At 40.6% G+C, this 61,895-nt stretch overlaps 6 protein-coding genes across 6 annotated transcripts; 1 reads left to right on the forward strand and 5 right to left on the reverse strand.

The window, feature by feature from the left end:
- Positions 1–3,879: 3,879 nt before the first annotated feature.
- LOC121056038 (CASP-like protein 2B1) lies at positions 3,880–4,748 on the reverse strand. Its single transcript, XM_040529765.1, has one exon. The coding sequence runs from the start codon at positions 4,710–4,712 to the stop codon at positions 4,134–4,136; it is 579 nt and encodes a 192-aa protein (XP_040385699.1). The 5' UTR covers positions 4,713–4,748; the 3' UTR covers positions 3,880–4,133.
- A 3,593-nt stretch (positions 4,749–8,341) lies between these two features.
- On the reverse strand, positions 8,342–11,658 carry LOC102715362 (OBERON-like protein). Its single transcript, XM_040529346.1, has 3 exons — positions 11,515–11,658; positions 10,149–11,394; positions 8,342–9,293 (listed from the first exon to the last, which is right to left on the reverse strand). The coding sequence occupies exons 2-3, from the start codon at positions 11,371–11,373 to the stop codon at positions 8,692–8,694; spliced, it is 1,827 nt and encodes a 608-aa protein (XP_040385280.1). The 5' UTR covers positions 11,374–11,394; positions 11,515–11,658; the 3' UTR covers positions 8,342–8,691.
- A 4,663-nt stretch (positions 11,659–16,321) lies between these two features.
- On the reverse strand, positions 16,322–22,347 carry LOC102715635 (heat shock protein 90-6, mitochondrial). The gene is made up of 20 exons (XM_015842829.2): positions 22,087–22,347; positions 21,532–21,735; positions 21,367–21,440; positions 21,106–21,231; positions 20,920–21,013; positions 20,740–20,823; positions 20,484–20,627; positions 20,296–20,409; positions 20,157–20,216; positions 19,990–20,064; positions 19,764–19,868; positions 19,203–19,334; positions 19,015–19,107; positions 18,830–18,907; positions 18,494–18,748; positions 17,884–17,986; positions 17,431–17,605; positions 17,246–17,351; positions 17,061–17,150; positions 16,322–16,822 (listed from the first exon to the last, which is right to left on the reverse strand). Exons 1-20 carry the CDS (start codon positions 22,213–22,215, stop codon positions 16,637–16,639), a joined length of 2,427 nt encoding a protein of 808 aa, XP_015698315.2. The 5' UTR covers positions 22,216–22,347; the 3' UTR covers positions 16,322–16,636.
- Positions 22,348–24,016: 1,669 nt separating this feature from the next.
- LOC102708390 lies at positions 24,017–28,832 on the reverse strand. The gene is made up of 4 exons (XM_006664000.2): positions 28,628–28,832; positions 28,440–28,527; positions 25,859–26,051; positions 24,017–24,499 (listed from the first exon to the last, which is right to left on the reverse strand). The coding sequence occupies exons 2-4, from the start codon at positions 28,491–28,493 to the stop codon at positions 24,369–24,371; spliced, it is 378 nt and encodes a 125-aa protein (XP_006664063.1). The 5' UTR covers positions 28,494–28,527; positions 28,628–28,832; the 3' UTR covers positions 24,017–24,368.
- Positions 28,833–32,148: 3,316 nt separating this feature from the next.
- LOC102708668 (chloroplastic import inner membrane translocase subunit TIM22-2-like) lies at positions 32,149–35,367 on the forward strand. The gene is made up of 5 exons (XM_006664001.3): positions 32,149–32,429; positions 33,968–34,032; positions 34,121–34,193; positions 34,311–34,364; positions 34,945–35,367. The coding sequence occupies exons 1-5, from the start codon at positions 32,174–32,176 to the stop codon at positions 35,172–35,174; spliced, it is 678 nt and encodes a 225-aa protein (XP_006664064.2). The 5' UTR covers positions 32,149–32,173; the 3' UTR covers positions 35,175–35,367.
- A 14,473-nt stretch (positions 35,368–49,840) lies between these two features.
- On the reverse strand, positions 49,841–53,589 carry LOC102715909 (transcription factor MYB83). The gene is made up of 2 exons (XM_040529869.1): positions 53,285–53,589; positions 49,841–51,134 (listed from the first exon to the last, which is right to left on the reverse strand). The coding sequence occupies exons 1-2, from the start codon at positions 53,587–53,589 to the stop codon at positions 50,099–50,101; spliced, it is 1,341 nt and encodes a 446-aa protein (XP_040385803.1). The 3' UTR covers positions 49,841–50,098.
- Between the last annotated feature and the right edge of the window lie 8,306 nt (positions 53,590–61,895).

Below are 61,895 nucleotides of genomic sequence, written 5' to 3' on the forward strand. Positions count from 1 at the left end.
GATATAAGCATTACACAGGTAATTAATTTGTTAAATTGACTGTTCCAAAACTTTGTAAATGGATAATAGTCACAGCTAGCATTCCCTAACAGACCACATATTCAACATAAGAAAAAAACAACACCCTTGAATGGATGCACTTTGTATTCATCTTGGATGATATAAACCTACATGGTTAGCACTACAAGAAAATTCAGAAAGATTTGTCACTATAGAAGCTTGCAATGTACTTTTGCAAGCTTGCAATGAAACAAACATGCTTGCGATGCACTATCCAATGAAAAAAATAGCTGCCATCACTGTATAAAGCATCGAAAAGACATCTTGCTCAACCATGTTTGGAAAACCTCAACCACAAACTTATCAGTGATTAGAAATATCATGGTCAACAAACCACAGAGATGTCATGGACAGTGTAAAAGAGAACTGTCGATGATTGGTGTCGGCAATAAACTTATAGGGTGGCTATCGGGCTCGGAAATTCGATGGTTAAGATAAAGAGGGCGCCGATTTACCCAGGTTCAGGCTCTCGGCGTGGCAAGATAATACTTTACTCCTGCTTGGTGATTGTATTGCGCAGATGAATCTCTCTTACCCTCAAGGGGGCACCCCGTACCCCTTATATAGTGGGGAAAGGGTCACGGATATGATAGAGTCCTAATCTAACAAGACTAAGATCTATCCCAATTCGGTTATAGCTCGGGTCCGAAGTACACGGCATGCAATCCGATACGTACCAGACTCCTAGCCGACACCATACAAATATATTTTCCTTCCTATTCGATACCCCATTGACCGTACGTATTCGTGTAGTCTCCAGATACCCCCGGTATAGGTATCCCACAAGAACCTTAATGAGGAGGTATGACACCAAAATAAGTCAACCTAATGGTAAATGTTATAGGTAGGTCTTCAATGCAAAATGGTAGCTCAGCAATCATAAAGCTAGTCAGATTGTTTTCATAAAGCTGAAGCCGCATATATGTCATTTTGAACATGTGCATTCCAATTTCCAACAAGCCACACTACAATGGATACTGAAATATTAAACAGAAGGGAATAGGAAAGTGAAGAGTCGAAGCTTACATGATCCAATGACAACAAAAATGAAGAAGCCAAGCACCATGGGTCCAACAGGATAGTCATTCCCCTTCTTCACAGTAGTTTCAGGCACAGAGCCCCTCTTCGTGATGTTCTTCTGGAACTTTGCACTCTTCCTATCAGCAAGACGCCTTGAGGTAGTCTAACAAAAAAAAGAGTTTAGGTACAGTATAAAAAACTAAAAAATTAAACTTACAGTGGACAAATATGACTTAAGGACAAACCATCTTTGCATTCTGCTAACACAAGGAAAAACATCAAACGCAACAAGTATACCATAGGAGGAAATGACAACAGCTGAACCATGTCAAGTCAAACTTTGTATAGCTTCCAAGATAAAATGACAACACTTCAGAATATATGGTAAGCAACCCCAAAAATGCTTACCAAGAAAACATAATAAATTTTATCAATTTCCTCTAAGCTAACTAATCAATGACCTGATGGAGCTGTTGAAGAACAAAATTTCTCTCATCTATAAACAAATATAATCAGTAGATCAACAACTACAATTCTCACCATAGGGGAAAAAAACTAAAACCAAAAAGACACTGGTTATTAATATCCTATCTACCGTTGCAGCTCTCATCAGAATATAGAGATCAGTAACAAGTACAAGCCCACAAAGTTACCACCAGTGACAAAGGACCCAATTATGTCTAAGAATTATCCCTGTTTTCTTTGATCATATCTACAACAGGCTCCACAAGCTCTTGATTTCACATTTCCAGCTAAGATTCCAAATTTCAAGGCTTATATGAATTTGTCATATAAAATTACAGTAATATGTATTCCATGGCCTATAAAGTGATACTGAAATGGCCAATTAAATAACGAAGAGCATGTGCACATCTCATACGTTTCTTAATTCGATTATTGTACATATAACATGTAATAGTTTAACTTAATACATGACACAATGCAGATGTATATTCTTTTCAGTTTTACTATATAAACATCTCAACAGAATTCATTTTCATTTCAAGTATCCAAAAGGTTCAACAAAAGATGATTTGAAACAGCTTAATAGAAACAGTTCCCCACCATCATATCATTGCCTGCGGTACTGCAGTAATTGAACCCTGCAATTGAACTCCAAGAAATAAAATGTACCACGCAAAGCCCAGAAAATATTAACGAAATCTCCAGATCCACCGCCGATTTATGCCTACCCAGTAATCTCCACAACAGCAATCAACCCAAAGCATGAAAATCCGATCTCTATGCCATGCGGGAAAAACCACAAAACCTCATCCGAACCTCGAGGTCAAATGTCGTAGATCCCACGAACCGAGAACGCACACACCCCCGCCGATTGACCCCCAACGGATCAACCAAACGCGCTCAACCCCGACCAAATCGAGCAGAGGAGGAGGAGGAGGAGGAGAAAACATACACACCCCCACACATCTCAGATCACAAACGAATCCAACTTTTCTTAAGGCACGAATAGCTACGAAAATCGTAAAATATCCGCCGCTACGACATCACAGCGACGGCACGGAGGGATCAGATGGACCGAAAAGGGGGGCTCCTCTTACCATCCTCGTAGACGGCGGCGGCGAGCTCGCCGGAATCGGGAGGCGTCGCGGCGGTCGGAGTCGGAGCAGCAGCAGCAGCAGCAGCAGCGTGGGGCGATGCGGGATTTGGGGGAAAAAATAGGAGGGATTTTATATATAGGAAAAAAAAGAAAAGAAAAGGGGGGATCGTTTTCCGTGAGAGAAAAAGCATGGACCTGGTCCATGGTCCGGGGCGCGATGTGAACCGCTCATCCAGCCTTGAGATTCGTGAGGCGTGCGTCGTGGTGGTGGTGGTGCGGTGGTCGAGGTCCATGGGCCGAGGCGTGCACGCGACCGCGGTGTGGCGTACACGGCACGTTCTAGAAGCTTCCTTGGTTGGGCCTGGGGTTGGTAGGCTGGGCCGTGAAAGAACATGGGCCCAGCCCATGTTGGCCCAACTTGGCAGCTACTCTTCTCGTTCGTCCCATTTCGGTAGGAGAAAGGGATACGGTGGGTGACGTGACGTACTTCCAGTCAGCAGTAACGAAATTTTTCATATTTTAGTATTTTTTGAAAAAAGTTCAAATAAACTCATTTAGAAATATTATTCAAAAATATATTTATTTCTCAACGTCACGTTACATGGCGCCAAGTTGGGGTTGATTAGAATTTAAAAATGCTTCGGGGTGGGTTGGCGTATAATTAGACCGGTCAACTCACATCGATGTCACGTAATATTTGTTATAATGTTTATGAATAAATTGATTATAAAAAACTTTTGTGAAAAAGGCTAGATCGTGAAAAATTCAATCCAGTAACAACGTTACTAGATATACTACCGATTTTGTTGATCACAAATTCACAATATATGAGATAACTGTTGTTTACTGTTATCCCGAAGTGGCTGTGGTTGCCGTTCCATAAAACGAACCACACATTTTAGGTAGTCCAGCGTATACTTCTTCCGATTCTTTTTCATAATCATACTCTTTTGAAAGGTGATTGAAATTTATATTATTTTGGCTAAAAACTATGCATGTCTTTTAGGCCATCTTCGTTTTACAGAAATTTTAGAGAAAACAGTTTAATCCCTCTAATTTTTCTGTAAAAATCATTTAAAATAAAAAGGCCCTCGAAGTTAAAAGATCTTAAGCTGAGTGGAGTGGAACCGGACGTGAAAACCTGAGAGAAGTCGGTTTGAGTGGACTGAACGCACGCCTGCCAGGTGCCCCACCCACATCGATCACAATAGCGCATTCTACTCGATAATTTGATTTGTTGTTGATGCCGACACCAACCTTAACCTCTCTTTAATCCGCATTTGGTACGCGGTTTATCCTCTTTTTTATTTGACAATTAACACCACTCAATTATCATCATCGCCAACGATACTACTGATATATTACAGTATTGACAAATATTATTAATTAATCGAGCCATTTTCGCTTGATTTTGATGCTACGAAAAAGAAAGGTGCAACGACGACGGCAAGATGAGGTTTACACCAACGATCGGTTCGAGCTAGCTGTATGCCTACCACGTCGCGGCGGCGCCATTGCCGGCGGTGGAGGCGGTGCTGCTGCTGCCCTTGCCGCCGTAGAGGCGGAACAGGTTGAACGCCGAGACGGCGGCGAGGAGCACGGAGGCGAGGCCCGCGGCGACGGCGCTGGCGAGGCCCTCCCCGACGCGGCGGCAGAAGGCGCCGTAGAGGCCGCAAATGGGCATCCACTGCAGCTGCGGCTGGCCGCGCTTCCCGAGCACCGACGACTGCAGTGCCGCTGCCGTCGCCGCCATCAGCGCGTACGCCACGGCCTGGTCGCACGTGAACACGGACCACGCCACCGCCGCCCTGCCGCCGCCGCCGCCCCGGCCCCTGGCCGACATGGCCGCGCACCGCGCCAGCTGCAGCACGCTGTACCCGGCGGCGGCGGCGTGCGCCCCCACCAAGAAGACGAGTGCCCTCATGTCCGTGAACCTCGCCTTCTTCTCCAGCGAGAAGAACGTCCTCGTCTGGCTGGCGGTGCCCACCAGCGCCGCCGCCAGCGCCGCCAGCCCGCACACCACGCACCGCAGCGCCACATCCGCCACCTTCACCCTCCTCTCCAACCCCATTCACCAGCGAAGCAACGTCGACGTCGGCGCGAGAGATAGATGGATGGACGGATGGAGCTGGGCGATGGCGCCATCCATGGCCATTTTATAGGAGAAGAAAGTTTACCGATTGTATCGTAAAACTATGAGACAAATTTAGTAACTAAATCTAATTAATTTATTATTAGCAAACATTTATGGTAGCACCATATTATTAAATCATATCACAGTTAAACTTAAAAGATTTGCCGCCTAATTTACACCAATCTATATAATTTTTTTTTACATTTAATACTTAGTACATGTAACTAAATATTCAACGTAACACTACAATGTTAGGTGAGGTGAGGCCACTGAGCATGCGATAGTGGAGATGTGGGATCATCTGTAGGCAGTGGGTGTAGCTTTCTTGCCTGGATCTCTTCTTTATTCTTCGCCTATTTAATGCCATCATCACTAGATCAGTGTTCTCCCCCAACAAGTGAGCAATATGTTTTACAAAGTGCACGCCAAGGCCGGCTTTAATTTGGTGTAAATGGCATCACACTTTGGCGCTCTCAACAAACCATGTTTACATTGTTTTTTTCTTCTTTGAAAGAGTATGATAAAAAAAAGATCTTATAGACATTCTATTACTAACTATCGGTCAAAAAAGATTTGCACTTATGATAAATTTTATATGGATGGGTTACCAATCATTCTGTGAAAACGGGGTCTTACCAGGTAGCCATTCACATGTGGGGCCTGTGGATGCCTTTTGTTATAGACAGGACGCATATGGTCATTTACAAAATTTATTTTGGTGGCCTCACAAAATTGATTTCGTATTAGGGGTGGCAATTTTTTATAAGAAGGATAGAGTTCATATGTGTTTCATGAATCTTAAAGAATCATGCTTGTTAGCCAAAAATATGTTGATTCACCTTATGTTTGGCCATACGCTTAATAAAACATAAGTTATTTAAGAATCAAGAGTACATAGGGTTGAGCTTCACTTTTCTGACAACAAACCCAAAAGGTTTGTTATGCCTAAAATACAACTCACTATGTCATTGTCATCACTTCATTTTAAAGAAAATAAAGTAACACTCTTTATATGCTACCATGAACCTGTGTACACGAGTACAAACACGTCCACCTAGGTGATAGGTGACACAAGCACAAACACGTCTGTCTAGAATAAATATAAAATTTTTTAAGGTAGGTTAATACTTAGCACTAATAATTCATACATCTCTTAACGATTTAGAATTCACCTGAAGATTACATCGGGGTGAATTCCGAACCTTTATTTGGTCTACTTTTGGCGCTTAAGGCCTGAGAATTTTCACTCATTAAACATAGCTTCAACACCTTTGATGATATGTGACAAGGGAGACAAAAAGGATTTCATCTAGATGAAACTTTATTTATAGTGTTTTCAATGTACAACTTCTCTTACATGTATTGCCTATGAACAAATAACAAAAATAAAATAATACATGGTATATGTTAATTTGAATCATCAATTAAATATCTTAATGCTTACGTGTTGCTCTTGGAAAAAAAAAATCAACGAGAATGTCCTAGATATAGCCTATAGCATCCATCTAACTTTTAAAGAACTAATAGTGAAACCAATTTGGTTTTTAAAGGCATACATCTACAGAAAGTCCGTGGGTATAAAGATTAAAGAACGAACGTAAACATACCAATCAATAGTAAATAAACACAACATAAAGAGAAAAAAAATGAAATTGTTACGACCTACGTGTCAACCTCGCTTCTTTCCCCTAATTATTTTAAATTTCCTCACTCCAATGCCACGATGCGTGGTGTTATTGTCAAAACCACCTTGGTTTAACCTGATGATCAAAAGTAACTGGTTTTGACCGCAAATTCGTGATTTTGTAGTTAACAAATAAAAGTTGAACTATGGACATGGTTGAGTACCAAAAGTGAACCTTTTCACTCGGCAAAAATATTTTGGATTGAGCAACTTAACCCATCTCCATGTGCACGGAGAATCCACAGCGCTACAAACTTCGTGCGATCATGTCACCGTCCAGATTTTTCACTGATCCTGCGTCTATGATTAGAGCATTTAAGACTGAGCAATCGTGTCATTACATTGAATTTCTCAAACAATAGTAAAATTACTCACGAGCGAGGTGTGTCATATTAGCTCCTCAGCTCATTCTCGATATATATATTATTCTATATATATTATTTCTCCTTCGTGATAAAATATAAATATTTTAATTTATTTTAATATACAAGTATTTATGTCATATGGTACTGCTGGTATAATCCATTAATTTCAATTCAAAATTATTTTGTCCAATGAACCTAATCTTACATCCCTGCTCATTACATGTCATAGTTTTTCTTACCGACGTTAATCTCTACTAAATAAGTTATAAATATTTATATTTTAGATGAATGCAGCGGTACTCTCCTAGGTCTGTAAATGCAGCGAATGAGTAGCTCTTGCAGAATTGAAGTGCTGGGCGCTAGCTAGGTATGCTCAGACCAAGACGATAATGTCACATTGATGCGTGGGCGACGTGTCATTTGAGTGCCCTATATCATTGGACAAAAGGAGGCATCTAGTAGTGGTGGTTGATAATGTCCCACATAATGGTTAATTTTTAAAAAAGAATGTCCTTTAAAGATTTCATCATTTTTTTATCATGTCCGTTTACCTCCACGAAGATTTCATCTCTGGAACAACCAATGTCTTGGAGTTTAACATAGTAGATAAATGTGTTGGAATTTGCTAAAGTAAGTGGAAAATATGTTGAAAATTAATCAAACATAAGACAGTGTATTTGAATTTGCTAAAGTGAAGGGCATTCGAATCATTTTAGCTTTGTATATTGATATGTGTAGATAAGTTAAAAATGAAAGGACAAAGCTGGTATCAATCTATTTCATTGCTGATTAATTTGTAGGATGGTAATCCTATATTTGATCTGATAATATGGTTTGAGTTTCATTCCTCAATTTAATAATGTTTGTTAACTCTGGATGTGGTTTAAAATTGTTCCTCAATTTCAGTAGCTCAATTTTAAAACAGTAGAGGAACTCTTCTTTATGTCAACAATCATCAGAGAACTGGTGAGGAGTGTCAAAAGGGGAGTAACAACAAGCAGGAAGGCATGGAGAGATGGTGGAAGATAGGTGTCAAAATGGTAGGAAATGCAGCAATATGGGGGAGATCACAATTATAGGTTTCACATTTGCACAAGCCATGTGGATCATCATCACACTCATGCCCACCAAGAAAAGACAAACCTCACGAGCAAAAGCTTCATTCACATTTCCAGGAGTGATGTATGGAGGACGCTGCTCACCTTGTACCAGACATTTAAAGGCTATGGTTATATTCTGGTGGTTGAGGATAGATTATCTGATTTTTAGTATAAATAATAAAATTAACTACTATAGAATTAAAAATCTACACTATACAGATAACACAACAAATTGTTCTATAGAAAAAAAATTAAAAAATACACCGTTTAACGATTTAAGAATGTGTTAGCAAAAAACCAACAAATAATTTAGGCTATAAGGACGCGGCCTATCTTGGCATACCCTGGAAGTTGCCAGTGCTGGTGTACAGACTGACCCCCAATATTTGGATCATGCTGTCTTTTCCAGAAGTATGTCTCAGGAAGAGTCCGTATTTAACCAAATAAACGACAGGGTTACATACATTGGTACATCACAAATTATACAAATCATTCGATCTAACAATGTCAGATATGGTCATACATGACAAGACAAGTTCTTTTGCTACTACAAAGTGCAGGTGCTTCGGCTATTTCCCATCAATATGCTCAACTGGAAACACCAGGCTAGTATATATTGGATCCTACGATTGCACACCGTTAGCTCCAATAATATTGTTACAACCACCTTTTGCTAACAATTTACACTGAAGGAAATCAGCATACATCATAACGACAACAACTAGATCCATCAGCCTGGATTGTAAACAGCTCTGCTGCTCTTGTTTTCATTGATGCCCCTCCGACTTCGGCGGTATGCTGCGGACGTTCTTGAGGAGGTCGTGAATCTTGGAAAGCATGGGCGTTTGCGATGAATCGCCAGCACCACTGCCGCTCGCCTGCATGGGCCTTTGAGTCTCCTGGTACTTTATTTTCTCGAAAAGGAACTGCTTCTCTGCTTCAGCTTCCTCCAGGCGGCGCTTCAGGTATAGACTGGCATAGTCCTGCTCGGCCCTCTCAGATTTGGCAAGAGCAATGCTCTGGAGCCTGTCGGCTTCCTGACGGGCCTCATTTGCCTTGAGCTGGAACATCTCAGCCTCGGCCTGCTTCAACCGAACTATGCTCTCTAGCTCATCCACTTGCTGCTTCTTGCGCAGCCTCTCGGCCTTCAGCTCCTGAAGTTCTCTGGCCTTCTCATCAAGCTCACGGTCACAGGCCTCCACAGCAATGCGAGCCTTTTTGTAGAGTCGCATTTTCTCTTCAGCGACAAGCTCCATCTTTTTAACGGCTTCATGGACAACCTCTGCAATACGATTACAGGCCTCCTGGGGAGTGATCAAGCGCCCTATTTCTTCATTTTCTGTGCTCTTGGGGGAATCCAACTCAAGCTCTGCAGCAATGTAAGCATAGTTCAGTGTTATTGAATCAAGTCTAAGCAATCCAAATCTTTGATGCAATAAAAATTTAGAATACCAAGTAACAAGGAGAATTGTGCAATCTAGGAGTTCACCATGACATGAAGAGCAAAAACAAAAGCCATGATATGAATCTATATAGAGTTCAGTTAAAACACACATTATACATAGGGATTCAACAAACAACTTAATATGTACACTACCCACATCAATAAACTGGAAGAGTTCTGAATGCAACTAGTTCTTTCTGTAATAATTCAACCAGAAGATAAATGTGCTCCAAATCCCCGCCCAACATATATGGTAGAAATTCAATTTCGTGTTAATTAATGGTAGCTACAATTAGGCCAGCCTATGTGGTGTCAACACTAATTGTAAGTGCTAGTATAAGTTGTTGTGATTTTTTTTTTCGAAGGGGTTGATCGCGCAAAAGGCACAAACAAGATTGCAAGACATTAGCCCCAGCAAGGTAGCAACAGTGACCAGACCAAGGTAGTTCATTTTGATCAAGCAACACAACTAAGTTGTGAAAACAAAATCTGGAAGCAAATGACAATCAGACTATCAGATTACATCTTATCGTATTGGAAAGCAATAGATATGCAGAAGAGGTCCACCTATATCACAGGAATGAATAATCTCTCAAATGATTTAGGGAGATTGTAATAGGAGCCTACAATGAGGCATATGGGTTCCACAATCAATATACAGAATTAAGAAGACTTAACAAGATAAATGAGTAAATGAAGAAGCAGATGCACACTACTAAGACACCAGCAAGTCACATGCAAATGCAAGTTTCAGACTTTCAGTAAAGAAATTACTCAGACCTTGGAGCAGCTGCAGTATCATCCTAGGATTGATGGCATCGGCAGGACTATTACGTAACCTTTCAATCAGATCTGCACATTTCCTGAACAATTTCCTTCCTTTTGAATCTTCACTTAAACGGAATATCTTGCAGACAAACTCAAGCTCACGCAACAATGCGTCCCTATCCCAACCAGGAGCACATTGTTGGAAAACATCCTTAACCCAACCTAAAAGCTCTGATGTTTTCTGGCAAGCCTGGCACCTAAAAAGCATTTCAGCATGACCAGTACCGCTCTTAATTGACTGGCCCATCCCAATCTGGCCATCACGAATTGCACAGTCCGTGTGAGTCCAGTGAGAACAGAAGTCACACCCAATCCAGCGGCACGTGTTGACCTCAAAATCAAACTTGTTGCAAATCACACACATGCAGAGGTTGCAAAAGCCATTCCTGTTAGCACAGACGTTGCATCTACACTCCTCTGCGGGGAGAGCGCTCTGGCAAGCGATGTTCCGGCACCTCTTGTACAAGAAGACCTCGACCAGGCGGCTCTGCGGAATGGTAACGCTGGGGTGCAGAAACGCCTGGATTCCCGTCTTGATCGCGACAAGGATCTCGAGCTGCACATGGTGCGCCAGCGAAAGCATGGTCTGCGTGAGATCGCCCCTGCCCTGAACAAACTTCTGGAGATACAGGAACTCTTCGATGTGGTGAGAACCCCCGGTGCCCTCGAGAATGGACCTGAGCTCGTTCTTCATATCCTCCAAATGCTCCTCCGGCATCACCTTCATTTTCTCGGCAACTAGATCGACCCTCTCCCGAGCAACCTCACGCAGCGACATCCTATCAAGGCGGGAGGCCCCGCGGATAACCTGAAGCTTGGGAATACCATTCCCCACCTCCTTCTCCTTCTCCATAATCCTCACACCAACGCCGCCGCCGCCGCCGCTAACGGCGGTGGCAGCCACCGCGGCGGCGCTACCGTGGTTGGGCTCCGCGGGCCAGGTCTCCCTGGAGCTGGCGCTCTCGGTGGCGGAGTCGTGCCCCTGGTCGGAGTTCGACCCGGGCTCCTGCATCTCCGGCGAGCCGACCTGCTCCGAGGAGGCCAGGGACAGCGAGGTCTGCAGGCCGGTGGGCCGCCGCGGTGGCAGCATCCCCTGCGCTCCCCCCGCCGCCGCAGCGGACGACGGCGGAGGCGGCTGCTGCTGCTGGTGGAAGTTGGCGCCCGAGGAGGTCCCCATCTCGCGCGATCAAACCCTAACCTGCAGAGAGTCGGGGGGGACAGGGATGAATCGATCGCGCAGGCGCGGATTTGGATCGGTGGATCCACACCGACGGGGAGAAAAACTTCGCGGCACGGGGCGGGGAGACGGGGCGCTCACCTCGACGACGCGCGGGCTGCTGCTCCCGCCTCCCGGCAGCACGGCGGCGGCCGGAGATGGATGGATGCTGCAGCTCTACGGGGGTTCGATTTGGTTTGACCTTTCTGGGGGTAATGTAGTCCAACTCGAGCTCCAAACCCAAACCGAAATTATCCCGGGGGGGGGGGGGGGAGAGAGAGAGAGAGGGTGACCGGGTGTGGGCAGTGGATGAGAGAGAGGGAGGGAGGAGAGGGTGACCGGTTTGACCGGCGGGCGGGCCGGGCAACGCGGGATGGGTGGGTGGGGCCCACGGGGGAGGGGGTGCATCTCGGTTGTTGCGGTGGGGCCTTCCCTTTCGGGGATTTTGACCGCCGACGACTGCCTGCCTGCGCGTCTCGTACTCCGAGAATGTACTGTCGTCTGAATTGGATTTATCTGTTTTTTAAACAGAAATTGCTAATCATGTTCTGATTTTTCTTTTGACGGAACGATTTATTTATTATATGCAAAGTACTCCCTCCGTAAAAAAGAATTCTCCGGTTGCTGCGTCCAACGTTTGACCATCTGTCTTATTTAAAAAATTTTTAGAAAATTAAAAAAAAATTAGTCACACGTAAATTACTATTCATTATTTATCATCTAATAAAAACAAAAATATCAGTCGCAAAAAAATTTGAATAAAATGAAGAGTCAAAAATTAAAGATAAAAGGTGAAAAATTAATTTATTTTGGGACGAAGGAAGTACTAAACTAACTAAATAAGTACATTATCTAAAAGGAACAAATGATAGCCCCGCAAACCGGCAGAGAGGAACATGATTTGCATTGTGATAAATATTTGTTGTGTGTTATTGTCAAGAGGTGCTCATGTCTTTTATTTATTAAAAAAAAATTTATAGTGATGCATAATTAGATGCTCAAGGGATTTACTTATTTCACTTTAAAAGACGATGCTAACAAAATATTTTTTGAACCAGAAAATACTCATTTTTTTTTGCCAAAGATTTATCTCCGATGTCATTGCTAATGATTTGGTTGGAGCCTTGATATCATTATTCGTGTTCTAACAGTGTTTTGTACCGACTTGTGATTGAACTTTGGTTTTCAAGATATATGATGCATATTTATAGAAATTTATAGTTTCAAAAATAATATATCTCTTTATATAAAGTCTCTAATAGAAAGTGTTTGTCTGGTTTCTAATTGAAAAAAAATATTTTCTATCATATAGAAACTCTATAATTAGTCTGATAATTTCTAATTTAGAAAACCTCTAATATATAGAAAGTCTGCATAAGAAGAAGTGAACCTCTTAGCCGCACAATCTTACGGAGATGGTTTTAGCCGTTGGATTTAAAAATTAATGAATGAATGATGTAGAATAAGTACAATTGGTTGGTGTAGCTCTCTCATGCACACTTATACTCAGTTAGACAAATGCCTCACTTATTATTCTCCTCATTGTTTTTCTTCTTCTTCATCCCTCTCTCCATCCAGCTAGATCACAATATCCTAGTCTCAACCAGCAGGCAGTTCATCTCCCTTATTTCTCATTCTCACTCAGTCGACTCGTTAGATTCAACCTCGTTCTATGTCGTTATTTGGGCTAGTAGAAGAAAGAGCTTTATGTGGCAGATTGAGGTGAAAAGACATGGTCCTATCTTTTATGTGCTCGAGAGAGAAGAACAAGGTAGGACCCATACTTGGCAAGCAGTTTTGCATAGATATGTTTGGCCAGGGCATGAGTGTTTGGATCCACACTCGACAAATTTTTACCTCCCCGTGGCAAAATTAGATCGATGTGTTAGAATTAAAGTCAACCTTTCTCACCAAAGTTTTAGCAACTTCAATAACACAATATGTATATTGGGGCAATTAAACTTTTGACCCTATTTTGAAGGACAACTACCGCTTTGGCCCTGTTTTTTCTAGTTTGCTCATTTGACGCACTTTTTCAAAATCAAATATTAGATCTAACCCTACTGTATGAAGATAACTTAACGATGTTAAGTCAAGGCAAAAATGTTGTTTATGCCCTTGCACATTTGACTCTAGTTGATACTCAAATGATTTTGTTTATTCAATCCAGTTTTGCTTATTAGATAGCAATTGTCCCATGTATATTTGGTGTGCCACTTATTTTTGTCCATATTGATATAAATTTTACTCCAATAATTTTAGCGGTGTCAATATTTTGGGTGGACAAAACTTGGCACTAATCAACAAGCCCGAAGACATGCCTAGTCTGTTAAGAGAATAATGGTGAAAACCTTGGACTCTTTACTCGCAAAAAAAGGCAAAGCAAACCGAACCTGAGAGTGGAAAGAGAGAGCAGCTAGGAATGGCAATTTCCCCCGCACAAGCGAAAGACATTTTACCCCTGCAGGGATTTGGGAGTGGGGACAGGGCCCCAATTTTGGTCGAGGTGGGCGGGGAAGGTTTACCCCCCGTAGGTCACCCACGGGGCTAGGGATGCAGATTAAACTTTAAAATATTGTAAACTGAAGGTCCAAAACCTCACCTAATCCAAAAGAAAACTTTAGTCCACCTAATCCGCTACCTCTCTCCTCTCTAGCCTCTACACACGGGTGAGCTGGCGACGACGACGCGGTGAGCTGGCGGTAGCAACGACCCCAAGCACGGCTAGCTAGTAAGCTTAGTATTTCCGGCAATTGCAATGGCTTCTTTATTTCTTTATGTACAGAAAAATAAGATTGTCTAGAACCGACGAGGCTGAATTTTCCCTTGAATGCCTTCTCAAAAGGTTCTCAAAAATTCGAGATAGATCTAATTAGGCTCTTTTACTTTTTTCTGATTGTTTTAGTATTTCCACTATAGAATATGGAATGGACTAGTAGAAGAAAAAAAGAAAATCCTATTTAGGATAATAATTGGATAACATTTTGTCTACGTACCGAAATTGATAACATTCGAGATTATGCAGAATTATACACAAAAGATCCTTTTTTTGGCTATGTCTTTAGCCATATGTCTCTTATCCTTAGGACCTCAACCATCTCATCGATGAAGAGGCTCCGTAAGATCCCATAGAGTAGAAATGGAATAAGTCATGTGACATGATCCAATTCTCTATTTATTACACTTACTTTTTTATTTTATAAAGTATGGAAATACATTCATTTTCTTGGCGATTACGATCTGCAATATTGTCGGAGTAGAAGAAGGGATCTAACGAAGAACATAGGCTAAACTTTTTTATTAGTAACAAGTAAATACTTTGTTTAATCGTAAGAAACTTTCAATATTAGGGGGATAAATACCAACTAATCAAGAGACGCGAGACAATCCACAAAGCAATTGATCATGATCAAATTTGTAAGCCTGCTTGGATATTGAGCATTTACTCATAGGAGTAGGATTTTTTTTCAATGAGTAGTTATAGGTGCAACTTTGGAAAATCAAATCTACGGACACCCCTCCCTTTCAAGAGGATTCGTGGCATGTCAGCAACCTCAACCCCAAGCACGACGCTACAACCTGGCAGTGATGGCCTCGGCCCAACCACGACATTTGTGGGGCCAAGGCTCATTAGAGGCCAAGGGTCCACCAAGGTCAGGCCCATGGAAAAGTTCGCCCTGTTAAGGAAGAAGTTTAGGGTCAGGGCTAGAGCCATCCCCAATCCAGTCCTACGGGCACCCCTCTCTTTCACTGTGGACACCCCTCTCTTTCAAGAGGATTCATGGCATGTGAGTAGGGATGGCAACGGGTAAATAGCCATCGGGTATTGGTACCCTAGACCCATACCAACCAACAAAATTTCATATCATCAAAATACCCATACTCGTCACGGGTAGAAAAATTTCCTCATACCCATACCCGCATGGGTAAACCTTACCCGTCGGGTTACCCATATACCCGCAACAGTTTAAAACAATCTAAATTACATAGTTTCCATATAGTATATTACAATAGACACTAGATACTACAGACGTCACACATTCATATAGTGTAGTGGAAAATATTTGAATTATTTAAATACCTATGGTTTTGGTTAATTGAGCTAGGCTAATTTGATATTGGGCCATGACGTGTATTTAAACTTGCGGGTATTTATTACCCATGGGTAAACAGGTATGGGGATCATAAGAACGTTTCCATACCCGCGTACCCATCGGGTGAAGGTATTTGTCCGATTACTTACCCACAGATAATATATTTAGTTCATACCTATACCCTAATAGAGTAAGTACCCATCGGGTCTCGGCTCCCCGTTGCCATCTCTATATGTGAGCAACCTCAACCACAAGCGTAGTGCTACAACTTGGCAACGATGACCTTAGTCCAACCACGGTATTTGTGGGGCCAAGGCTCATTAGAGGCTAGGGGTCCACCAAGGTCAAAGGCCAGGGAGAAGTTTGTTCTGTTAAGGGAAGAAGTTTAAGGTCAATGCCAGAGCCATCCCCAACCCAATCCTAACCCAACCCATCGTCAACTCTAAAAGCAACCGATGCTGAAGTAGTAGCAGCACCAAGAAGATATGTCAAGCTTGCTGTCATACTATCGATGAAAATATCTTAGCACTACATTATCCTATGGACAAACATAAGATTATTAATTACTCCTTCCGTCTTTTGTTTATTTGCCACCGTTGACTATTGCTATTTTAACTTTAACCATTAATAATAATCAAATTAATAATAATCAAATAATCAGTTGACGAGTATTGCTATACGTCATATAACATATGTTTCGATATACATAATATTTTTTAAAAAAAGCCGAATGATCAAAGTCACCAAATAAATAATAGCTGGTGTCAGTTATTTGAAACCAGAGTGAGTAGTTGAGGAACTTGAAACTAGCAAGATGCTTAACTGTATGCCCAGGTTTTTCACCATTATTCCCATAAAACAACAACACAATTCCTATTGGCTTAACACACAGCTCATTGCACAGGCCGCTAAACCAAAACGAAAAATAAAAAATCTCTGCGTTTCTGCAACAAAAGCAAGCACGATGTAACAGCGTGTATCATCCAGTCTATCTAGTAGACTAACTCTCATTCCCTGATGAGCTACAATATTCTGGGAGGGCAGCATAATCCTAAGAAATGGATCCAAGAAAAAGGACTAGAGGCTCGTAGAACTAAACAAAGACTTTGGGGAAAACAGCGACGATCCCCTCATTTCTGCTGGTTCGCATCAACTGGCTCTGGCTCGACCACCTCGGCTTCAATCGGCTCAGAGCTTAGAGATGAAGGTTGCTGCAAGTTCGGTTCAACGGGTTGTGCCTGCGAGCCCCATTTGCTGGCCATAGCTGTGCTCATCATCTCATATATCTTTCCGCTTAGCTCGGCAGGGTTGTCAGGCTGCAATTAATTATTAATACCACGAGTGAGATGTTTGAAATTGATGGAACTTAACAAGAGTACGACATTCAGTACAAAGAAACATGCACAACAGTAACGGAGAATAATAGAAGGTCATCCTATCATATCTATCGTGGATTTATCGATCCTTAAACAGATTGAACTGATTCAGTTCATTCTTACAATTTACAAATGGGTCAGGGTTACGTGATGTTAAAGGCAAAGAAGGTGTACTTACTGTAAAGCCACTAGAAATCATAGCAGTTTCAAATAGGATATCTACAGCCTTTAGAGCTTCTGGGTCATCAGGGTTGATTCTGCAGGCGGCCTGCATTGTGGCAGAAAAAATAACTCATAAGGACAAACAAGAAATATAACAGGAAATTATAAGTGTGAAGTGGTAACAGTAGACCGCAAACTTACATTCAAGCCCTTGATTATCTCATGCTCTGGGTTAATTTCAAAAACTTTTCTAGAACGCATGAAATCCAGAGATGACATGTCACCCATTGATTGTGCCCTCATCAACCTGTTAATAACACAAAACTATTAACAACTTTAGGTCATAATAATCAAGTGTTGGAAAGGTCAACAAGATAGAGACAAACCTTTCCATGTTGGCAGACCAACCAAACTTAGCTGCAACCAGAACACATGGTGATGAGCTGAGACGATTGGATATATCAACACGAGCAATCTTGTCACCCAAGTGTTTCTTAATCCAGTCACATGTTTGGCTGTATTCCTGCTTGATCTCCTTCTCTCTTTCCTCATTCTTGTCACCTAAGTCAGGTTACAGATCAAAATTAGAAACTAAGAACAAAGATTGCAGCACTGAAATGAAGAAATAATTGTCCCGCTCCTGCAAGGCTGAGACAACACCTACAAAGAAACAAGACATAGATACAGGACTTTTTGAGGACATTATTAGCTGTATTAAAAGGGAGGGTTCAATACAGAAACAAAGTTTTGCCATAGTGAAGACAACTATTTTACTCCTGTTTTCAAACTCATCTCATTCAGTGTAAGGAGGTTTCGAAGCAATATTTGTGTATGCATACCTAAGTCCAAATCTTCCTTGCTAATATCAACGAATCGTTTATCCTTGTAGGAGCTCAGATTTGTGACAGACACTTCATCCATTGGGTCAACCAAAAATAGAACCTACAAAATATTTAAATGTTAGAACGAACACCAAATGAATCAGCTCATTACTGGTCAAATGCATTAATCAGTAAAACATGTAACTAAGTAAAAAAACTAATGGAGTATAGAAACTTTGTTTATGCCATTCAGCAGTACTGGAATATTGTTTTTGCTTTTGGGTTCTCTTACTGAAGTTTTCTCGATGACTAAATGTCAGAGAGCAAAAAACAAATTTGCTAAATGTACTAAGTTTGCTTGTTCCAATACAAGGAACAATATAAGGCATCTCAACTATGGAACAGAACGGGCCCTGGGGTAAAGTCAACTATCTTTGCCTTTTGTTTGTATTGCTGTATTGGTATGCCAAAATGCAGTTACAACCATTATTGAGGGCAAAGTTTGTATGTGCAATGCATTCAATATAGCATAGGGTCCCCAAAATGGCCAAAGCAAAATCTAATTAATAAACACACAATTGTAAGTATCATGTATCTACAAATATTGCAAGCTATTCATGGTACATACCTCATACTCTTTTTCATTGAGCTTCTCCAGGAAAGGAGCATGTTTTGCACTACTCAAACTGTCCGCAGCAATATAGTAAATATCCTTTTGCTCAGGTTTCATATTTTCTACGTATTCATCCAAGCTAATTAATTCCTCATTGCTTTGAGAAGAAAAGAAGCGGAGCAAGGGAGCAATTCTCTTGTGATTTTCCTTGTCTTCCATGCAACCCAGCTTTAGGAACTTTCCGTAGTTCTCCCAGAACCTTTCATAGTCCTACAGTAAATTCCTGATGAGAACTGAAGGATATGGGAGAGAACAGAGGCATCATGCACAAAAGGAAAGTAAAAGGCTTACATCTCTGTTTTCACTACAAGAAATGCCAAGTATCATATCAAAGGCCTTTCGCACCAACCTCTTTCTCATTATACGCACCTGTGAGAAACAAGCAGGAGAAAAGTTGGGAAAGATGTATCAAAGTTACACAACCAATATGGAAATGTGCAAGACAGACGAAAAGAGAAGCTTCCATTAACACTTACAATTCGGCTTTCTTGAAGGATCTCACGAGAAACATTTAATGGAAGGTCATTTGAGTCAACAACACCCTTCACAAAGCTCAGGTATCTTGGGAACTGATCAATCACAATTTTTCAATTGTCAGAATTCCTCAGTTATGTAAAACTTGACAAAAAACCACAAAAAATAGTTGTTGTGTGCTTAAGAGTACCAATTCTCCATCAAAATCATCTGATATGAACACACGCTTAACGTAAAGCCTGATATTTTTGGTCTTCCTATCAGTTATATCTTCCTTCTTTGTAGCAGGCACATAAAGAATAGATCTGAATTCTACTTCACCCTGCATAAATAAAACCAAGCACAGCAAAGTAAATGAGTCTGTTCAGTGCAACAATATAAGACCACAATAACCGTGTCACAGTGAGATGGGACAGAAGTACTATGTTGGTGCCAACTTAAGAAGAAAACTGAACCAACTATTAAATGGAACCTGGCACAATTTTAGCAACAGAAATGAATCAGGTTGGCATCTTTGCCATGTAAATCACAATATCATTTTCGCAATTTATTGCAAGACAGTGTTACACACGGTTGTGGATAGATAAAAAATATTTGAATACAGCAACTGTAATTCAAATGAATAGCTATGCACAATGAACATATAATCAAAACAACAGCACACTGCATGCGACCTATACAAACTGATTCTGGTTCAATGGCCAAAAAGTAAATAATCAACTGATAAATCACCAGACGCTAAGAGACAAACCTCTGTAGTGAAGTGTGAAGATGCCAAGGGATCCATGTACTCATTGAATGTCTTCTTATAAAATTCATTGTAATCCTCGGTCGATACCTCTCTAGGGTTCCGAAGCTACCAAAAGCAGAAGGAAGAAAGCTTCAGTATTTTTGGGACCTTCATGTATTTTGATTCTTTTTTCTATGGATACATTCATTAATTAAAATATTGGCAAGGTGAACAGATTAAATCTCACCCAAATAGGTTGTGTCTCATTTGTAAGCTCCCAATCCCAATACTTCTCAACAACAGTTTTTGTCTTTTTCTTAACCTGTTAACACCATAGCAATACAATTACCAATAAAACAAGTAGTATTAAGTACAACAGATGTTGCTTAACAGAAAAGCTGTTTGCATAGTTACCTCTGTTGTAGGTTCATCATCACCTTCTTTTTTAGCTTCAACGGGTTCGTCAACCTCAACCTATAAGATCAATGGATGCCACAATTAAATTGATGTCTCGATCCAATATAAAAAGGAATACTAAAGGAAGAACATTCACCTCTTTTGTGTACCCTTTCTCTTGCCAAGTATAAATAGGGAAGGAAACAAACTGGGAATAATTCTTCACAAGTTTCTGAATTTTCTCAGGGTGCGCAAAGCCCTTGTCATCACGCTGAAATAATGGTAAGCATCATAGTTAGAAAATGGCCATGAAAAAAGGAGTTTGATAATATCAAAATAATAGACCTTGAGGTACAGAGTAAGGCGAGTTCCCCTAGGAATGAGCTTCGCTGGGTCTGTCTCCTCTCTAATGGTGTAAGAACTAGAGTCTGCCTCGCCTTCCCAAACATATTGCTTGTCAGATTTTGGGCTCTTAGTTGACACTGCAACCTATTGGACATTGAAAAAAAATATTCATGAAATGTCAACATGTTAACCAAGGCTGATTGTAAATAAACATTAGGTATACCCAGCTATTAGGAAAATCATGAAAGGTCGGTACCTTATCTGAAACAAGAAATGCAGAATAGAATCCAACACCAAATTGACCAATCAAGTTGCTGTCAACACCAGCCTCTTGGCTCTCCTATTACATAGGTCACTTGAGATTATGAATATGACGGGATAAGAGAGAAAAATATGGAGAAGAGAGTAACATCTGCAATGTGTAAACAGAACACACCTTCAGTGCCTTCAGGAACTTGGCAGTTCCACTGCTTGCTATAGTTCCAAGAGATTCAACAAGTTCTTGCTTCGTCATACCAATCCCAGAATCACTAAAGATTAAAGAGCAAATGCAGGCATGAGTTTACAAGAAAAGAACCACACATAATTGATCACTTGCAAGTTGCAAGTAACTAATACTTACGTGATTGTAATAACTCCATTGTCCTTGTCTGTTTGGATGCGGATGTCAAGCTCAGGACCATCCTTCAGAAGATCAGGATCAGTGACACTAAGATACCGCAACTTATCAAGTGCATCACTTGCATTGCTGCAAACAGGTATAGGACGAAGAAATACAAAATTAAGCCAAGGGGAAGGAAACTAAAAGCACAAGAGTACACCAATATGATTGTTTACAAGCTTCACTTATGGAAAAGCTTATATACTTGAATGGCACCCCCACCTGACCAGCTCTCGAAGAAACACCTCCTTGTTGCTATACAAGCTGTGAACAATCAAGTCCATGAGCCTGTTGACCTGTCATGTGTATGCGACAATGTCATGACACCATTGGTAACACGACATCAACGAAAAAAGATTAACCATTGCAGTTTACTCCAGTCATTACCTCAGCCTGGTACTCATGCTTCTCAGCAGGTGGCATATCAGAAGAATCAACTGCCGCAGCGCTTGATTCGTACCGCCTGCCAACAAGGGATCCCTCCCTCAGCCTGGGGGAGGCAGCACTGTCGGTCCCGATAAGCTTTGGCGCAGCAAGCACAGAGAGCAACCTCTTCTGCAGCTGAGGAACCCCAGGCTCCCCATTAAACACCTGAGAATCAGATGATACATTGGTTTATCAACATCATAGAGCAGCTCAAAGGCTCGACTCAAATCAAACAGTCCATCGGAAAAATAAAATGCTCTATCCCGCGTAGTTCATCGCAAATTGCACATTTCTTCACAACTAATGAGCAGTCACTCAGGCAGTAAAATCCAATAATTTCACAGTCGACTAAAATATCCCAATCAGCAAGCGAACTTTAACAGTTAAACCAACGAATTAGTAGGTCGAATCAAAAGATGCTGGCACCACTCCATTTTCGCTAATTGGTGATCACGACCCACTCCACTACTCCCTGAACCCACAACCAGGCCAGAACAACGCAGACGGAGCACGTACCGAGCGTGAAGGCGCCGAGGAGGACGACGACACGGAGGAGTCTCCGGAAACGGCGGAGGCGACTCCCGCGGCGGCGCGGCGGCGGGCAGCCGCCGCCGCGCAGACGGAACGCCTCGAGGCCCCGAGCATCTCCTCCTACCGCGCGGGCGCGCGCGCGAGAGAGAGAGAGAGAGAGCGAGCGCTACCGCCGCGCCGAACGCGAAGCCCGAAGCCGAGAAGGCGACGGCGGCGGCGCGAGCGAGGGTTTTGGAGGAGGAGGCGGTAGGGTTTTGGAGGGGGCCGGCGAGGGGCCGAGGACGACGGGGAGGCGTATAAATCGCGTGCGCCTTGCGGAGCAAGAAGGTGGGAGTGGGAGTGGGAGGAGGTGCCCTATGTGTCGCTGGCAATATGGCCCCACCTCGTGGGACCCACTGTCAGTGGGAGCGGCGGACGAATGGCCGAGGGTTTGTGGGGGAGAAGGTTCTGGATTGGGCGCCGTCGCCGAAATGCTACGCGCACCCGCGGCGGCCCGGACTCACGAGGGAGCGTAATTGTTTTGAGACGATGACATGTGGGGCCAGTCCCGTGGGGGAGAAGGTTCCAGACGGGAGGGCGAGCAAGTGGCCAGATGGGGCTTGCGGCTGACATGTGGGCCCACCTTGGTGTGATCCACCTGTCAGTCACAGTAGAGCTGAGGCTTCATAACAGCAGAAGGTTCTGGAATCTGGCTATGTGAAACCAAAGGGCAAAACCTTCTCTTAACACAAGGTGTTTCAACTTTCGAATGAAAAGTTTAGTTATATAAGACCGTGTTTAGGTAAAAAAAATTTTGGGAGATAGGTCATATTGATACGTATAGTCACATATTTAGAATATTAAACGTAGTCTAATTATAAGACAAATTTCATATTTCGTCTGTAAACCGCGAGACGAATCTTTTGAGGGTAATTAATCCGTCATTAACACATATTGATTATTATATCACTTATGGCTAATCATGTACTAATTAGGCTCAAAATATTCGTCTCACGATTTCTCCCATAACTATGTAATTAGTTTTAATGTTCATATATATTTAATACTTTATTTAGGTGTCCAAAAGATTTGATACAATGCTTTTAAGAAAAAAATTTATCACATCGAATTTTTAGACACCTAAATAGAGCATTAAATATATATAAACATTAAAACTAACTACACAGTTATGGATAAAATCGTGAGACGGATTTTTAAGCCTAATTAGTACATAATTAGTGATAAGTGATGCTAATAACAGATTAATTAGGCTCAAAAGATTTGTCTCGCAGTTTCTTAGCGGAATCTATAATTTGTTTTATAATTTGACTATGTTTAATACTTTAAATATATGTCCATATCGAAAATACTTTAAATATATGTCTATATATTCAATGTGATGTTTTTTTTAAAAAAAGTTTTGTAAACTGAACGGGGCCTAAGGCTTCATCGGATTGCATATATACGCCTAACAGCGAAAACTTTTACATTTGAGGCTCTCATCGGTTGGCCAAGAGTGGATTATGCACCAAACGACATATTAACAATTAAAATTTAATTTATGGTTAAAACTTAGAGAACAATTCTACAATTTAAATTTTGATAGCGGAATATACATTTTGGGACAAAAGATATGGCGCTAGTTCTCAGCGACTTAAACACCAATGTTGCAACTTGCAAAAGAGACTACAATGAAAAAAACATCAAAAATAATCTTAAAATAAGTTTTAAAATTCAAAATTGCAGTGGCATATGCATATTGGGCCAAAAGATGGGAGCCCGTTTTCACTTCATCTATCAATAATGTTTTTGAATGATTGACCAGAAATCAGACAACCATGTCGAATGAAAGAACCGTTAGAACATGGAGCTAGTAGTGATTTCCAGATCAACACCAAATAAACACCAGCATTTTCTGCATATTGATCAAGATCTAGGGGACCAATCTTGACATGACAGTATAACACCTAGAACAAACTCAAGACTGATTTGCAAGCAGCAGAAACTTTTAAGGGAACCATCTGCACAATATATTGTATCTTGTTTGTCTACACCAGGTTACTATTCCAAACCCTATATATCATGATTAAAACAGATCAAGAAAAAGAAAAAAAAAAGGATAGATGACCGGTTGAACATAGTAGAGCAGCATACTCTGCTCTCACAGGAAGACACCCTTTCATATCACTGAGAACTAGCACACCATGGTGTGCGGTTGCAGTGCCTCCAACCAGGAGCTGGAGGAGGAGGACGGCGACGACGCGGTGATTCGTTGTGGTGGACGGGTACTAGGGCTCCAGCTTCAGGGAGACGACTCGAGACTGCCGGTTCCGCTTGGCCGCCCTCACGAACACCACCGATAAGCATGACGGCGCCCACCATGGCCTGCGGACTTCTTGCTCCCCTTTCAGGCAGGCCACTGGAGATTAGTTTTGCAGGTGTTAGGTCAAGAAATTTTCACTGTCCAGACACCAGTCAGTAGAGCAGTTTGAATTTTGAAATATACCAGAGTAAGTGTATAACCATGGTATCTGAAACTGTTTACTACAACCAAAAGAATAAGGAAAGAATACACAAAGAAAACCTAAAGTTTACACACTTGTAGCCCATTACTCAATTACACAAGTTGAATGGTGTAATATGGGTGTATTTCTGGATTCAGCCGTGCATATTGATCTGCAATGGACCATAAGGGTCATGCTAGAATCCCAAAGAAGAGCAAGGGATAGTACGGACAGGACCAGATCCAATCACAATCACCTTTTGCTAATTTGCCTGTATACCCATTATCCTCAAGTGCTTTCATAACAATGTTATTTGACATAACCAGCCAACATTCAGAAGATATCCATTCATAATTAGCAAGGCATGTAGCATAATTCAAAGTACTATTGATCTGGACCAGATCCAATCGCTATCACCTTCTGTTTGTATCCCCGCCCCCATTATCCCAAAATGCTTTGGCTGGGTGCATCCACTTTGGATGTAGAAGCCAGGTTCTAGTCCATTTTCTAAAATAAATATCCCGAAGTGCTTGCACAACAATAATATTCAGCATAATCAACCATTAAGTCAACATTCCGAAAATATTCATAATTAACAAAGACAAGGCATGCAGCATATTTTGAAGTAATATTGATGCTTAAGTCAAACTTAATTTTTGAATAATGCAACATATGTTGGTATTTGGATCATGTTATACCTATTTGTGCATAACATTTACATCAAAACAAAAGAAATCAGTTTGCATAACATCACAAACAGAAGGATAACTGCTGTTGCCAATTGCCAAGTTAGCAGCTGTCAATGCCTGCCCACAAGCTTTACACTCAATCCACTTTTTAGGCTTCTATGACACATAGCCAATGGTAAGCAATGGGGTTGAGCTCAAATAGAAAAAGAAAATCAAAAACAGTGAGCTTCGACCACTTCAATCAACTAGTAGTATTTTGATCAGTTTCGTATTGCCATAAACATGACATTGGTGAGAGGAAAAATGGATTCGATCCTGACTGCTTGACACATCATAAAATCAAGGGGATTTTTGCAAATATGCCACTGGTTTGTTTCTATATTGCAATGATGCCCACTCCAATGACAGTTGTGGTGGCATTTTTGCAATTTTCTAGTCACAGTTTTGCAATAACAATTCAAACCAGTGAAAATTTGCAATTGCACCTAAAATCAAATGATAAACATTTTAGAAGCCATCGTGGTAGAAGAAACGTGTTATGGATACTCCTTCATACTAAAGGACAAGGCACAGAAATATACAAACCTTTGATGCGTCTCAATTCTTTGCACAATGTGATGAAGTCTCCCCATTTCATATGGCACCTCCTGATAAACCGCAGAATCTGCTCTGTAGTAAACATCGACAGGCTTTCAAGATACTCTCCATTGACACCGTTTTCTTCAAAAACTTGCCTGTAGCTGCCAAGATTTATCTCTTCAAGCCATAATCCAACATCCTGAAAGAGAATAAATTGTTGTAGTGAATATTAAGCATCTTGAGGTAGCATGCCCTTTAGATCATGTGTGTGACACTAACTGCCATATGTTCAAAACTATGAGTAGGTAAATATGTGGCTTGTCAGTTAGAACAAAGCAGATTGTCAAAACATAACTATCAAATCAAAACACTGTTTTCAAAGGATTAAGTGAAACTACAACCATCTTCAAATTCAGAAACCAAAACACAGACAAATATGAATGATAAAAAGAACAAGGAGCAAATAGAGAAAAATAGGCCTCTGAAAATTAAAAGGTATAGTAGATATGGTTTTAACAATGTACAGAAACTTTTTGTGTTAGATAGATTATGCAACCTTATGAAAAACTGTATTTCATTGTAACAAAAAAGAACATTTCGATTGATGCACACAGATACATGTTTTATTTTACCCCTGTTAAATGTACATTGAAATAAATACACTTCAATTCAAACCAATCAGCCTATCTTTTACTTACTGTAATGTATTTGGAAAAATCTCAAAAAACTCTGGATGAACAGGATAGTGCATGCACCAACATATGCATGTGAAGATACCTTTCAATAAAAAAGGGAAATCATTTTTCAATATCCATATAACGCATAGCTACAGATACAGAGGTTACAACTCAGCATGCCAGAAGCACAATAGTGAGAGTGGCAAGGCAGACTATTTGTCATCTCAGTAATAGAGGAAAAAAATAAAGATATACATTGCAACAGCACAAAATAATTCTGAGGCATCTATAAAGTGATTTAGTACATAAAGAGCATTTTTATTTGCTTCATGGGCATCTATAAATTGATTTATTTCAAAGAGATGGAAATTATGTAAAGAATATGGCTGTCTGCAAAAAAGTGACAAAAGAGTAACAAAGCTGTAGACATTGTAGCAATGCCATTCCATCCCTAAATAAGAAGTCAAAATCGCCTAGCTTTAAGTCTAGCCCAAGACAAGGGTAACCTAAATACTCCCTCCATTTTGATAGTTCTTGTTATTTTGAACAACGACATGGTCTTCAAAATCTATCTTTGACCGTGATTTTCTATTAAAATATATACAAAAATAAATAAATATTTACTTCTATTAAAGTACTTTTTGAGACTCAACTATACATGGTGTCCTACTGTTTTCAAATTAGATATTCTAAAAGCTATTAATTGTCAAAGTTTTAGAAGTTTGACCATACTCTTGTCTAAAACAACAGGAATTACGGAACTGGAGGGAGTAGTACCTAACAATATCAAAGTCAGTATTCAAACCAAGAAGCCTGAGCCAGGGCCTACCTTATCATAAACAGATACCAGCTCAAGCCTATATTCATGTCCTACCTAGCTTTGAATTGTTCAAGAAGCAATATTAGTCCAATGTATAAATGGGTACCACCTGGTCAATCAAACTGTTACTGTTCATTTTATAATGTACCAAAATGATTGAGCGCAACTGTCCCAAGTATAGATGATAAATAATAATAATACTTTTGAGGATTAGTGACAGAGATATTTCTGGAGAACCACAATCACTGTCACCAAATGAATTAGGTGCTAATAAATCTCTCTCTTGTTTAAAGTTAAGCGCAAGTTCAGATCAGTCATCGTGTCACATTTCAGCCAACGGAGAGATACTCAACCAAGTAGGCAAGTATACGAAACATTTCTTGAGTTGGACAAGGGTCAAACTCTAATCTAGTAATCTGGGCTGCTCTTGATCATGAATCAAGCTTTGAACTGAACAATTGCACTATATCGTTTACATCGAATCGGTTCTCCTTCATTAGACGTTCTAGCTCAAGATAAAAATGGTAATGTATGAGTCAACCAGTTTACAGCTGCCTCAAAAGTTGCATATCTTCCCTTTGCAACACAACGGCCTTACATCAGTATCATACAAGGGATGTATTATCCTAGCGTGCAAAAAATATATACTATATACGCAATCACGCTAAAAAGCAGAAGAACATCCCATTAGTGAACATCACACAATAACAGCATTGAGCTAGGACAGGGTAAAGCTCGCAATCAAACACATGAAACACATATATGGGCATGATGGGGAATCCTAGCACACCAGCACAATGCCATCAACACAAACCATCACAAGATTTGTACAGCTAAGAGATCAACGGTTTACTGAAGAACAAGGGCAACAGAAAGCAAATCAACAGTGACCGAAAACCTGGAACAGAAAGTACAAGACACCTCTCATTACAAAACCAAAAAAAAAAAGATTTTTAAACATCTAAACCACAGTAACAGCTCATAAACTGCGTACCAAAAAAATTCTGGAAATTAACAGCATAAAAAAGAATCCAGATTAGTCGAGGGGAAAAGGAAGAAGATGGGAGATGGCAGGTGAGTGAGGCACCACCTCGACTGTCCAGATGAAGAAATCCAGCGGCTCCGGCGACCGCCCCCGGCTCATCTCCCTCCTCCCCGCCAGCAAATCCCCCTCCCCCCTGCACACACACACGCAGGCACGCACGCACCAAGATCAACCACCCAGCCGCACCCAAAAAGATTCCCCACCACGCGGAGGAACGGGGAAGGGAAGCCAACCCGTTTCTTGGATCCAGCCGACGAAGACCTCCCCCGATCTCCCTCCCGGCACAGCAGCCGAAAGGACGCCGACGCGGAGGAGGACCACTCCCCACGCTGCGGCTCCGGCGGCAGAGCTACTCTTCTCTTGGTTGGAGCGCGCGCGGCGCGGGGTGGAGGGGATCGCGGTGGTGGGAGGCAGCTCGCTCGGGAGGGTGACAGATGCAAGCCACTGTGAAAAAGGACGAAGAGCAAAAAAAAAAAAGAAAAAGAAAAGAAAAGGAAGGGGATTTGTCATTTGTGGTGGGGCCCACCGCTACTGCTGGTGCTGGAGGGGTGGGGTCTACTTGTGTAGGATGGGCCCGTGGGGTTTTGGAGTTTTACGTGGGAGGGACTCGTCTCGTCTCAAGAGTGATGGAGGATGGTAACGGCCGTGTTATTTTATCGAAAAAATCATCTGATTATTTGATAGTTGTTAATAGTATAAATAATAGAATTAGTTGTTACTACCTCCGGTCATCTTTATTTGTCGTTTCGTACAAACATTTTGGCATATTTTCTTTGTTAATTGTTTGTCTAAAACGTCATTTAATTATGTATGAAGGGAGTAATAAATAAAAACTTGTTTTAAAAATATGATAGGATGAATTAGTATCTGAAATATTTTTATAAAAGACATATTGTCTAGAAGTTCAATAACAGGGGCGGATCTACCAGCGGGGTAACCCCTAGCCCTTCTGCGCCATTGAATCTCCTCCTTAGCCCTGCAATAAAATTTATGGTATTACTAAAAAGAAGAAAAGACAAGAAACAATTCTCTTTTATCTAGCATTTCCTAATATTTTTTCTGAATCTACCACCGTTCAATGTTCAATGGTGCATATAAAAATTAAGAAAAAAAAACACAGCTGTTGTGACGATTGATTTCTCTCACATGTCGCCGCTCGTTTTTTAAATCCAACGGATCATCAAGATTAGACATCAGCGTTTGATGTGGCTAGGATTAATAGTCGGATTAAGGTTGACTTTTTTTTTACCTTAAAAGGTGATGGAAGAACAAGATATGGACTTGTTATTGTAAAACAGTCAAAAGAAGATTTGTAAAACTACCATCGAGTTATAAACACCAGTTTTGTATTAGGGTAACTCTATAAAACATAATAAGTTCATTATATTAATGTCACGTTGTTTAAGTCGGCTTATTCTTGGTTTTTTTACTTATATGTGCATGCTCTTTAAACTGCTAAATAGTGTACTTTTTAAAATAATTTTCATGTTCATGATCTTAGCATTTCTAAAATAGATTTTCAACTTTGCAGCAGTTAATTTTATCATTTATACTATTAAATAAATATCAAAAAATCTTTCATCAATAAATAGTACAGCCTAAGTACTTTTCGAGGTAATCTTTTGGTTTTAAACTAAGTATTTAACAAATTTTGATGGTTTGAATTTAATTTTGTAGGTAAATCTTGTTCTAGATGTTAAATATTTATAGGACTAGAAATTTTAATTAAATCAGGAAGAGGATAGATGGTTGGGTAGGAATGAGATAAACAAACTAACTGATTTGTACTTTAGGGACCTATCATTTGGCATGTACTCCAGGGCTTTATCTTGCCGACATGATGCTAATAGTTCATCCGAGAGTAATTGATGTTGCCATTATACTTCACGTCACAAGATATTTTTATATAAGCAGCTGATTACAATGTTAAAAGATGTTCAACAATATGCATAGTTCCCTATCAATAACAAACTTTGTGTGAAAAATTATATATGTTTAATACATGTATTCGAAGAAAAAATATCCCATAACATCGCTGGCTTGATATGTTTTGGACTTAAATAGATTGCAGGCATGGTTAGGATAAGTGTACGAGCTTTGCTAGCTACTTGCTGCTAGGGTTTTATACCGCGTAACTTTATCATTTTTTCTCGTCTCCATTACAATTAATTCATTAAAATTCTAGGTATAAATTCTTTGCTTAGATCTGAATAGTCGTACCAATCCATTCTTTCTATAAAGTTAAAACCTAAAGCTAAATTATGGTTAAGCCATGCCACCTATAAATCTCAATCATTGGATCTAATCTAGACGCTGAGTAACCACTAAGTGTAGTTAATGCTAGTTCTCTATTCTCTCATGAAGCCACGTCACCTTAATTATTTTTAGTTTTAGAATGATACATCAAGAGTATAAATTGCATCTCTCTACATCATCTCAATTATTTATAGTCTTTGGATGACTCCTCAAAAGTGTAAATTACATCACTTCCCTAAAAGACACACCATAAAATCTAATCATTTATAACCTATAGATAATTTGATAAAAGGCACAAAATTATGTAAACACGTGAAAAAAAATTAGAACTCATATCTCCTATATTATCACACAGTTCTCCCACATCAACGTGCAGGGTATCCATCTAATTGCTATTTCACGGTGCTACCATTTGTTCCTTTTTGCTAAGAATAAAAAGGATAGGATCGTAAGATTAATGTGAACTGATGTCCGACCGAAGCAAAAAATCTCAAAAAGTAGGGGTTGATTATTGGGTTTTTTCATAGGAAAAAGTCAAACAACACATTTATATGTACAAACATGAAATAATTTGTGAATACATATTCTTCACGATCTAAAAGTCAAGTTTGAAAAATAAACTTTGGTTGAAACACTCCAAAATTTAGGTTAGAATTCACATTTTTTACTTATAAGCATAAACAAAAACGAAAATATTGAGTAACTTATTGTAATTTTGTTTCTTAATCGCACACAACTTCTCGTGATATATTTATCAGTTGTATGGGACACACCAATTCTAACCAATAACATTTCAAATTATGTTTCAAAACAAATATAAAGTAACTATAATAAATCTTATACATTCTCCTTAGCCCTATGTGATTTCTTGATAGAAGAAGGTTCATGTTTTTATCCTAGAGAACACCACCCCAACTAGCCCAAATTCAAATGACATTATAATCCCCACTTGTGTCACAATTGAGTGAGAAACATATCCAACACTCCAACTTGCTTGGAACAGTTCACATCTTTTCACCAACACAGAAGGCCAAAAACCTCACTCGCAATAAAAGATACTCCCTGCGTATTACACGTTACTGTTGACTTTTGAATTTGCGTTTAACCATTTATCTTATTCAAAACTTATATTTAAATATATAAAATTATAAGTCATACTTAAAATTCCTATAATAATAAATCAGAATAAAACAAAATAATTAATGACTATATAATTTTTAATAAAATAAATAATTAATATAAATACAAGAGTAAACGACTTCGTATAAAAAACATAAAGGAGTATGAAAAGAATGAAAAAGTATTTTTATCCAAAGAGCCGCCGCCAGATATACTTACTCCACATGCAGTCACAGAGATCCCGCGGTGCAAGGCCGGGCCCACATGCAGTCACAGGCGCCCCCTTGACACGTGACACGTACACACGGCTCCCCGTGACGACGCAGCCGCGTGCTGCTACGGCCACACGCGCGCGCGTACACACGTCATCCCTCCACCCAACGCGCGAGTCGAGGCAGGCGGCGATGGCGAGCGGCGGCGGCGACCCGAGGAAGGAGGAGGAGGTGGGGTTCTCCTCGGACGGCGGGGACAGCACCGACGCCGAGTCCTCCGACGAGGCGGCGCGGGCGGTCCCCGGCTCGAACCCCATCCTGAACCGCCTCGCCGTGTCGCGGAACCCGAGCCCGCTCGCCGCCGCCACCGCGGCGCCCGGGGTGTGCCTCCTCCGGTTCGCGTGGGAGTCCGCCGCTGGGTCGCTCGTCGGCGCCGTCGTCGGATACGGTGACGCCCTTGGACCCACCCTCCCCCCTGCTCCCGTTCGTTCCGGTAGGGTTAGGGTTCTTGCGGTCTCCTGCGGTATCCATGGGGGGGTTTTAGACAGGACGGGGCTATATCAGATCTCTTCGATTCGACGGCCCAATTTGGTGTGGTTAATGGCGGTTGGCGATGAAGCGAGTCAGAATTGCGCCGTGGAGATGAGGCAATTTGGTATGCGGTGGTGGTATAGTTGCGGTGCTATGTGCATGGTTGTGCTCGTAATCTAGTAGAGTTGCACTGTCTTCACTCTATAGTTGTTCCTCTCGGACCATCCTTGACAGAAATTCCCTCTGTTGGATTAGTATTGCGCTATAGGTGTGACTGTGTGAGGTTGTTTTGAGAGGCTTCCAGGATGATTTGGTTTAAGTGAGAGACATTTAGTTTAGCTGAGGCTCTGCATATAGGAATGAACCAGTGCTGGAATTGTGGCAATTTTAATTACTGACTGGTGTACATGAAATGATTTTTCTGCATTTTTTTAGTTAGGCTGATTACAGTGAAACTGTGAATCATTCTCTCCAGATGGAGTGCGTGCGTGTTTTTTTTTCTTGATAAAGTTGCCCTTGAACTTAGCTCGATGTCCATGTTTCACCTTGAACTATAAAACCGGTTGGTTTTTACCCTTATCTTTCAAAACTGGACAAATGACACCCTTCAATATATTTTTTAATGGTTTTGTTTGAAATGAAGGCAGTTTCCTCTGTGCATACTCTTATTATATGTATTTTTCTGATGTACACATAACTTAATTATGTCCAGAACCATATAAATTGTCTAATTGAATTTCAAGGGCTAAAAATGTAAGACCACTTTTGGTCCTTCAACTTATGCTGCAGCACAGTTTCCACCCTGAACTTCAAGTTTAGCTTCCATCTCTTATATGTTAAAATTATTGCAGATTACACCAAAGATTTGTTCTTTTGATTGGTTTTGGGTCATATTGCCATATCACTTTATTTTTGGAAAAAAAAGGTCCACAATTTTCTTGTGTCATATTACCAGAAACATATTTAAAACCATTTGAGTTGGATTAAGGATATCATAGTGGATTAAGGTACATCAGAAGCTCCTGTTATATGCACTCTATTAAAATCAGTTTGCCAGCCATCTTGTCAAATCAATCTATGTTCAACTCAGCTTACATCTGACCAAACAAAACCACTTATGTGCACTCTTGTTCAGACAATCTTGGGGCCACATTGACTTGTATAAGCAACCCAATGTTATAAAATATCCTCCAAACCTTAATTTACTGGAAAGTTGATTACTTTATCATAAACTACTTGATTACTGATTTAATGAATATAAATTGAGATGGCTCCCTTAGTCCCTTGCATGCTCCATATGAACATTGTGGATAGCCAGAAAGCTCTTAATGCCTTGACCTACAATCACGTCTGTTACCATTTACCTCTTACCTCTTTGACTAAAGCTCTCAACACAGTTTTGTTTTTGGAATCCGAATATTATTTTCCAACTCGCCCTTTCTGATAACTTGACAGGAAAAGGTTTGGTGACCACAAAAGGGTTTAAAGGCTCATTTGCTGATGCCGCATCTTCTGCTAAGGTAATGATTTACATTATACATGTTCATTTTGCAAAAAAAACTGTTTCTTTGTTCACAGCTCATGCCAATATTTTGTCTTTTGCCCTAGATATTTGCTGTTCTTGCTGGTGTTCAAAGTTTGGTTTCCTGCACTTTGAGGCAACTACGTGGGAAAGATGATGGTCGCTCCTGATCTACATTTTACTCATTTCTTTCTCTAGGAAACTATGTCCCAAACCTTAGGATGTACTGAAATGCGAAGTACCATCATTAACTTGTGAATTCTTTTATATCCGCAGTTCTCAATGCTGGAGTTGCAGGCTGTTGCACTGGCCTTGCTTTGAGTTTTCCAGGTAGTTACAACACACAGCGAATAGCTTTGCAGTTTGAACTGTTTAAATTTTCAACTTGTCCCTGGATGTCCTGGCTAGGACTGTTATTATATAAACAAGAGCAATTTTCTTTATTGAGTTATGGAATAGGTAATTTCAACAGTCCTGGCATTGTTCATTGAGAATGCATGCAACCTTTTTGGGAGTTTAGTCCTTGACATTTTGGTTCCCATTAGTTTGTTCACGTAGGCATTTGTTCCTTTATCTCCTATCTTGTTTTACTGAAATCTATTATTGTTCTCTGTTTCCTTTGTTTATTTGCTGTATTAGTGTGTACACGGTTTTGCATTCAGAGTTGTCCGTTTATGTTTTTAGTTTTGCACTGTTAGACTGAAGCATTACAAAATTGACAATTTCTTGCGAGATCATGTGTTTCTAATCACTATTGCTCTGCTGTGACAAAAATGGTTCATTATTTGCATGATATCGTTACTTTTGACAGTGACATTTGTCCTTCCTATATAGGAAAATGTTAATTAAAAGTTCTTAGTTTTGTACCTATTTATTAATTGACGGTCCTTTTATCTTCTTTTGGTTACAGGTGCACCACAAACAATGGTTCAGAGCTGCCTGACCTTCGGTACTTTCTCATACATCATAGAGATGCTCAATAGGCAGGAACCTGCTCTTGCGGTTCCATCTGCCATAGGAGCGAAGGATGTGAAGGCTGGACAGAGAGTCCTTCCTCCCTTCACACTCGCTCTTCCGCAAGAGGGGATGGAGGGGTTTTCCTCGTTTCAAAGCTTTTTGTCGAAGTTCCAAGGGAAGTGAATAACATCGAGGGATGAAGGTGGGTAGCTTCACCTCGTTCCTCCGTTGGATTTTGTCCGTGTAAATGCCTCGTCCGAGTTGAGTTTTGTTTTGTTCCACGAGTGTATGTTCTAGAGGGTGAAGTGACTGGATTATGTGAATGGTCATGATTCTACTCTTTTCAATAACAGTTCTGTGAATTCTTATCTTGTTATCCTACTAAGCAAGTAGCAAGTGTTTATTGCAAGATATGCTTGAGATGGTTTCTCTACAAACTTTAGATGTCATGGTTTGTTAAGACAGTAGATAATTGGAGTTCTGGACATCGTCAGCGAGTGTGTTTTTCTCCTGGGCCATAAGAGAACCGAGTTCCTGGTTTATTGTTCAGCATTTTTTTAAAAAACATGTATAAAAAATGTCAAACGGTATATTTACAAATGAAAAATAATTTGTAAATAAAACATTTATATTTGTGATCTTATTGATCTAAAAGTTAAGGTTAAAAATAAACTGTAATAAAAAATCTAAAAACATATCTAAATTTAAGGTTAAAATTTAAATCTTGATTCATAAGCATAAGTGGAAAAATGGAAGCCTGGGTTTCCACCTCATGCGTACTGGCCTCAGTGGCAGTGAAGACTGGTTTGGTTGTTAGCTAATGCTTAGTAGAATTATTTTTAGACATATATATATATATATATATATATATATATATATATATATATATATATATATATATATATATATATATATATATATATATATATATATATACACGTGCTTCGTCATGGGATAAATGTTAGCAGCAATCATGAGTTACATGTTTTAGTCTTGCATATAGGACAGATTAAGTCATGTGTTAGACGAGTGATTCATGAGCATATATGTGCGTGGTAGGGAGTTAAACGTGACGTGTTCACGTTAATTCAGTAGGTAAGCACATGTTGTATCCATGAGTCAATTAGATATATAGATAGCTAGTTAGCGCTTGACACATACGTGTGTTTAGTTGGTTAATTAGCTAGGAGGCCAGCCGTTACATGCATGAAACGTGGACGCATGGCATGCAGGAGTTAGTGGCTCTGCATGCATGTGTGAACCATGCGAGCGTGTGCAGGACGTTAGGTGCTCGGCGTGTGCGTCACGTTGTCGCCTGGGTCTATATATGCATCGTGTAATTGTTTCGTTAGCGTCAGTGAATAACAGAGAAAAGGTTTCAGTCATTTGTTGCTACAAAAACCTGTGCGCTTCGCTTCTTTGTGTTCGTCCCGGTTGAGCCATAGAGAGAAAGCTGAGCGTGCGTGTGTCGCCATTCTCAATCTATCGTGTGTGTGTCCAATGCAAATTCTTCTACTCGTGCGTGTGTGTCATCGCGTGAGTTGCTACTTGTGTGAGTGTGCCATTTAATCTTGGGCCAAACCCAACAATAAAAACAAATCATTCCATACAAAATTTCGTTAAAATACATGGTATATATATATATATGTTATGCATATATAATTTAATGGACCGTTGAGTTCCATAAAAGCATTTTAAATAGTATTTGATGTGTATCGGGAGAACATAACAGACGGACGAAAATAGAATAGTCCATATTTTTAAGTAGGTAAAGATATTACCATTATGCACGTGCGTAGCACCGGGTGACTTTTAAGTATCAAATTATGGAAAATTAATTATAGGAAAGATAATAACATCATCTTCCAGATCAAATTAAAATCTTATGAGCCTAATCAAGTTTGAGGGTGTTCCCCAACTCTACCTTTGGAAATAATTTGTATGTGCGTATCTTAACACTAAAATTTGGTAAATTTCCGTGTTGGATTCGGATAAGGAAATGTGCAATCGCAGATAGAAATTTTATCTGGAAGAGTTCGAATTTAACAAGGAACCGTGAAGACCAATGCATGGCGGCATAATTTTATCTATTAATTAGAATTAATTTAGATTTTTTTTATCTCTAAAAGGAGTTAGAGTCCGATTGGGACTTGTTTGTTTTCTTTTATCTATTAGAAAATGTGTCGTATTAGATAGAGTTTGTTATTTTTTTTATCTATTAGGAGTCGTGTCCGACATTGACTAGCATCCACCCGATGGTATAAATATGTATGCCCATGGTCATTGTAAATTATCTACATCAATTAATAGATCAACTACTCCGGCGCATCGCCATCCTCCTATCTAAGGTTTCAACTCCGGCGGAACTTGACACTTGACGCGGGGTTGCATCACTTCGATCTCCGGCGGAGGGGTAAGTTCTATGTTCCGCCGGGCCACGATAATCGCATCAGTTAGATTAGAACTGTCTCGGTTCGGTCCGATCTTCTAATCTGGTTGTGTGATTGCCAGTTATGGTATCAGTTTGAACTTAAGTTACTTCTGTATCTTGAGTTGATCCGGTCGACCACTTTGGATAATTTACATCGATTTGATATTTGCTGTTTGATATATTCAATCTAGTACTGTCTCAGTTCGGTTCGATCTAGTAGATTGTATTTATTAGATAGTTTATATCAGATTGATCTATCTTATTTATTGTTTTATCGGAGTATCAGCCGATAAGTTATCAATCATCGGCTCATTGACTTGGTAGCAATTGTGATGTGCCGTTCCATCTTCTCCAGCTCCGGCAGGACCAATGCACGTATTTTCTGGTGAAGGTACGCCACTCGGTGCTGATGCATAGCCGGAGGCAAGAACCAAGAACAGGAAGTGTTTCAATATGCAATTTTTCAGCCCCGTCATACTCTGAAAAAAAGAAAAACTGAAAACTGAAGCAGCACTGAAACTGCATGTCTGCATCGGAGCTAGCATGCAGATGGACTCCATCGACGCTTTCCTAAGAGCATGATCAACAAATAACACTCAAAATTCTGCCTCCAAATATATCATTTTCTCAATATAAAAAACTGACTCACAATAATAATAAAAGGCAACTCCAACCCAATTAAAAAAAAGAAAGAAACAGAGAATCGCTCCCGCCTCCACGTGCGCAAATCACACAATCCCTCACTGACATTTCATGCTCTCCATCTCTTGGACATGCTCTTCGGAGAGCTGAGAAGAAGGCAATGGGTGTTCCGATCTTTCGAAAAGCTAAGTCCCTAAATATTTGACACCGTTCACTTTTTAACACATATTTAATCATTCATTTTATTCAAATTTTTCGTAAATATGTAAAGATATATATATACACACACAAAAAAAGTATATTTAAAAATAAATGAAATGATATAAAGATAATTAATAATAATGTAAATTTTTAAACAAGACAAATAATCAACACATGTATAAAAATTTAACAACTTTAAATATTTAGAGACGAAGAAAATACAGTTTTAAAAAACTGTTGGCGCCAGTTTTTCGCCGACAAATATAAAATTTTTGAATTGGAAACTTACTAATCACTTTAGATCACTTATCTTGACATAGAGTTTTAAAATCATTGCTCAACCCTAATACCGGAAATGCATCTTCCTGTTTGGCCATGGCCTTACTGCTCCTTTGCTGTTCGCTCAACACAGCAGCCCTTCCCGATCTCTCCACCTTATCTCAGGTTTGCATATATTTTATTTTTACGAATCAATCTAAATTAATCTACCGTTTAATTGTTTAGGTTTTCTAGCCGAACAGCGAGGAACAACCCCAATCCGTCACTGACCTCTCCACCAAACCTCAGGTTCGCATACGTTTTACTCATGTGAATCAATCTATTTTTGATCTACCGTATAATTGTTTAGATTTTCTAATATATTAACTAGCGTGAGATTGATCTACAATGCGGACTTTAATTTCGTACATGTAGGTTTATTTTACGTTAAAGTTGTTTAGTTTCCGGTTTAGCGAGTCGTTAAATCTTGATTTAATGGGTCGTTAACTCCTGCCGTTGTTCTGCTAACAGTTCACAGTTTCGCGTTTCGGATCCGATTCATCGTACGAATCTCTAATTCGTGCACGTTTTGGATTTGTTATGCGAATACTGTGCTGTTCGCAAATTTCCCGAGCCTAGACCCAACTCGCGGTTGAAGCCCACTTCTCTTTCCCCCCCTCCTCCTGGCCCAACAGCCCTGGCCCACTCCTCCCTTCCGGCCTCCTCTTCCTCCTCTCCTCCCTTCCCTCCCGCTGGGCCGGCCCATAGGCCGTAGCCCACTAGCGCCCCGAAGTGCAGCTCACCTCCCCCTCTCCTAGCCGCAGACAGGTGGGGCCCACCTGTCGGAGGCGTCTCCCTCCTCTGTCCGCCCGCTCGCGCGCGCGGCAGCCACGCCGTGCGTCAGCCTCGCCGCCGCCATAGCCGTGTGCACCTTGGCCGTTGCCCTTCGCATCCAACCCGCCTCCCTCTCGCTGTGCCGCCTTGCCGTGGCCGTCGCCACTGCGTCGCGCGCCGCTAGCCGCGCCGCGCCCCCGGCCCGCGTCGCCTCGCCGTGCCTCTACGCCGCGCCACCTCAGCCTCGAGCGCCACGGCCGTTGTTCCGCCCATGTCGCCGTGCTCTACGTCGCGCTGTCGGCCGCACCCCTTGACGCCTCACCTTGCCTTTACTTGCGCCGCTTTCCACCCACGCTAGTGCCGCGACACAACGCCTGTGTCGCCGACGCGTCCGTCAATTGCGCCATCACCATGCGCCACTACTTCGATCGCGCCGTCGCCGTGCGCCGCCGCTCAGCCGCCAAGCTGTGTGACCACTTCGCCGGCCTGTCGCCTTGCGCACCACCGCTCTGCGCCCGCGCGCCTGCCTCGCCGTCGCGCTAGCATCGCTGTGCGCTTGCCAAGGTGCACCACTGCCGCTGCCCCGCGCCTCTCCGCCACTCTGCCACGCTCGCCAAGCCTGTCACGCCCTAGCCGCCGCGCCATCGTGTCCCGGGCGGCTCTCTGCCTCGCGCCGTCTCGCGCTGCTTCGCCGCGTCACTGCTGTCGCGTGCCTCCCTCGCCATCGCGTCCCGGCTGCGCCACCTCCTCCCGCACGCGACCGCCGCTCCATTTTCCCCGAGCGCCGCCGAATCCGAGCGCACGCCCGCGCCGGCCCAACGGCCATGCCACTTTTCCTGGCGCCGCCGACAACAATCGCGCCGCAACCGCCGTCGCGGATTCTCCGCCCGCGTCGGCCCCGTGCTCGCTAACCGCCGGCCGCAACTAGTGCGCCGCCACGCTAACCACCTCCCCACCCTTACCGGCCGCCTCCCCTATAAATTCCCCGCACCCCGGCGCTGCCGCCGCCTTTTTCCCGTGACCCGAGCCGCTGCCGCACCTGCCGTTGCGCCGTCGCCGATCCGATCTCGCCGCCCGTGCGTCGCTGCCCTTCTCGACGGTCATCGTCACGTGTTCCGCCGCCACGCCGACGCGCCCACGCCTTCGCCATCGCCGGTGTGCGCCCTAATTCTTTCTCCCCCTCTTTTTTCCTTCCGCCGCCATCGCCGGGATGCTTGCGCCGTCGCCAGGCACCGTGGGTCGCCGGCCATCGCCGAGCGCTCACCATCGCCGTCCGCCACCACCCATCGCTCGGCCGCCCCCTGTTTGGCCGAAGCAGAGCTCCCTCTTTCCCCCTCTCTGTTTTCCCCTCACCGCCAAGTGGGCCCCTTTGGTCAGCCACCCCCTCCCTTCTCTCTCTCCTCTCCTCCCCGGGCCCACATGTCATACTCCCTTTCCCTCCGTGACTCACTGACCAGTGGGCCCATTGCGTCAGCGCCAACTTTCTCCCTCCGCTGACGTCATCCCTCCAATTAATTGCGCAATAAATCAATAAGGTTTTCTGTTTTGTTTAAAAATACAGTTAATCTTCTAAAATTCATGGCTAATTCATCTAGTCTCTGTTTAGGTCCATTCAAATTTCATTAAGTCCAGAAAAATGCCAAGAATCCATTAAAAATAGTTTCTTTCTCTCTTTCAGTAGTTTTATATCCTGTTTTGCTCTGTTTGTCGTAGGTTTTGACCCCGTCGCAGCGTCGTTCGTTCTCGAAGTCGTCGCCGAAGTTCCTCGTGGGTCTAAGCAAGGCAAGTGGCACCCTCCTTTGATCATATTGATCCCAAGATTATAAAATTCCCCGTTTTACATTCAAACGTGCATTGGTTTATGCAAATTTATTTATTTTATTTATCTATTGGGCATTTATCTTTATACCAGTTGATTCCCATTGTTTACTATTGTCATCCCAGGGTTAATTTGACTGGAAATAGGCTTAGGAAATCTTTAGCCATGCTTAGTTCAACGAGCTCACCAATTCTTATGATTATTGAGTAGATTTTGATAGACCTTTAATGGTTGTGATCATTACCCATTTCCCGATGTGGATTAATGACAACTAAAATATTGCTTATGGTGGGTTGTGGGTGCATGGTTTTAAAAGTCGTGCCCATGGCAACTAAGGACTGGTTCTCGGGAAACCCTGAAAGTCTTACACGTACTAACCACAAGCCAGAATGGGCAACGGTGAGACTCGTAATCTAGCTTATCCCTATTCGACGTACCAAGGCAAGGGTGAGCGTGATGTAGTATGGACGGGTAATCGTGGTGTAACGAAAGCCTCTGCTGCTTCCGGATTCACCAAGGCATAAGAGGGGACTGCCTGACTTGATGTAAAGGAGGGGGTGAAACCTGAAGTGCGGTGTGATTGTCTAGGGAGGGTTATGTGAAAGGTCTTATCATGGTTTCCGTACTGAGGTATCGTGGTGATACGTTGGAGCATGGTAACATGCTTGGGAGCCATGTCTTGTGGGTAAAGTTGTACACCTCTACAGAGTAAAACTATTTGAATAGCCGTGCTCGCGGTTATTGGGTGAACTAACAGATTCACTGGGATTAGTTAAACCTTTCATAATTTGATTAATCTTGTAACTGATTTGACCCTGCTCGACGTGGTGTAACGTTGCCCGTGGTTTGGGCCTGTTGCAACGTGGTGTAACGTTGAACAGCGGATGATTATTTTAAATGTTTACTTTACTTTTATTTTAGTCTATTTTATCTTCTGTTTTACTAAATTACTACAGCTTTTGTGCAATTTAACCTTAGCCTATCTTTGATACCCTATTGCATTCATTATTCTCCTCTCTTAGATGTTACTTGTTGAGTACGATGGTTTGTACTCAGCCTTGCTTAATTTTTCCCTCACTAGAGAAGTGTCAGTGCAAGAGCCAGAGCCTGAGTCAGAAGTCAGAAGGTTGTTCCCAAGGCTAAAGTGAGATTCAGTCCGCCGTTAAGAATGTCTATGATGTGAAGCCGTCATCGCCAGCTGAAGCGGAAGATTGGATTGTTTAAGTCGTTTTTCTTTTTCGCTGCATTTCGATAGAGAATTGTTTTTATTTGTTTTCAAGTCGTGGAACTGTGTATTAATTTGTCATAGTGTGTACTCGGGCTAATTTTTAGAACGAGATTAATGCATGCTATTATTCAGAAATTTAGTGTAAATTTCTGGGCGTGACAGCGGCGCGTACCTTGCCACGGAGCCCTGCCTCGCGACGACGTCCCTCTGTGAGTCTGCGTGTCGTCGCCGATCCAGGCTAGCATCCAGGACACCCAGGACTGCTACAACGGCCGTGCCACGTTCCTCCTCGACCACGTCCGGCGAGGGGCTGCCGCTGTGACGCTCGCCACGCACAACGTCGAGTCCAGGCAGCTCGCGGCGGCGAGGGCGCAGGAGCTAGGGGATCGGCAGAGGCGACCGCGGCCTGCAGTTCGCGCGGCTCATGGGCATGGCGGACGGGCTGTCCCTCGATCGGGCTCCGCAACACCGGGTTCCAGGTGAGCAAGTACCAGCCGTACGACCCGTGGAACACATAATCCCCTACCTCATTAGACGAGCCAAGGAGAACATGGGCTTGCTCTCGTCTTCCTCCTTCGACAGGCAGCTGCTCCGGTAACCGGTGTTCCTCAATCAAAGCTCCGTTAAACCTAATCTTTATATCAGATCTGTACCAATCGATGCGATGAATTTGGTTGATCGGTTGATTTCAGGAAGGAGTTGGTCAGGAGGTTCAAGGTTGCAATGCTGGGATGTGAGTGAAGTGATGCTGCTGGGACTGGCATGCAGGCCGCTGGTGGCTCGCCGGCGCGACGCTGAGATGGGGGCCTCCGCTCAGACGGTGGCGATGGCGATGGAGAGGGAGGGGAGAGCAGAGGGAGCTTTTATTTTTATTTTTTATTTGACTTCTATAAGCTGACTAGTATGCTACGTAAACGAAATCATCCCCGTATATTGCTTGGGGATCTCTTTCGCATGGTTTTTATAAGTTGGGGGTCTAACCTTTTTGGTATTGGAGTTGAGTGATGATTTTAAAACTGAGTTAGGATTGTTCAGAAGAAGACAAGAATGATAAGCAAATACGTGTGATATCTATAGCGATATTCTTAATGATGCTCATCCCGCACGTCGTAAGTTCATAGGTGAATCGCTCTATTCAATAGTTGCTCCTCATCTAACACGTAAGCTAATTCAGAAGATTTATATAATAGTCTTGGGTCAGTCACTATTTAGAGTTCTATTACTTATGTCGAAGAAGCGGTGTCAAGATGAGGGACCTAAAATGAACTTATTACATGTTGTAATGCTCCTAGGCCATCCTGCACAACTGGGCCATAACCGCATTGACATGGATCATTGCTGTCAAGTCGAATGGGCTGGGCCTTAACAATTACATAACGGCCCAAGAGCGCGTCCTCCGTGCAGTTGGGCTCGAATGTGATCCAAGCGTCGCTTAGTGGGCTGGTTAGCTCAGCAATGCTTAGGATTTCGAACAGATTTGGTCCTTAGGATTGAGTAGGAGAATGCATGTTCTAATACACATTTTCGTACTCCTTCATACTTTTTTTATATTATACCATTCACTTTTAAATCTACGTTTGACCGTTTATTTTATTTAAAATTTATATAAAATTATAAAGCATACTTACTTAAAGTTCCTATAATAATAAATTATATTATAACAAAATAATTAATAATTATATAACTTTTTTGAATAAGAGATAAAGTCAAACGTGGACTAAATGACGGCGTCATATAAAAAAAATATGGAGGGAGTATATGCTTGTGCGTGAAGAAGTCTTATATTGTATTGCTTAGACCACATATTATAACATGTCTCTTAAACTTGTAAATTTCTCAATTAATCCTATACCCTGAAAAATCAAATTAAAGTAGATCATCGAAGAAAGTAATCCATTCGAAACATTGTAACATTTTATTTCCTAATTAAGTGTCAGGCTGCCAGCCCAATTATATACTTGAAGGAAAGCAAACGCTGATTCAGAAAAGGGGAAAAACGAAGTCAGAAGCGAGCACACACTGCAATCATAGTGCAGTGTACTGAAGAAAGCCAGGAGATTATGTACCTACAACATAATTTGATTAGTACAACTTTAATAAACATTTGACAGATGCTTCATTAGTTTCAGGATTGATTGCACATGTCTAAATGTACAAGAGACCTACAGATTAAAGGTTGTTAGGACATGTACAACAGTAACAGTTTAGATGGATGCTGTCTCTATATCTTATATAAATAGCAGAGCAGATAATTTGTACAATAATTTAGACAACTTTTGTCTTTTTTGTTATCCATAAGATGATTAATATATTCATTTATCTAGATGGCATAGCAAGCACCGGAACTATTCACTCACCTGGGAGCACGAGCAACCACCGTCGTTGAGCCAAGCGACGGCAACTCTGCATGTACTCATTAAATGACTGACACGTCAGATTTTGTAAGCTTAATAGACGGCAGGGGCTAAGCGTTGTGCATGCCCTTAGTTACGGCTTGGAAACAATTAACGTCGCAGTGGCACAGGAACATGCAGGGACTCGCTGAAAACAGGACGTCAGACATAAGCAACACCATCTTTTCCATTTCTGCTTGTGCTTTTAAATTTGAAGTAGATTTTAGAATTTTATTTAATTTTTTATTTTCTAGACTTAACTTTTAAATCGTTAAGAACTCACATATAAAAGTTTTATTTATAAATTATTTTTTATTTGTAAATATGTCATTTGACTTTTCCCTGAATAAGCTAAATATTTATCTTTCTACAGTGAAATAAAAACTCTAGAGTTAATAATGAAAATCACTTAGAAATCATTACTTATAGCTGCTAAAATTTTAAACTGTAAACCGGTATCTCTGGTTCTCTGCTAGTAGCTTGCTAGCTAAACCATCTCTCACTAAGCTTGATTAGCATGGTTCAGTCCAAGTACCCTGCCCTGATGAAAGAATTTCAAAAGCTCATAGTAGCTAGATATATAATACGTACCTCCGTCTTATATTAAGTCTATTTTTTAGTTTTTAGATACAGTATTTTGACTTTTTGTCTTATTTGAAACTTTTTGCGATTAATATTTTTATTGATACTGGATGGTAAAATATGAATAATACTTTATGCATTACTAGTTTTTTTAAGTTTTTGTACAAAATTTTCAAATAAGACGAATGGTCAAACGGTTAGACACAGAAATCAAAAAATAAAGTTGTTATGGGATAAATGTAGTATGAAAATTTCTCTAGCTCCTGACATGCCTATATGTAGCTAACGGTTTAATTAGATGGATTTCTCCGCTATTTCCTGTAGTTAAAGAAAACATGACCAAACGTTAATTAAGTTGTATGGAAGCCATGATTTCTCAGAGGTTCCATCCAGCTAGAAAGTGACATTTGAAAACAAAGATGCATTATATATACATATGGTCCATAGCCTTTTTGCCAAGGAAACAAACAACAAGGGAAAGCAAATAATCAAGGAAAGCCCTGGCCATCAGAAAAGGACCAGCTGATTAATTACAGATGAGATATAAAGCAGCCTGCCCATATAGATTATGAAAATGAAATGGGCACATCTAACACTTTTTCTCTAATCACATTTCTTATGAGGCCCCGTTGATTTATCAGGTAATTAATTAATTCTATAAAAGACATATATAATATGTCCCACTTATATACCAAAGCAACACTAATTTTCATATTGCTAATGATTGAGACTGACATTTTTGATGTTATAATCTTGCTATAACATTGTGCTAGGTTAGGTTTATATCATGTGGTTGGTTTGATTAATGCATTGAACTCATCCCAGCTAGAAAAGTTTTAAAAGAATATTTCTCATCCAGAATATATAGGTTTTAGGTCAATGGGCAAATTAATGAGATATGTGGTCATGATAAAAGTTTTAGGTATTGAAAGAATACAGGAGACTAAGTACAAAGGTCAATGTGCAAATGAGAATTAAAATCCATATGCAAAAGAGGATTCTCTTCTTCCAAGCAGAGAAACGATGCATCATTGATTCTGTAAAGTTCACGACAACTAGCCGATTGGATGAATTAATGGGGCTAATAAGCTTTAGTTTCACCAGCTCTCATCAAAGAGAGAAAGCTGTGCTAGCTAAAAGGTGCTTAGACTTGCAGGCTCCCATTTGGTCATATCTTTTTTGCAAAAAGCATATGCAAGAAATGAAGTAAAGGTGTTGCACGCATAACATGGTAGCTGGCTACCAAATTCAGCATGAGATAGTTAGGCCTTTTTCGTCTTACACAATTTCTTGAATTGGAACACAAAGTGGAGTGACATCAATTACTTATCATAATTGTGCAATGATCTTTACCATGAAATTAATTATAATAGATGGTATTATATATAATGTATCCCTTTTTCATCTTATTGTGTCTCTTAACAAAAAGCAGCAACATGGTAGCTAGTCTCCATATCCATGAGTGCTCCACTCGGTAGCTAGTTCCTGTTCCTTGTGCTAATGATGTGAGCAGTACATATACCTCTATTATAGAGTTTGTATGGGATCTTTTGCTTCGAGCTAACAACCAAGGTGGTGATGGCCAAAATCCTAGGGGGAAAGATTTCATACTTCAACTGTCCAAAACTTGCTTGAAGGATCATAAAGCTATCTATCCGACCCTTAATTCTATCAACAAGCCATGTCTCTACATGTCAATTATCATTTTTTTGACATTGCAAAGGCAATATTTGTGGTAGAAAAGGCAATATATAAAGCAGGGATATTTCCGACGTACCTAATGTGGTTTTAACAATTCATTTTTGGCATGTCAAAAAATTATGTGCAAACTTGTTTGCACTCGTCTTTTCGCTTATGTTTATACTTATAAGCCAAAAATTAAATTACAATATTAAATTTAGAGCTAATTTTATGGTTTTTTTACCGAAGTTTATTTTATAGCCATCGCTAAGAAAAATAATTTACAGATAAAAATTTTATATACGTGTTTTTAGCAATCTAAAAGTCAAGGCTAAAGAATAAACTATAATGGAAAAGCTCAAAACCTAGTCTAAATTTAAGGCTAAAAATTTAAATTTTGACTTATAAACAAAAGTAAAAACGAAGAGTATGTTTATCATTGTTCAAAAAGTCAAACCGTCCTAGCTAGTTATATATGTGTGTGTGGTTAAGGATGTTACATGCATGCGGTTGTAACCGCTAATCAGCAACATTAAACCTGAAAGGTAGCACGGCGCGCGGATGTTTTTTTTTTCAGGTGGTGGAATGGAAAAGCTTGAATAAGATATATTTATCAAGTTATATTATATTAGGAGACACTTCCTTTGTTTTTTTCCTCTTATTAGTTTTCCTATAAACTATTACCGGGAGTAACTGCACTCATATACTAAGCATCTGAAACATGTTCCCTGAGAGTTTAACGTAGAGCGGTTACCAGGTTTTACAATAAGTACATAGTTGCATTATTAGTATGGGATTTAACTGTGCCTACGTTTTCTACTAGGCGAGAGTAGAGATATGTATGAATATATTTTTTTATCATATATATGAAGGGAGTAACTATACCTCGGTAAACTCATGGGGGAGAAGCGTCGGAAACTTATAGTCCAGTAGTAACTACTCCCGGTAGTGTGTGTCTATACATACATACATATATATATATATATATATATATATATATATTATATGGCATTGTTGACTTTTGGATCTCTGTTTGATCATTTATCTTATTTAAAAATATTATTTAAATATGTAATATTATAAGTCATACTTAAAATTTCTTATGACAAAATAATTAATATTATATATATTTTAAATAAGACGAATGATCAAATGTAAACATAAAAGTTAACGGTATCATATAAAAATATGGATGGAATACAAGTGTATTTATCTCTTGACAATTTCTTGCAGCAGACAAAATAATTAAATTTCTCCAGAACTGTCAGAATCTTTTTTAATTGGAATAGACTAAATATTTCTTTAATTTAAAGATAAAAACAAAGCTTTTGTGCCTTATTGAAGTTCTTACAAATCATTAATTTTTATATGCGATGCAATTTTCGGCAGTTTTTCTTTATGAAAAACTTTTCAAATATAGTAAGACATGTACGAAATCAACTAAAATGATCTGCAGCGGTAGGCTATAGCACCCAGGTTCGATCCCCGCCTCGTGCATAGTTCCCGGCATAAATCTCAACGTGATTCTTCGACGATCCACCAATCAAAAGTTTTGGGAGAAAAGAAACTATAGCTAATCCATTTTTATATTAATTAAATTTCAGGAGAAGAATGCTCTGTGCCATTTTTTATATGTATTAAACTTCAGGAGAAGCTTGTTCTGCCTCTCAAGCCAGCAAACCTAGCTGGAATATCCTAACAAATTGTCTCAATGCGCTAGATGCATGCACCATATCTTTTCACTTTTGTTTATGATCGCTTTTGTTTATGATTATAAGATAAAATTTAAATTTTCAATCTTAAATTTAAAATTTATTTTAGTGTTTTTCATCAAAGTTTATTTTTCAATTTTGACTTTTTAATCACTAAGAATATATATATAAAAATTTTATTCATAAATTATTATTTTTTTTACATTTGGTTTTCGTAAGAAACCAAACAATCACCCCATGATACCAAGATTATTAGGGAGAGAGCGGGAGAAACACAGAAGGAGATTGATGCGATGCCAAAGGTAGTACAGATTCACTTTCCTGCCTCCCATCTCTCCTATCTCTCTGGACCCCTAGCAGCTAATTGCATCTGCTAACGACCTGTAATTGCAACCAACCTACATATATTTGACCAGTGACAGTGACTGTTCCTCCTACTTCATTCACTCACTCATGCATGCACATGACAGTGATCATCATGCATCACACACACACACACACCACACTGATCACTAGTCACTCAGCCAGTACTACTAGCTGCATGCACCTTTCAGCCTCTTCAATATATTTATTCATAAGCTCATCAATGTGACTTCATGTGCAAGGGAGGCAGTTGGTGCATCAAAGGGAAAGAGCAAGCAAAGAAACAAAACAGGAGGTGACTTTACCCTGAAGAAAAATTTTGTAAAAGGTGTGGCATTATCTACAATATCTAGCCCTAATTCTAAACTGACTAAACATTAATTATGCATGCATACCCACACACATACATTTATGATATCACCATATATGTATGACTCAAGTTTTTTTTCTTTTAGTTAATTACTAGTTACTACCCCCGTCCCTAAATGTTTGACGCTGTTGACTTTTTATATATATTTGACTATTCGTCTTATTTAATTTTTTGTCAAATATATAAAACTATATATGCATAAAAGTATATTTAACAATAAATAAAATGATATAAAAATAATTAATAATTATGTAAATTTTTTGAATAAGACGAGTAGTCAAATGTGTAGAAAAAAGTCAATGGCGTAAAACATTTAGGGGTGGAGGGAGTATTTGCATGACATGAATATGTAATTCTGTATACAAGGATGAATTTGAAGATATTTATATATACGCAAGATCAAAAGTGAAGTGGTTGTGAGAAATCTTGTACATATTGGGAGAGAAGAATGTGTCAAAGGAGGAAAAAAAATATACTACCTTCAATGTGTATGTATGTATGTATGTATGTATATATGTATATATATGCATGTATATATACTCCTTGGCAACACAGCATGCAGCTCTAGGAGAATTAAGATTGGGCCCCCCTCAATCATTCAACTTGGAAATCAAGGAAAGGCAAGGATGACACATCTTTCATCAATTCCTCCAAGTCCCACTCTCCCATGACATTCCTGCTCATGTGCTGCTGCTGCTGCTGTTGGTGATGGTGGTGGTGACCCTCATCCCAGTAGACCATGTTGCTGCTGTTCATTAGGCTAATGCTGCTGCTCATGTTGTTATTACTGTTCCTGATGTTGCTGTTGCCGTTGCTGTTGTTGTCTGTGATGTTACTGCTCAGTGTGGCTGCTGTCTCAGCAGTTGTGTTGCTGCTGATGCTGATGCTGCCGGTTTTAGGGTTGTTGTTGATGTTGATCATGGTGTGGTCTTCTGCTGCTGCTGCTTCTATGCTGGGGTAGTCTAGTAATGGTGACACTGCACTGAAGAGGATGTTGCTGTGATCTCCTCCTCCTCCTCCTCCAATGAAGCTTCCATCCATGGCGATCCCGTGGTGGCCACTTGATCCATAGTAGCCTCCATGAAATAATGCGTGGTGAGAGTGAGAGCCATGCTTGAACGGGGTAGAAACAGAGTGGTGGTCGTGGAAGAACGGCGGCGGCGTGTCAGCGACGCCGCAGACTTGGTCGGGCAGGGGGAGGAGCTGGCCGCCGTAGCTCCTACCCACCGCCGCCGCCGCCATTATCGACGGCCGGCTCTGCATTGACGAGGAGGAGGAGGAGGACGACGACGACGAGGAGTCCACCCACATGCTCTTCATGGCAGCTGCGTGGTGGTGTCCATGCGCCGTGGCCGTGGCCGTAGCCGTAGCCCCGACGTCGTCTTGGTGGGCGCCGCCGGCGGTGACGTCGAGCTGCTGGCCGGCGGTTGTGCCGCCGCCGCCGACGACGACGGCGTCGACGACGGCGCCGAGCTTGTGCTCCGGCGGCGAGGCGCACTCGGTGGTCGCCGGAGACGCCGACGCCGACGAGGAGGAGGTGATCTTGAGGCGCTTCTTGATGGTGGAGTTCCAGAAGTTCTTGATCTCGTTGTCGGTGCGCCCCGGCAGCCGGGCAGCGATCTGAGACCACCTGCAATAATACCATCGCAGTACGGCAGATTTTTTTTTAATTTTTCTTAGATCAGTAAGCAAACGAGATGTTTCTGTCAAAAATTATTGTTGAAGCTGCATTTTTTCTACAAGAAATTATTGCGAAAGTTAATTAATTATTAGCTGCATATTGTCAATGCATCTTAATTAATCAACTTTTTTTTCTGTTATGCGTGCATGCATGCATGAGCATGATTGGCCCCAAAAATAAATATCTGCAGGTACTTGTAAGACAAAGAGTAATCTTTTATGCATGCTTAACGGATGAGTGAGCATGCTTTCCAAGATTTTAAATCGTGTAATTTTCGTAAAACTCTGTATAATATTATTTTTTGAAAAAAAGTTTAATTTTGTAATAGTTATATACTCTGTGTTTGTTTGTACTCTCTTGAATAATTATCACAAATAATTCAGCCATCCACAAAAGGAGAAAAAATTGATCAATCCGTATCGTTTTACATGTGAAAAAAAGCAGAGCTAATTAAGCGATGTCGTAATCTCATTTCTGGTAAGACAGGGATTAATCAATAATAATCGTGGACGATATATATGGATCCGACAAATTAATATGCATGCATGCCTGTCCAGCAGGGTTAGAACGTACACAAGTATGAAGTATCCCTTTCAGTGTCTTTTCCGGGCAACTTTTAGTTTCTACGTTACATATATATCAGTTGTGTAATCATGCACGGCGTACTATATTTCATGCATGCAAAATTATACAAAAGAGAAAAAAGAATCAAGATATATTTTTGATCGTATATATATACATGAGGTGTGTTGCCCCTTAGACTTAATTCAGAAATACTACGTACCCCATCCTAAAATAAGTACATTATTATAGTTTGAACTATAATGATGCGCTTATATGGGATGGAGATAGTGAAAAGGTTGTGCTAGTTATCGTTTGGTTTTTTGAGAAAAAACGAAATGACATATTTTCAAACTAATATAGTTTATTAATAAAATTTTTATGTACATGTTGTTAGCGATATAAAAGCAAAAGTAGAAAAATAAACTATTATGAAAAACCTCAAAATCAACTTTAAAAGTTCAAAATTCAAATTTTAGCTTATAAGTATAAGCGGAAGCAAAAAGATGAGGCTCATGTAAAACATGATTTTACAGTTTTTGAGAAGTTACATATTGCTACTGCTGGTACAATTTTTTATTATATATATCTAAGTATCAAATTTTGATATACCCTTTGGCATCTTTCAAAGACAGTAGATTTACATTATACATATGCAATTGTATTAATTCAACTGTATTATAAACGTACTAAATATAGGTCACCTATATATATGTATATGCATGCATTGTGTATGCACGTCCACGTTTTGCGTGATCAGTAATGCTTCAGCTGTAGAATACTGATATTGTACGCTCACGGTACGTAGATCTACCTAAGACAGTTGTGAACAATGGCACATGGGAAGAAATATCGTAGTATATATGTGTGAAATTCACTTAATCTCTCGTATAACTTAATTTATGTATTATGATGCATGCATGTGCAGATGTAGAACACCACATATAAAAATAAAAGGTCCGCCTGTTAATCAAATGTTGAAAATTTTAATTCTATCAATCAAATCCGGTCACTGTTATTGGATGATAATATGAAGGTATGCACGCAACTGAAAAATCACATACACGCCCTCTCTCTCTAGCCCCATGCATTGCGCGCGAGTTTGACAGAAGACCAAAAAATCAAACGTTTGATCAATAACAAAAGTAAAAAATAAAACAAAAATCAACACCACCACCACCAACAAAAAGAAAACAAGACGCACACAAAAAGAGAAAAAATGCATAAGCGCAGGAAAAATCAATCAAGATTATACTACATTACTCGTTAGCCTTAGCAAACAAAATAAACAAGACAAGAAAAAAAAACTGTCAAAACAATAAACAAATGTAGGATGCCAGACAATTAACCAAACTTCTTAAGATCAAAAACCGAGGAGAAAGAACAAGAGAAGAACACAACTAACCCACATTATATATTATTGCTACCATCATTGTACTAGTAAACAACCTCTTAATTAAGCATCAATTATACAGAGATTAATCAGTGAGTGAGTGAGTGATTATAGCAATTAAGCAGCAAGCTAGGTAGGTAGGTACCGGTTGCCGAGGATGGCGTGGAGGTTGACGATGAGGTCCTCCTCCTGCGGCGAGAAGGCGCCGCGCTTGAGGTCGGGGCGGAGGTAGTTGATCCACCGGAGCCGGCAGCTCTTGCCGCAGCGCTGCAGCCCGGCGTTCCTCGCCACGTCGCTCCACGACCCCTGCCCGCTCCGCAGCATGTACGCCACCAGCCTCTCGTCCTCCTCCGGCGACCACAGCCCCTTCCTCAGCTTCGCCGCCGCCGCCGCCCCCGCATTGCTCCCCACGCACGCCGCCGCCGCCGCCCCGCTCTCCGGCTTCCTCATTGCCCGGCCCCCCCCCCCCCCCCCCACACACTCTCTCACACTATATATATCGATCTACACTCCTCTTTCTGCAACTGCCGTACGTACTAGCTACCTTCTCTATCTCCTCCGGCCGCCGCCGCCACCGCCGCCGGCGATCGATCGATCTTGGGGCAGCAGGTGTGGTATAAATAACTAGGGAGAAATGGACATGAGTGTGAGGTATATATGAAATGTGTGCGTGTGTGTGCTCTTCTTTGTGTGTTGTGGAGTGAAGAGAGCAACGGAGGAGGGGAGAAGAGGGAGGAAGAGAGGATGATATGATGGTGATGGCGATGGGTTTATGTGCTTTGCTTAGAAACTGGACAAGTAGACGGAGAGCAAGAAGAGAGCAAAAAGGTTATAAATGCTAGGTTCACACGAAAGCTGTACGCATGTGGCTTCTATATATGTAGGGCATACGCCTTTATCAATGATGGATCCATCGTGGGGGCTGTGGGGGCTCCAGCCCCCCTACACGTTGGATCCCCATAGAAAATAAAGGAGAGAGGAGGGGAAGAAGAAGAATATGAGGGGCTGGAAGAAGAAGATCGAAGATAATAGCCTCCTAAACTTCAGTTCCTGGATCTGCTTCTGGCCTTTACATATAACACTTTGTTTTTTTCTCCAATATGTAAGTGATAGATTTTGTATATGTATTATTTTTAAAGGGAAATTGATGCTTTCGGTAAGATGAATTTTACGGTGTTTAGCAAGATATCGAGAGGAATAATTTTATTACAAATTTGTTACCTCTTAGGGACCATAAAACACTTAGTAACGCAAAAAGTTTTAGCGTGGCATGCGGTAATAAGTTCATATGAAATGCTAGCATGTGCCTCGGATAGCCCTAGTGAAGTGCTAATTAACTAACAACCATTTTTAGGGTTACTGCATATCTCTACTATATATATTGAATTGTTAAATGTGCTAAAAGGCTGGATCAGTAAATTAATAATATAGCCATGCGCTATAACATTTACAAAGAAGTTTATAAAAAGTTATGAAGATCAATAAGCATCTCCATACAAATGCCACGTATTTTGAAAGTAGCCACTTATACACAAATGTTTCTTAGCTATGAACAATTCATGCTATTTCAAAGTACATATAACCACCCCCACAAATGCAGTATATGTCATACTACGGTGTAGCTGGTACATGTGAACCAAACAATTTCCATGCTTTTGCAAAGAGAGATAGGAGAGGGAGAGAGATAGAGCTCTAGTCTTCTTGTCTTTGACTCCAGCTCTTGTTGTCCTTTTCCATTTCTCACTTCCCTTGAGCCAGAAGGCTATCATGGCCACCTGAGGGCAGGGAGATCAGTTGAGGGGACAGAGATATGTGCATGTACATACATGCCCCTGTGGGGTTGTTTTGCAATGAAGCATAGCCATACTCTCTCTCTCTACTCTCTCTCTAGCAATTAGCTATAGGTCACATAATTGCTTGGAGTTCACATAATCCTGGCCCATGCATCTCTCTCTCTCTCTCTACTTTTTCTTCTTCTCTCTCATGGCTCTCTCATACAGCTTCTTCCAAATTAAATGGCACATATCAAAATCATCATCATCACCATCATGATCATGGTCATCCACAGAGACAGAGCCAGGAGGGGCACATATAGCATATCACAACAGTCGTCGACCCAATTGTATGTTGCATGCAATAACAGATCGATGGATGGATGGAAGCTGCTGCAGTAAGCTGCAAAACATGCATGCGTGGAAGCCTTTGCATGGAGTGTACGTCTGGCATGCTGGCCCCTCTCCCCCTCTTCCTCTCCAACCCACTTCTCTCTCATCTCTCTCTATGGCCGTGTTTGGTTGCCCCCTTTACTAACCTAGATTTTCTTGTTTTTCACGCATAGGCTTTCTGAACGGCTAAACAGTGTGTTTTTTGTGAAAATTTTTTATAGAAAAGTTGCTTTAAAATATCATATTAATATTTTTTAATTAATAATTATTTAATTATATACTAATCTATAACTACGTTTTTCACGCCAGATAAGTAAAGCACACCCAAACACGACCCCTCTCTCTCTATCTCCAGAGATCATTGAGAAAATAATTTTTAGTTAAAATCGTTGAAATTAGTAGCTAGAAAGGAAAGATAAAGCACCATATCCACATCATGCATGCATGTATATATGGATTATGTAGAGCTAGCTTGCAACTTTACAAGTAGGTGTACATGGTACTATGGTAGTAGTATACATATATGTGTATATGGTTGTGATTCTCGAAAGATTTTGTTGTCCACTTGTCATGCGTGAGATGGAAGTACTCGTACTACTACAGTGTGTAACGTGAATTGCGGGGCCCACTTGTCATTTGTCACTGCAAAGAAATGTGGTTACAGGAGGGAAAATAGTACTGATAATTCTGTAGGAATGGACGAGGGACGAACCACGGATATCTGACTCACTCTATTAAAGGTAAAATTAAGTTCATAAGGACATAAGCGATGTATAAAGATAATGTATAAAATTAACTATATGTGATATTAGTTATGGCAAGCTCCACAATACTTTACAATGCTTATGGATAGAGTAGAAAATAAAGTGGGTCCTAAATAAGAAAATAGTGTAAAAGCATTGATTCTTATGGGCAACCCATATGGCTAATTAAGGACTGCTTTAGCCATTAATACTATAATGACTATCCTCACGTTGTATAAAGGTAGTCCATATGAGATCATTTATTGTATAATGATCATTTTTATGGTATATTGTAGAGTGAGTTAGCTCTTGGTACTTGCACCAGCATTCAGCGCATGTCTAGTAATGCATGCCCCAATAAAAGTTAAGTTCATTAATTTCCATGGCAGGAATACATGGGAGGAATTGAATTTATACATTTTTCATTTCTTTCACTAACAAATTTCAAACTAAACATTTTTCATTAGCAAATTTCAAACTACCTTTTTTTTATTTTTTTTATTAACAAATTCCAAGGTCATGTGTTTATTACTTATTACTCTCTCTAATTTTCTATTTAATGTCATTGACTTTTGGATCAACATTTGAGTGTTAGTCTTATTTAAAATATACAAAATTATAAGTCATCCTTAAAGTTTCTATAGTAATAAATTAAATCATAACAAAATAATTAATATTTATATAAATTATTTAAATAAGATGAATGATCAAACATAGATTTAAAGGTCAACAATGTCAAATAAAAAACAGAGAGGAGTAGGTCATAGGTGCAACGATCAGGTAATATATATTTTTTTGTTCCTAGCACCATTTTAATATTTATTTTTGAAAATAAACAGTCCTAACTTTGTCTAGTTAGATCGGCATGGCCAAAAACACTGTCATGTCAATAGATTATGGTGTGACCGTGTTATCCTGTCACACTAGGTGGGATGACGCCGTCAATGATGCAGACTTGAAAATATGTTTTGAATGGTTTGAGTTTAAAAATATATATTAAAACTTGCAATAAATTAATAAAACATTCTAGGTGGCAACCATTGCTTTGGATATTTTCCATGGAGCTAGTAGATGCTAATTAAGCAGCAATAGTAGATACTCAAATTCCAATTGTGACTACTGACTGCCTAATTCCCCCTTAATTTTTTTCCAGACAATTATATATTGGAATTAATGCATGCTTTTGGTCGAGTAGATTTGTATTTTGTTTATGCATGCTGGACATCATATATCACATTTCTTTTGTATTTTACCCCAGATGAAAATGATTTAAAGGCATGCATGCCTGCCTCAAATCGAAGCATTTATGTTTCCTTGTGAGAGAACACAATAATTCTGGTCCAACAATTTTCCACTAAAAACTGAAGCTTTTCAGTTAATCTGGAAAAAAAATGGGACCAGATGAGCCCTAGATTAATCGTGACAATATAGTAAGCCAGCAAGTAATAATCATACTACTTAAAGTACTATTAATATCCATTAAGAGTAGAGGATTTCAAAGCACGTGATCCTCACAGAATTGGCTAGCTAGGCCTAGCCTGGTGAAGGACATGGGCATAATTTTAACTCTTAATTATCATTTAATCAATCCTCTGAATTAAATATAGCAGTATCACGCTATATGTGTGTGTGTGTGTTATGATGTTGCTTATACTAATTTTGCAGATTGGGTTTGATCTCAAGAAAATTGCAATGCATGATGTTGTCATCAGGCATGTAGCTTATCCGGTACACAAAATATGATTATATCACAAGGGTCTATATTATATATATACCAGATAATCGCGCTTTCTGTCTTCACCTAACTAATTCTTTCATATGGGAGAAAGTCTCGCAAAAACTAAATAAATACTAATCTGATAAAACATTAAACTTCATCAGCCTCATCATTTCGCTTATGCTGATAACCAAAATTTAAATTTTTAATCTTAAATTTGAATTTAACTTTGGAGATTTTTTCATCGTAGGTTTATTTTTCAACTGTTGTTTTTAGATCACTAAGAACACATGTATAAAAGCTTTATTTAGAAATTACTTTGCGTTTACAAATATATCGTTGAAAACCCCAAATAATGACCCCTCATGAATAATTGACGGGTCAGGAGTGTAGACATTTTCTCCAATTTTTCCAGAGGAGGCCATGCATGGCCAAAATTGAGGCACATATTTCAAAATTAGTGTTCCTTTCATTCATTTTAATGGCCAAAGTGGGTTCAAATGTTCAATTCTTTACAGTGGACCTAGTGCAACCAGCCCAATTCATCACTTTTCAGTCTTGATCTCTTTCCGGCCCAAGCCCAACTCCACTGCCTGACTGTCAACTCCTTAGTATTTGATTAATGGAAAAAGTTCGCTTAAGGTCCCTTAACTTAATATCAAATCTGTCTAAGATCCCTTAACCCCAAAACCAGAAATATATACCCCTAATCTCACAAAAACCGTTCAAAGAAGGTCACTGGCAGTATCATTTCTATTCTTGCCTGGTTTCGCTGACGTGGCACACGGTGGGCCCCATATGTCAGTAGTATTTTTTTCCTCTTTACCTTTCTCTTCGTCCTCTCCCTCCCGTGCTCTCCTCTGCATGCGAATCGATTGACCGTGCGATCAATGGCCGGGAAAGAAGGCAAAGAACCCTCCGGTGACTATAGCGGCGACCACAGACCAGATGACGACGACGACGAGCGATGGCAGAGCGGAGCGACCCTCGCGGCGAACATCGCCATGAGAAGCGTCGTGAGAAGCTAAACCGCAACCTTGATCCAGCCTCGATCCGCAGGCTGCCCCGCGCAATCGAACCTCCGAGCAGCACAATGGCGGCGTATGCTCCGCCAACGACGGTGCCAGTCTGCCGGCCTCTCCCCGTGATCTGTAGATCACCAGCGCTGAGTTGCACATCAGCATGGTGAACCCGAGTTTGGTGAGAAAATCGTGCCGCACCAACTCCATATATCGTGTTCTCCAGCGAGGATGCGGAGAACCTACCAACATACTGCATTGAAGTATTTATAAAGCTTAGCGATGTTGTTACGATTTTGCTTTTGTAGTGAACGACGTGTACAAAACCTCTTGCATGCTTATTGGGCTTCCAGCAAGAACACACGCACCAGCGCATGTCAGCTGGAAAAAGCAATAGATGCAATCTTTGTTTTTGCTACCACCGCTCCCTGTAACTACAATTCACATAGCTACAAACTTTGTTTTCACTCACCGGTCACTGGCGATCTTGACAAGCACCCTCACCGTCGCCGCCTCTCCAAGCATCTCTTTCAACGTGCTCTCCATGCGCCGCCAGAACTTGGCATAGTGTTCAAACAAGTCGACGTCGACAGGTATACTGCTTGCTCTACGTGCACTGGGATGATACCTTGAGAAGAACCCTCATAACGATCTCGTCGAGGTACAGACCAAAGATGAGCTTCTCGTAGATTTTTGCTCGCTAGGGTTAGGCTCACTGCGATCGCCGTCTGAGATCGGGGCAGCTGGCGCACGTGTCAGGGGCTCAAGTGCGACGACGTGCCCGTCGCTTCCCGCGGCAAGATCGGTTCCTTGGTGGCAACCTCACCGGCCGTCGACGGCGACCCACGGCCACGGCCGGTGCTCAGAAGCTAGCTCCCGTGTTGCCACTCGCCTTGGGCTAGGATGCTGCCTCTCCTGCGCGGCCAATTGCTGGCGCCCATAGGAGAGGGAGATTGAAGTAGAAGAGAGGAAGGAGAGAGAGAAGGGGGTGCACGACGAGAAGAAAACAGGGAAAAAAGATAAAGAAAAACCTAAGCCGCTAACATGTAGGGTCCACTGATATGCCACGTGAGCGAAACCGGGCTCGATACTACCATGGGACGTTCTTTGAATAGTTTTCGTAAGATTAGGGTTATACATTTCTGGTTTTGGAGTTTAGGGACCTTAGGCCGTGTTTGGCTGGTGAGAGCAAGGTAACTTATCCCTAGCACGAAAAACGTAGTAATGGATTAGTACATGATTAATTAATTATTAATTATTAAAATATATAAAATAGATTAATATGATTTTTTCAAACAACATTCCTATAGAAAATTTTTGCAAAAAATACACCCTTTAGCAGTTCGAGAAGCTTGCGCGCGAAAAACGAGGGGTAAGTACTTGGGGGCAAACGAACGGGGCCTTAGACAGATTCGTTGTTAAGTTGAGGGACCTCCTGTGAACTTATTCCTTGATTAATTGGTGTTTGTAAATATGATCGAATCACTCTTTTGTAGATCCAATTTTTGATCAGCATAAAATTAAAAGAAAAAGAAACAGTCTTTGATAAAGTAGTAGATGAAAATGAGAAGAATGACGCAGTTAGTAAATTTAAAAAAGAAGAGATCGGAAAAATGCTTGAATAATCTCTTTGGGCTTAGCTTTTGTCATCTTCTTGTTTGAACAATCAACGGTGCATGAGTCAATTAGATTGTTTCATAACCTTGCAGTTTGCTTCATCCTCTTTTTGCTATTAGAAAACATTTCCGATGCGAAAAAGTAGGCAGCACACCTCTGTTCATTCTCTCTACAGACATCTGCAAAATTCAGACACGATTCGAATTCAACATCCTTTAGCAAAAACACAGCAGCAGCAGCAGCAGCATAGTATTGTTCTTCTGAAACTTGGAGTCTATGATGGAAAATATGTTGATGCTGTGAGTAAATTTTGGTCGATGATGGAAACTATTCACCGACATTTGTCCATACAAAAACTCAAGAGAAATTAAATCACTGACACGGTAGGAACTATGGGATTTTTTTTATATAAAGGAAACTTTATTGATCTCAAAAGATTACAAAGATATTGAGAATACTTTCGGCCTCTACATGGAACTATGTGATTTGTTAGAAAAATACCAGGAGATGTTTTGTCGTCTGTGTTCCTCTCTTCTGAGTACGTTCTGACAGTGAGCAAGATAGATGATCGATACTGGCACACCCTTCAGAGAGAACTGTAGGTTGACTATCTTTTTGATAACCAAAACCCCAACTATAACTGGACTAACTTGCAAAATGCAATTTTTTCCAAATATTAGCTTCAGTAGCTACAGTCAAGCATAACTCCAATCGATCCGCGTCAAACTGATCTTTTTTAAAAGGAGTAATGACAATTAACAATTGCCAAACTTAAAGACTCCAAAGGATTCAGAAAACAAATGTGCATGAATAAGTTCAGATAGCCAAGCTGTGTTCTTTTGGTTGATAAAAGACGAAATATTATTTGATTTTTTATAGTTATTTAATATTATAAATGATGAGATTAATTATTATAAAATTGAAAATGTACTCTATAAGATAAGATGATAAACTTAGATAAAACTTTTAAAAAATTATACCTTTTAGCAATTCAGAAAACATATAGGTAAAAACTAAAAAAGAACGTACCCTTAGCGATGCTAAATAATGCATACAGAAGTTCTTGCTGAATGCGAAATCGAAAAGCCAAAGTTGTATGTACTAATTGAATAATCTTCAGATACGCTTGTCTGTGTAATCAAGCTCTCCTCCAACAATATTACTTGCCATCCGACAGTATGTACCTTGAAAGCCAATCAATAATGCCATTGGTCTTCTTGACAAGTGCAGAGATGCAGGTGACTGCCTTAATTTGGTACTACTTCCAATGATCGTCTAACGAGAAAGATGAGGCAAATTCGATCAGACCAGTCACAGCTTTGGTAGAGTGGTTGACATCCTTCAGCAGTTCAGCTAATCAGGTTCAGTGTGTGACTGACAAAATTTGTTTGCAAGTATGAATTTGTATAACTCTCGAATGTTATGTCAGGGTGCTTGTGAGGTTCATGTGATTGCAGACTTGGTGTATTCTTGCACCTGAGATTCAGATCTGTCC

The sequence above is a fragment of the Oryza brachyantha genome, chromosome 12, assembly GCF_000231095.2.
Source record: "Oryza brachyantha chromosome 12, ObraRS2, whole genome shotgun sequence".
NCBI classification, from domain to species: domain Eukaryota; kingdom Viridiplantae; phylum Streptophyta; class Magnoliopsida; order Poales; family Poaceae; genus Oryza; species Oryza brachyantha.

What these genes read in the sequence shown, in the direction of transcription:
- LOC121056038 (XM_040529765.1), bottom strand. Translation starts at nt 4,712, where the DNA reads ATGGGGTTGGAGAGGAGGGTGAAGGTGGCGGATGTGGCGCTGCGGTGC.
- LOC102715362 (XM_040529346.1), bottom strand. Translation starts at nt 11,373, where the DNA reads ATGGGGACCTCCTCGGGCGCCAACTTCCACCAGCAGCAGCAGCCGCCT. An exon ending in GATACTGCAGCTGCTCCAAG is followed by an intron (nt 9,294 to 10,148) that starts GTCTGAGTAATT and finishes ACATTGCTGCAG; the next exon opens with AGCTTGAGTTGGATTCCCCC.
- LOC102715635 (XM_015842829.2), bottom strand. Translation starts at nt 22,215, where the DNA reads ATGCTCGGGGCCTCGAGGCGTTCCGTCTGCGCGGCGGCGGCTGCCCGC. An exon ending in AGCATGAGTACCAGGCTGAG is followed by an intron (nt 21,441 to 21,531) that starts GTAATGACTGGA and finishes TACACATGACAG; the next exon opens with GTCAACAGGCTCATGGACTT. An exon ending in CTTCACACTTCACTACAGAG is followed by an intron (nt 19,335 to 19,763) that starts GTTTGTCTCTTA and finishes TTATTTATGCAG; the next exon opens with GGTGAAGTAGAATTCAGATC.
- LOC102708390 (XM_006664000.2), bottom strand. Translation starts at nt 28,493, where the DNA reads ATGAGCCGGGGGCGGTCGCCGGAGCCGCTGGATTTCTTCATCTGGACA. An exon ending in TCTTCATCTGGACAGTCGAG is followed by an intron (nt 26,052 to 28,439) that starts GTGGTGCCTCAC and finishes ATTCTCTTTCAG; the next exon opens with GATGTTGGATTATGGCTTGA. An exon ending in AGAATTGAGACGCATCAAAG is followed by an intron (nt 24,500 to 25,858) that starts GTTTGTATATTT and finishes ACTAATCTCCAG; the next exon opens with TGGCCTGCCTGAAAGGGGAG.
- LOC102708668 (XM_006664001.3), top strand. Translation starts at nt 32,174, where the DNA reads ATGGCGAGCGGCGGCGGCGACCCGAGGAAGGAGGAGGAGGTGGGGTTC. An exon ending in ACTACGTGGGAAAGATGATG is followed by an intron (nt 34,194 to 34,310) that starts GTCGCTCCTGAT and finishes TTATATCCGCAG; the next exon opens with TTCTCAATGCTGGAGTTGCA. An exon ending in CCTTGCTTTGAGTTTTCCAG is followed by an intron (nt 34,365 to 34,944) that starts GTAGTTACAACA and finishes TTTTGGTTACAG; the next exon opens with GTGCACCACAAACAATGGTT.
- LOC102715909 (XM_040529869.1), bottom strand. Translation starts at nt 53,589, where the DNA reads ATGAGGAAGCCGGAGAGCGGGGCGGCGGCGGCGGCGTGCGTGGGGAGC. An exon ending in CACGCCATCCTCGGCAACCG is followed by an intron (nt 51,135 to 53,284) that starts GTACCTACCTAC and finishes GTATTATTGCAG; the next exon opens with GTGGTCTCAGATCGCTGCCC.